Source organism: Pleurodeles waltl, chromosome 6, assembly GCF_031143425.1.
Source record: "Pleurodeles waltl isolate 20211129_DDA chromosome 6, aPleWal1.hap1.20221129, whole genome shotgun sequence".
Taxonomy (NCBI): domain Eukaryota; kingdom Metazoa; phylum Chordata; class Amphibia; order Caudata; family Salamandridae; genus Pleurodeles; species Pleurodeles waltl.
Window position 1 is genome coordinate 236,536,833 of NC_090445.1, and position 72,089 is coordinate 236,608,921.

Consider the following 72,089-nt stretch of genomic DNA (forward strand, 5'->3'; position numbering starts at 1 on the left):
AAACAGACCAGTAGCGTATTTTTCAGCTACTTTGGATCCGGTCGCAGCAGCACTTCCAGGGTGTTTGCGCGCCGTAGCAGCAGTTGGTATCAGCCTCACTCAGAGTGAAGGAATAGTGATGGGCACCCAGTAACAGTCATGGTCCCTCACTCAGTTGAAATACTTTTGACCCGCTCCCGAACGCAACACATGACTGGAGCAAGACTCACAAGGTATGAAACGATTATTCTGGGCTCACCGAATGTGCAGCTGAAAAGGTGCACTACGTTGAATCCAGCAACCTTGCTTCCTGGATAAAATGCTGAAATTGAGAACGCTGAAGACGTCGAGCATGACTGACTTCAGGTGACTGAATTTTGCACAAAACCCCGACCGGACATTAAGGATACTAAGCTTGATGAAAATGACCAAATTCTTTTTGTTGATGGTTCATGTCTAAGAGACGGGATGGGGATTTTGAAAGCAGGATATGCTGTATGTACTGTAACAGGTGTCTTGGAAGCGGGATGGCTTCAAGGAGTCTATTCTGCACAAGTAGCAGAACTTGTAGCCCTTACCAGAGCATGTCAACTGTCTGCATTGATGAAAGTCACCATTTACACTGATAGTCAATACGGGTTTGGGATTGTGCATGACTTTGGACAACTATGGTCATAGAGAGGTTTCCTGACTTCTTCAGGATCCCCAGTGAAGAATGGGGAAAGGATAAGGGAATTGTTACACGCCATTCAAGTGCCAGCTGAAGTTGCAGTGGTAAAGTGCAGTGCTCACACGAAAGGACAGGACTATGTTTCTCTGGGAAATGCATATGCGGATCAAGTCGCAAGATTTTGTGCCTTGAACTGTATATTACTCAGAGATTAATGGAATTCAATAAGTGAGCCAGAACTAGAACCAGCTGAAGTATTTGCCTTGAAGGTCGTAGATACGATAGATGAATTAAAAGCATTGCAGAATAACGTCAGGGAGGATGAAAGAGATTCCTGGATTAAATCACAGTGTATAAAGAGACCAGACGAGTTATGGGTTTCAAATGAGGGAAAATTTGTTTTGCCAAACAGTCTCTTATCACAGCTTGCGCGGTTCTATCATGGGCAAGCTCACCTAGGGAGAGATGCCATGATAAGATTGTTCAAAACTGATTGGTTTAACCCCAGATTTCGTCAAGCTGCAGAAGCAGTTTGCCATCGATGTGTCACTTGCCAGCAGATGAACCCAGGAAAGGGAACAGTTGTGAACGTGAGCCACATTGGTAGGGCAAGCGGGCCTTTTAGTCGTATGCAGATGGACTTCATTGAGATGCCTGTGCATGGAGGTCTAAAGTATGTGTTGGTGATTGTGTGCATTTTTAGTCACTGGATCGAGGCATACCCCACACGTAGAAATGACAGCCTTACAGTTGCAAAGCTATTGTTGAGAGAATTAATACCACGTTTCGGATTCCCGATCTCTTTAGAATCAGATAGGGGAAGTCACTTCAATAACGAGGTGATAAAGTTACTCTGCGAAGCGCTGAACATTGAGCAAAAACTGCATTGTAGCTATCGCCCTGAAGCATCAGGATTGGTGGAGCAGATGAATGGTACACTGAAATCAAGAATGGCGAAAATATGTGCATCGACAAATTTGAAATGGCCTGACGCATTGCCCTTAGTGCTAATGTCAATGAGAAACACCCCTGATAGAAAAACTGGACTGTCTCCGCACGAAATTCTCATGGGCAGGGCTATGAGACTTCCTGCAGTTCCCGCAAACGCGCTTTTGAATATTACAGATGATATGGTGTTAGACTACTGCAAAGGACTGGCTGACGTGGTTCGCTCTTTCTCTCACCAGGTGGAAGCGACCACCTTGCCACCGATTCAAGGTCCAGGACACGCACTGAAAGCAGGTGACTGGGTCGTGGTAAAGAAGCACGTGAGAAAGTCGTGTCTGGAACCCCGTTGGAAAGGCCCTTTCCAAGTGATCCTGACGACAACTACCGCTGTGAAGTGTGCGGGGGTTCCCAACTGGATTCACGCCAGTCACACAAAGAGGGTGTTGTGTCCCACAGATGAGGAAGTTGAAGCGCTGAAACTGCCAGTGCCTGATAAAACAGTGACGAGTGCTGAGACAGAACAAAACCGAACTGAAAGCGGACAGGCAGAAGCAGGAGAGAGAGAGATATTATTGGAGAACGAAGAGTCCGACTCACTTGGGGAAGACCAAGGAGAAAGTTCAGACAGCGACGAAGAAGCTGAAGGTGACAAAGAACCTGAAGCAGCTGAAAGTGATACAGAGCCTGACGAAAGTAACGGTGAAGAAGGGCTCGAAAAAGGTGAAAAGGCGGGAGAGCCTGATCGGAGGAGGGCTTTCCCAGAGGCAGACGATACAGAAAAAGAAAGAGAGAACGTGATCGATTCCCCAGAGGGAGGGGACAAGGCAGAACAGAGCGAAAAGGTTCAAACTTCTACAGAAAAGGTCGCAGGTCCATCGAATGGACACGGTGCAAAGAGGAGACTAAGTATATCACCAGTAAAACAAAGGACTGGAGAAGGTTTGAACGACGGAGAAAGGCCAAAAGTGAAAGAGAAAAGAAAGGAAGTGTCTGTCGTGGTACCAACCTCGAGTGAAGAAAAAGACTTGACAAAAGAGGAAAATACCAGCGAGGCAGAATCGAAAAGAGAAGCAAAATTGAAAAGGAAAAGGATACCGAACAGAAGGTATTCCGGTCCTGAATGGGCATATGCAGTCAATGACGATTGGACTGACGAGTTTGTATCTCTAAGCATCGAGAACGAAGAAGAGGAAGAGATACCAATAGAAAAGAAAAGTTTTATGGACAGTGTTGATTGAAAGGGTGATAAATGATACTGCTTGCTACAATCTAAAGTGAAACAAACAACCAGCTGAGACTTTGCTAAACCGATAAAGACTGAGTTATTGCCGAATTGAGACAAATGCTGCTAACCGATAAGTGACTGGCCTCCTGAAGAAAACTGTGTGAACATTGCGCTCGTTCAGCTTTGTAACTGAATTGCTAAATAGTTTCATTTATAGGTGCTTCTAGCTCTCTGATTCTATACAGATCATGACGCAAAACAATAGAAAGAAATATTGTAAATATGTGTGTATAGGCTTGGTAATTGCATGTGTACTAATAATAATGGCAATTGTGCTTGGAATGCATGGAAAGGGTGAGAATGAGAAAATTGCTGCTTCTACTTTTGCTCCTGTTACTGTCACTGAACTAACCGCATTGAAGAGGCTAGCATTGGATGAGAGACTCTTGCACGATAAGAAAGAGCTTTCGTATAATGTTTTCTATCGCTTGCTAACAGAATATGTTGAGACAATGGATGCGAAAGATTGTTATGTGTGTACACAGATACCGACATCAGTGAAGGAAGGGGTGACATATCACCACATGCCTCTTACATACGGGATTACATGTAGTATAGTAATGTCTAGGTTTTATGGTCAAACTAACATACAGTATTTTTACTCAAATTATGATGTTACCTTTGCTTATGTTCCTATAATAGCGCAGCTAAGCCAGATTGCTAAAGATTGGGATGCTAAGATAATGAGGGAATTTTTCGAGCCAATGCTACCTTTTGAAACGGCTCACGGTCATAGGGAAAATCTTACCTGCTCGCTCTCTGCAGTAGAAATAAGCTTTTTAGATCGTACAGATGATAGAAGGGCACAAATGAAGGCGAAATTAGAAAAGGAGTTACATAAGAGGACTTCAGTAGATAATTATGATTTTGCTGCAATAAAGACACAAGGGAAAATTGCTTTAGATGCTTGGCATGTAGGGAAGTTTTGTATATATCGAGGTGAATCTTATTATGACAACATTTTTGTAGGAGCGAGTGAGTGTAAACACACGTTTATCTTTAAGGCCAAATGGACATTCATGATGGATGGACTTGACCCTGTCATTCCAGGTGTATATTACATTTGTGGGTATAATGCCTATTATCGTCTTCCAAAGGGATGGTGGGGGAGATGTTATTTGGGTATAGTGTTCCCAAAGGTTTATCAACTGGATGACCTATCGATGATTCAAAAGACATCTGGATCCCATCGTATCCAGAAAAGAGAGACCGCAGCTGCTGTGGTAGGAGATATATTTGGAGCCATGATTCCTTCACTGGGAGTTGTGCTGAATTCCATCAAAATAAGAAAGTTGTCTACTATAGTGGATAACATGTTGACAAAGTTTTCAGGTGCTATAATCCTGATAGATGCTGAACTTGCAGCGGAAAGAGCTATGACTCTTCAAAATAGGCTTGCTTTAGACATTCTTTTAGCAAAGGATGGTGGCGTTTGCAAAATGCTTGGTGCACGACACTGTTGTACATATATTCCTGACAATAGTGTGAAAATCAAAACTATGCTTGCTAATCTAACAAAAGAAAGTGCAGATTTGAAGGAACTGAAAGAACCAGGAGTGTGGGAGAAGGTTGGAAAAGGACTTGCTTCCGTGGGACATTGGAGTGGGGGAATTTGGAATGGAATATTGTTAAAAATAATAGAGGGAATTTTAATAGTGATAATTTGTGTATTTGGAATTTGGGGAATAAAAAGGGGAATAATAATGATTATGGAAAGAATTAAAAGAAGAAAGGAGGAGAAAATTATGAAAAGAATGGCAGAAGAATACAAAGCGCAAACTAGGGGAACTAAAAGGAAAAGAGAACTGACAGAATTTTAATGGAATAAAATTTGTGGGCTTAATTTGTGTGATGACCAGTAGTCATCAGAGGAGGGATTGATGAAGCAGAAAATGAAGGTTTTGATTTATTAACGCATAAACGTAGTGTGAAATAATCATGTGTGACTTTAACCGAACTAATAAAGATTGTACGGGGACAAAATGTGCCCTTAGAGTAGTTTGCCAACATTTATAAGCGCGCTTTATATAACGTGGTGTATTAGAATTGCACTAATCTGACATAATCATAAACGTGTGCTACGATTTGCTTGTTTGAAATGCTTTAGCTTAGCATTACTTTAATGGAGGCTTTGGCCTAGTTGCCTGGTCTCACGGTTTAGATGCTCGTATTTTTCCAATGTGCTATTAAACGTGTATTTTTGCTTGAAGCTGTACTTTTCCACTGAGACCGTTCACATGCTTATCTTAAAGTTTCGTGCCAGCCTGGCATATTTTCTCTTTACTCCAAGGTCGATTTGCAGGTGCGGACAATGGAGGCTCTGAAAGTGAACTAATTGGTATACAATGTTGCAACGTGCGTACCCATCTCCAAGGATAATGTATGCTTAAGTTAAAGCTTGAGAACTGTCGTTTTTGATTGGACAATTTGAAGCTAACCTATGAACCCTCCAATGGAAGACCCTACTGGATTCGAACTGTTGTCTATAAAAACCAGGTGCACGAGAAGAAATTAAGCCATTACCAGCTATTGCCCGACATTGCGTCATTTCGTAGCTATTATGGCCACAAGAGGATAGCGATTGGCGGGCTCAGGGCAGGTTGATTGAGGTTGTCTATGGGATGTCTGAGGCCGAGTAGAGATGGCTTGTAACTGATTTATTGCACAGTGGGTCTGGGGAGGCCAGTCTATAGTGACTGTGGGCTAGTAAAGTATCTAAGATTATTGGTTCCCAAAGACTGAGGTCTGGATGAGGGTAGGCTGATTGAGGGCTTCAGAGGGTGGCTGAGGACTAGCATTTGTTTGGCGGAGGTACTGTATAGCTTTGCATCTCAGGGTTCTGGTCTATTTGGGCCAGATGATGGTTAATAAGGACTGGCTGAGGTGATGAGAAGACCAGACAAGCACGAAGTCAAGCAGGAGGCCATCTTAACATCAGGCATTAGGGTCTGGAGGGTGGTAGGCCCCTCCCCTCCACTGTAGGTCCCTATTCTTCTGCCTGGCTTCATACTGCGTGTGATGTTTGCACCCCCACCGCTACCAGTGCTCTCTACACTGTTAGACACACTTTACGTAGCTCCACACAAGTATCCCTTAGCTTCTAAAGAGCTATGCCGGCAATATTCAGCATTCACTGATAAACTATTTAAGAGGTCATGCCCCACCGGGGGCCAGAACAAAACATCTGAAGGCCACTGGTCGAGTAAGATAAGTGTGGTATTGGTTGACAGATTGTGTTGTGATGTATTAGTGCTTAGTGTGCCGGTCAAGGGTCAGAACGTGAGTGTACCAGGTGTGTGTGCAGTGTCCTCCAGTATGGTGTTACTACTTGGGTTGAGCTAGATGTCTCCTATTATTACCACATTGTAAAAGTGCATTTAAGTGATAGAGCTGATTGTCTAGGAACACAATTTCCTAGACCAAGATCCTGGGAAACAGCGATCCCTTTTTTTCCTAGACATGTCGTCTGTGCATTGAATGATTGCAGGGAGAGACCTGACACATTAAAGAAGCCCAAGATTCAGTTGTGCACACGATCTTCTTGCTGCTGTGCTGGCTGCCAATAAAGGATTAATGCATAATGATAGCAGCCGTGCCCTGCCCTAAAACAAGCAACTTTTATATCAAATATATTTTTAAATAAGTAGAAAATACGCCTAAATCTGAGGTGGCTGTGGCTGCCCATTTCATACTTCTAATTGCTTGCTAATTCAGTTTGCTGTCATGATGCACAAAATCAACTTAAAAACGCTATTTCCGTGTAAAGGCGAGAGCAGGCTTGAAGCAAAAATAGCTAACTATTGTGACAAAACTGTATAAATGAATGTAAAAAGAAGGCTGAGAAAGCAAAGAGAGTAGTATAGCTAAAAAAACAGAGAGTTATTTGTAATATTTACACGGAATATCTTTTTAATGGGATTTCACGGTTCACTCCCTAACGTTTTAACCTCAGTGCACCTTCTATGTTTATTGTATTCCTGGTACAATTAGCTTCAATTTTCTGTTTTTCAGGCTTGCTGTTCGCTCTTCTTGTGCTCGTTTGTTTTTTCATGATCATTTTTCATTCCTTGTTGAATGATGGCATTTCTGCGGGCAATCTGCCTCGCTTGTTTACCGCAATGAAAACCTTTCCCTCATGACTCCATTAATTATGGTCTTGCAAATAATGTTCTCGCTTCCCACGCCAGCTGGATGCCGGCAAGGACTTTGAAACATGGGGGTGGGAGACTCAATATTAGGCCGGAAGACCCAAGTGTATGGTTAGGTACATGCAAATCGTTGTATATCTGTTCGTTTTAAAGTTGATTGATCACAGAACAAGTTAAATAAGTTACGGCCACATGTATCAATCTAATGGTTGCAAAAAGTGGTTGCAATTTGCGACCACCCTTTTACAATCACTATTGAATATTGCTAATCGACCTATATCTGAGTCAGTTGCAGTGCAAAATACCTCATTACTATTCATAAGGTAAGTCACAAATTGCAAGTCACACCTATTGGTGGCACATCCTATAGGTTCACCTACACCATAACCCCCACCGTACTCCATCATGAAGGACACCACGTGCACCATCAACTACACCACAATGTACACACACATATTACACTTGAACTCAACATATTCACCTTCCGAATACCACAACACTCTACGTATGTTTTTTTTCTATACATCTCTTACTAGGCCACTAGGATCACCTTTGGCAGATGGTACTGGCAGAAGGTCCTTCTTTCATGCCACCCTGGAGTATGTTGCTTCAATTTTCGCTGCTGTATCCCAGGGCATTTGTGTTTTTAGCAGGATTAACCGCATATAGCAGCACCCCATGTCGCCAGAGTGTATGTTTCATCTTCCCCTTCATTCTCTCAGGTCATTACTTCTAAATTAAACAGTCACCTATATCATGACCAGCATCATATACCCACAGATGTCACTATACCACCACACATACCCTACATCACTGCCTACATACTCCTCCCACACTACCATCTACATCCTGCCTAAGACATTCACTATGCCCTTCACCCTACATGGTCAAATACAACATCACAGAGCACTGATCCCGACCATGTCATAGCACTACAAACCTAGACATCCACCTACAAGCTACATCACCATGTACATCATACCCACCTTCAGCATACCCAAACTTGCACTGACTAATGCTGAAGCAGGTGTCCTAATTAGAAATTATTAATGAGTGTTTATGTATTTTAAATAATTAAATTATATTGAAAAAAATGCACACGTTTGAAAATGTGACCTCAAAGAATGGCCACCAGTGTTCACGAAATGTACTAATTAATGATTAATACTGATGAAATATTGAAAATGTATTAGATTAATGTAGTAATATGTCATCTTTAGGGATAAAAAATATGCTCTAGCTTATTAATTGTAGGCCTTAACTTAGCGAGTGTCTTGGCCTAGTTTTGCCAGGCCTCATGCAAAAGCTGTATTGCTTAGCATTTAATAAAATGCTGATGGAATTAAGTAAACTGTGAAAAGTCCATTGTCTTATTAAACTGCTTAGCCAAAGCTTTCTGTGGGAACCGACGGAAAGGAGATGATGTCCCCAGTAATGTATCGACTTGTGTGTAATGTGTGTGAGATGTACTTTTCCCAGGACGCAAACAATGAAGACACTGACTGGAGATGAAGATGCAACAAATTTGTTACCTGACGAGCCGGATGATGAGGACATCGTAAAGTGGACCAATCAACTTTGTGTGAAGAGTGAAATATTAGAATTCCTAGATTTGGTATAGAAAAATTATTGGATAGTGTATAAACGTACCCTGACCAATGGGGAATTAGTGGATAGTTTAGGTGACTTTGATATAACAACGTGACAGAGGTTAAGGACTTCAGACTTTATTCAGATTTACTGCGATATTGAGAGATGAAGAGACTTTAGAAGAGATTTGTGATTCTGTCATTGGGCTCATTCTTTCTGACTGAGAGCCTTATGCTTTGCTGATAGATTGATGAGCTGAGGACGAAGACTGATTCTGCTTGCTGACCCATACCGTGGATAGGTAGATATGGCAATGTGACAGAATTGAAATTTTCTGTCTTTCCTTTCTAGGTACCAACTGCGCTGTTTTGATAGTTTTCATAGCTAGACATTTTTCAAAATTTGTGTTCTAAATTGTTTTGCGTGAAGCCCAACATTCTGATGCTAATCTGGGTTAGTTGAGGCTATTCATATGACGATGGACGAATTACAGGGACTAATGTTTTGACAAGTTATCTTGCTGAATTCTATGTATCACATATCCTTGTTGCAGCTGACTCTGCTTTTAATTTGCACCGTCGCCTTAGAATGTGTTGTGATTCAAGCTTTGATTAGATTGCGTTTCTTCCGCCTCTTTGGTCAATCAGTATTGTTCTTATATGTGTTTCATTTGGTATTGAAATTAATCTACATGAGTTTAGCATTGTTAATATAAGGGAAATAAACTTACTAAACCTATACTAAAGGTGTGGTTATTCATGGCTGAAAGGTCATGGTGCTGGATATTTACTGACTCTATTGATTATTGATTTTGACTAACAATTATGGATTATTGTGTATTGATTATTGATTATTATTCATATATTGGAGCTATGGCGAGAACATCTTAAACGAGTCAAAAGGTTCATCAACCTATTTGCGTCCCCTTGTAAGTTTACTTATTAAGGTCCGATGCGCTAACAGTTATGGTAGCAGACTGATGGTTTATCTCTTTAAGAGCTTGCCATAAGAGTCCGGTATAGAATGTTAACAGTTGTGGTAAAGAGACTGATGAATAGTCTCTTTAACGAGCTCGCCGTAGACGTTTGATACAGAGTGACAGGTGTTGACAGTCATTGAAAATTCAGTATTTTTGAGATTTGGATTCTGTTTTCAAATGACATTTGTAGAGAAAATGATGTTCCCTTAAGCCCAGAAATGACTTTCCCAGATCCTGGATCCTACTAGTGGTTGTGGGTATGTCCCAGCATTCTAGTGATAGAGTGAGAGAGTTAGGTTGCACTTGCAGAGCTTATGCAAATCGCAGGTGAATTTTGAGGTCTGTGAGAAATTTAGGGAGTTTGCGTACTCCAAATGATGTTTTAGTATGAGTGTGCGTACTCCATAGTGTGGGAGTAGGGAAGTCGTCGAACTTCATATGTGTGTGGCGCTTTGTGCTAAAAAATTGTCCACGTGGTTGTTGATGTACGGATCCTGCGTGGTCTAAGACCACGCAGAAAAAAAGTGTATGAGACACTTGGTTATAAGTTGTAATTTGTCTGGTTTAGTAGGTTGATCAGGTGTGGTCAATAAGTCAGTGTGTGAGTTAAAGTGGGCAAGAGGAAATTTCAACTGAGATGTGATGAGTCTTATGTGCACCAGGACAGGCCCATTGATCAGTTGAGTGTCAAATCTGCGGGTCGAATTTTGCTTGCAAATCTGGGAAACCGAGAAAGAGGAATAGCTGCATGGGCAAAAGGGCCATCAGTGAAAATCCGTAAGGTTTCTGAAGCGATTGTGTTACTTTTCCTATGGTAAACCAGCAGATTTGTTTTTGTTTTTTGTTTTTTGATTAATGCTCACAAATATTTTGCATTAGTTTTGTGTGAATTGGAGTTTTGGAGGACGAGCCGCAAGACTTTGTCAGCCGCAGTACGTGTGAATGTAACATCATTGGAGCTGCGCTGGATTGGTTGGTTGGGAAGACGTGTCGCGCACGGATTGCCAGCCGTCCATGAGAGTCAATTGGTTGAGAATGTGGGTGAAAGGAATCTGGGGAGTAAAAGACATTTCCTGATTTGATTCAAATAAACAAAAGAAGAAAATCGAATTTTGCTTGCAAATCTGGGAAACCGAGAAAGAGGAATAGCTGCATGGGCAAAAGGGCCATCAGTGAAAATACGTAAGGTTTCTGAAGCGATTGTGTTACTTTTCCTATGGTAAACCAGCAGATTTGTTTTTGTTTTTTGTTTTTTGATTAATGCTCACAAATATTTTGCATTAGTTTTGTGTGAATTGGAGTTTTGGAGGACGAGCCGCAAGACTTTGTCAGCCGCAGTACGTGTGAATGTAACGTCATTGGAGCTGCGCTGGATTGGTTGGTTGGGAAGACGTGTCGCGCACGGATTGCCAGCCGTCCATGAGAGTCAATTGGTTGAGAATGTGGGTGAAAGGAATCTGGGGAGTAAAAGACATTTCCTGATTTGATTCAAATAAACAAAAGAAGAAAAGATGAAGTTTTTCAAAGCGTTGAAAAGTGCCCTAAGGGAAGATACGTACATTAGAGCGAGTGTAGGAGAGCCCACCCCGCCGGAGGGTACACCAGCTTACATTGTAATGGAGGAGCGAGGTGTTGCCCCATGTCTTTGGCTAAAGCAATGGTGCAAGTTGACAGAGAAAAATGGGAGTGTAGGGTTCCTGAAAATGGGACATTCAATTTGAGGATATTGGAGCAATTGCTATATGAATCGAAGCCCCTTCCGAGACCAGCACAGTTTGAGGCGTTAGCAGTTTGGGAGCTGGCAGCTAGACAGCAACAGCAAATGAAATTCGAGAAAAGAATAAGAAGGGTAGAAAATACTTTAGCGGAAGCGAGATGGGATTGGGAACAGAAGAAATGGAGATCAGTGACTTTGCAAGATGTTAAGTTGTTTCCAGCGATTACACAGGAGGATGAGATGGAAGGAAAGATAGCGATTAAAATACTAATAGAAGCCCATCTGAGAGTAAGGAAGCAAGAAGGTCTTCCGCAGTGGAGGAGGAATCAGTTGCTGAAGATCTTTTTACACAGATACCGAGAGACCGACCACCACCGTATACGGTGCATGAGAGAAGTCCGAGTACTAGTGTTGATCCAACAGCCCCAGCACATGCAGCGGGGACAGGGGGTCTGGTACAGGTTAGTACCAACCTGACACAGAGTGCGGTGAAAAGTAGTCCTAATGTGTTGACTACTCCTGTAGTTCAGACACAGATGCAGCCGCCACAGATACAGAGAATTTATCCTGATGTGCCTATTCTATAGACAACTTCGAATGTAGTGGTGCCTACGGAGCAGGTGGTTCCGAGTTCAATGTTGGTTCGGATTGAGTCGACTCCGATTTTGTTGCCCCAAGTGCAGCCACAGGTGATGCCGAGATTCACGTCATTGACAGTAACACAGTCAGTCTTGACGCCGGTAAAGAATCAAATTATGGGAGTCATTATCCCGCACAATACAGGTGCCAGAGCAGCCCCAGATGCAATATCGCTGGTGATTACTGTTGGTCCAGCAGCACCATTATTTGCACATAAGAAACCACTTATGAGTGAACAGGGAGCAATGTCTCAGAGTCTAATGAGGAGGGGAACAAGTGAACAAGTTCAGGTAGTCTCATCCGTGGGTCAGACTTTTGATGGATCGATATCTCTGTTAGATCTCAGTCCACTCGTTACACTACCAGATGCTGTAACTGGACCAAATGCAGGTCAGAGCTTGAATGTATTGACACCGCAGATGCCAAGTGCAGTGGTACAGCAGGTGCCACCGGTCCAATCGAGTAACATTTTGTTACAGGGACTGACAGCTCAGCAGTTAACTGAATAGTTAGACAAGCTGAATACCCCACAGAATGCTTCTAAAGGTGAGGAGCAATTAAAGTGTGTCAGATTAAGCATGGAAGCAGGTGAACTAGTTGAGGGAACAATGGAGGTGAATAGATTAGAATCCTACACAGAAGCAGAGTTGAGATACTTGATTTGCTGGCAAGCAATGCTGATTGATGAGGTGTTGCAGCTGTAGTGATGAGATTGAGTTGAAGCAGAAAAAGTTGAAGGAGAAGGCGATGGTGATGCAGATTAAGGCAGCTCAAACAGGAGTGCAAGGGAACTTTGTGAACCAGATTCCGCAGTCGCAGGGAAATGTTATGTTTCAGCCTCAGTTGAGAGGTAGGGGTCGTGGAGGCAATATGAATCATGGTCCAGATTTAAATACTGTAGTGGTTCAGAATGATGTGCAGGGGATGAAGAAGCTATTGCAGTGTCACTTTTGCGGAGCCGGGGTACACTGGAAGCAGGAGTGCCCAATGATGGTGCAGGAGGGTGTTGTTCAGCAAGGTAATTACATCAATACATTTCAGAATGCAAGAGGACCAACATTAAGGGGTCCAAATCCAAATTTTCAGAATAATGTGAATCAAGTGCAGAATTTTCAGCCCATGCAACAGGTGCAAATTCCCGTGCACAAGTGTCAAAGTTGCAGCCAATGCAGCAGCAGGTTCCCTTGGTACCTAGACAGTAAATGCAGATACCTCAAGCCCCGATGGAGCAGCAACAGATGATGCTTTCTCAACAAGTCACAGGTCAGAGACAAGACAGAAGTAGTACCCCAGTGCACCAATTTCCGCTACACAGTGAGAATGAAATAAATGGTGAATGGATGAGTGATAGTTCCGATGAGGAGCCATGTGTTCTTGCGACTTCTTTAGAGGTAGATCAGAGAGGACCTAATGTGAGGGGAAAGGTAATGGGTCACAGAGTCTCATTTCTGGTGGACACGGGAGCTACACACTCTACAATGAGAAATGCAGAGGTTCTGAATTTGCCCCTTTCAGGTCGAACAGTTCAAGTTGTGGGAGTAGGGAATCAGTATTTGACCAACCCGATTACAGATCCAGTGCAAGTTGAGATTGGCAACTTCCAGGGACTGCATAAATTTGTTGTCTGTGATTGAAGTCCAGTATCCCTACTGGGAAGGGACTTGTTGTGTAAGACAAAGTGTTTGATTACTTGCTCAAACGATGGAATTGAGATCCAGACAAATAGTGATGATGAAGAAGACCCTGCCCCAGATATTGAGTTTGAAACTACAAATGAGGAGGACCCATTGATTGAGTTCTTCCCAATGTTCACAGTGAAAGAGCTTCATTCTGATTTGCAGGGAACAGTACAAGAGAACGTGTGGGATTTGACAGGAAAAGAAGTACGGTTGATCAAAGGAGTGGAGCCAATTAAGGTTACTTTGAAGCTGAATAGTGTGTTTCCGCAGCTTCCACAGTACAACATGACACAAGATGTCCTGATGAAAGTGGCCTAGATCATTGCAGATTTTGTGAAGCAGGGAGTGCTAAAAGAGGTATTGAGCAGCCCATGTAACTCACCAATAATGGGTTTGAAGAAGCCCTGTAGGAAGGTTCAAATTGTTCAGGATTTGAGAAAAATAAATGAGATTGTGGTCAAGTGTTGTCCCATAGTGCCCAATCCTGCTGTGATGATGTTCCAGATTCCATGTGATGGAGAGAGGTTTACAATCATTGATTTATCACAGGCATTCTTTTCTGTGCCCTTTCATGAGGGTAGCCAATTTCTCTTTTCTTTCAAATTTTTGGATAAGGCATATTGCTGGTGCAGGCTTCCTCAAGGGTACACAGAATCACCTTCCCTGCTCAATCAGATATTGAAGAAGAATTTGGAGTCATAGAATTGCCTTTTCAATCGACTCTGGTACAGTACATTGATGACTTATTGATTGCATCCAAGACAAGGGACGAGTGTAAGTATGACTTGATTGCCTTGTTGAACTATTTGGGAAAATATGGTCATAAAGTGTTGCCACTGAAATTGCAGTACTGCCCGAAGGTAGTGAAATATTTGGGTCACCAGACTGAGAAAGGGTCGAGGAAAATATCCAGGGAGAGAATTACAATGATACTGTAGATAAGTCCCCCGACTACACAGAGAGATGTCAGGATGTTCCTGAGAACGGTGGGCTATTGTCGCCAATGGATCCCGAATTTTTCAGAAATGTAAAGACCATTGCAGAAGTTGACCCATAAGGATGTTACAAATCCCATTGTGTTAGATCAGAGTGAAATGAGAGCGTTCACTGAGTTGAGAGAGAGTTTGTGCAGAGCTCCAGCGTTTGGCATGACTGACTACACGAAGCCTTTCATATTGTTTTGTCATGAGCTTGATGCATGTTCATTGTCTGTCCTGACTCAGGTCAATGGAGGTGCTCATCGCCCAGTAGTATATTTTTCAGCTATTTTGGACCCAGCTGCAGCAGCCTTACCAGGTTGCTTGTGTGCAGTTGCCGCAGTTGGTCAGAGTCTTTCACAGTGTGAAGGCATGGTGATGGGATATCCCCTGACTGTAATGCTCCCCCCTAGATTGAGATTTTAGTGACAAGGACGAAAAACCCAATAATTGACTGGTGCTAGGTTTACTAGGTATGAGACGAGTATTTTGGGTGCTCCAAGCATGACACTGAAAAGATGTAGAGTGCTGAACCCGACAACTTTACTCCCAAGTGATACTACTGAAATTGAAAAAGAGGAAGATGTTGAACATGATTGTCCTGAAGTAACTGAGTTGTGCACAAAACCGAGACCTGACATTAGAGATACTCGATTGGAAGAAAATGACCAAATTGTTTTTGTTGATGGTTCTTGTCTGAGAGACAACACAGGGACATTGAGAACAGGATATGCTGTATGCACAATTACCGGTACCTTAGAAGCTTTCTGGCTTCAAGGAGTGTATTCTCCTCAGGTAGCGGAAATGGTCACTTTTACTAGGGTGTGCCATGTTTCTGCTCAATTGAGAGTTTCTATCTATACGGATAGTCAATATGGATTCGGAATAGGTCATGATTTTGGTCAAATGTGGTCGCAGAGAGGTTTTCTGACCTCTACTGGATCACCAGTGAGAAATGGTGAGAGAATAAAGGAGTTGTTATATGCAATCCAAATGCCTGAAGAAACTGCTGTGGTGAAATGCAGTGCACATCTAAAGTCTCAGGACTATGTGTCATTGGGGAATGGATACGCGGATCCAGTCGCAAGGTTTTGTGCATTGAACTGTATATCATTCAAAGACAAGTGGGAATTGTTACCTGAAGAAGACACCACATGTACGAGTTATGCATTAAAAGTAATTGACACTTTGGAAGAGTTAAAATCATTACAGAGTAATGTCGACAAGGAGGAGAAACGTTCATGCAGTAAAATAAAATGTGTTCAAAGACAGGATGAATTGTGGGTTTCTGAGGAGGGTCATCTGGTTTTGCCAAACAGCCTGCTGCCTCAAATTGCAAGGTATTATCATGGTCAGGCACACATTGGGAGGGATGCCATGGTACGTCTGTTCAAAATTGACTGGTTCAACCCCAAGTTTAGACAAGCTGCTGAAGTAGTATGCCATCGCTGCATCATTTGTCAGCAATTAAATGTGGAAAAAGGGACAGTGGTTAATTTAAGCCACATTGGAAGAGCAGGAGGTGCATTCAGCAGAATGCAATTGGATTTTATTGAGATGCCTGTGTGTGGAGGTTTGAGATATGTGTTGGTGATCGTTTGCATCTTTACTCATTGAATTGAAGCGTACCCTACACGGAGAAATGATAGCCTCACAGTAGCGAAACTGCTGCTTAGGGAGCTAATACCGCGTTTCGGGTCTCCGATCTCTTTAGAATCAGACAGGGGAAGTCACTTCAATAATGAAGTGATTAAATTACTATGTGCAGCATTGAAAATTGAGCAGAAGTTGCATTGTAGTTACTGCCCTGAAGCATCAGGGCTAGAGAAGCAAATGAATGGTACCTTGGAGTCAAGAAGTGCAAAGATGTGTGCAGCTACGAATCTGAAATGGCCTGATGCGTTGACTTTGGTGTTGATGTCAATGAGAAACACACTTGATAAGAAGACAGGCTTGTTGCCCATGAGATCTTCATCAGAAAAGCAATGAGATTACCAGCAGTGCCAGCCAATGCACCTGTCAACAATACAGATGATATGGTGTTGGCTTACTGCAAGGGTCTGGCTGATGTAGTCCACTCTTTCTCTCAGCAGGCGGAGGCCACCACACTGCCACCAATCCATGACCCAGGGCACAACCTGAGAGACGGAGACTGGATTGTTGTCCAAAAGCATGTGAGAAAGACGTGTTTGGAGCCACGTTGGAAGGGACCGTATCAGGTGGTCCTAACAACTTCAACAGCTGTGAAGTGTGCCTGGATCCCAAACTGGATTTACGCAAGTCACACAAAGAAAGTGGCATGTCCACTGGATCATGAAAAAGCATTGTTGAGAGTGCCAACAACAGTAAGGCAAATCACAGCATCAGAAAAAGAATCAAGAGGAACTGAGACTGAAACTGAGCTTGTTGAGGACGTGTAGGAAGTTGGCTCTGTATATACTATTTTAAAGTAAGAAATAGTGTGCACAGAGTCCAAGGGTTCCCCTTAGAGGTAAGATAGTGGCAAAAGTAGATAATTCTAATGCTCTATTTTTTGGTAGTGTGGTCGAGCAGTAGGCTTATCAGAGGGTAGTGTTAAGCATTTGTAGTACACACATAGGCAATAAATGAGGAACACACACTCAAAGACTTACTCCAGGCCAATAGGTTTTTATATTGAAAAATATATTTTCTTAGTTTATTTTAAGAACCACAGGTTAAAGATTTACTATTAATACTTTAAATGTAAGGTACTTCACTTACATACTTTAGGAACTTTGAATGAACACAATATCATGTACAGTCTTTGTAAAATGGCAATAAGATATTTCAAAAGTGGACACAGTGCAAAAATCAACAGTTCCTGGGGGAGGTAAGTAAAGGTTAGTTTTGAAGGTAAGTAAAACACTTACAAGTCTCAAAGTTGGGTCATATACATCCCACCGTTGGGGGTTCAAGGCAACCCCAAAGTTACCACACCAGCAGCTTAGGGCCGGTCAGGTGCAGAGGTCAAAGAGGTGCCCAAAACACATAGGCTTCTATGGAGAACAGGGGTGCACCGGTTCCAGTCTACCAGCAGGTAAGTACCTGCGTCCTCGGGGGGCAGACCAGGGGGTTTTGTAGGGCACCGGGTGGGACACAAGAAGGCACAGAAAGTACACCCTCAGCAGCACAGGGGCGGCCGGGTGCAGTGTGCAAACAGGCGTTGGGTTTTGTATAGGAAGTAATGGAGGGACCCCGGGGGTCACTTCAACGATGCAGGCAGACACAGGGTGGGCTCCTTGGGGCAGCCACCACCTGGGCTAGGCAGAGGGTCGCCTGGTGGTCGCTCTTGCACTGGAGTTCGGTTCCTTCAGGTCCTGGGGGCTGCGGTGCAGTGTTGGTTCCAGGCGTCGGGTCCCTTGTTACAGGCAGTCGCGGTCAGGGGGAGGCTCTGGATTCTCTCTGCAGGCGTCGTTGTGGAGGCCCAGGGGGGTCGTCTCTGGTTACTCATGGGTTCACACTCGCCGTGGAGTCCTCCCTGAGGTGTTGGTTTTCTGCAGGTCGAGCCGGGGGCATCGGGTGCAGAGTGGGAAGTCTCACGCTTCCAGCGGGAAACGTGAAGTCTTTAAAGTTGCTTCTTTGTTGCAAAGAAGTTGCAGGTTTTTGAACAGGGCCGCTGTTCACTGGAGTTTCTTGGTCCTTGGCTGCAGGGCAGTCCTCTGAGGCTTCAGAGGTCGCTGGTCCCCGTTGGATGCGTCGCTGTTGCAGTTTTCTTCGAAGTTGGGAGACAGGCCGGTAGGGCTGGGGCCAAGGCAGTTGTCATCTCTGTTGTCTCTGCAGGGCTTCAGGTCAGCAGTCCTTCTTCTTGTTAAGGTTGCAGGAATCTAGGGCCATATGTACGAACGCTTTTTCCCATAGACACAGAATGGGTAAAATCCTTTCGTACATCTGGCCCCTAGTTTCCTAGGTTCTGGGGAGCCCCTAAATACTGAATTTAGGGGGGTGTTTAGGCCTGGGAGGGCAGTAGCCAATGGCTACTGTCCTGGAGGGTGGCTACACCCTCTTTGTGCCTCCTCCCTGTGGGCAGGGGGGCACATCCCTAATCCTATTGGGGGAATCCTCCACTCTCAAGATGGAGGATTTCTAAAAGCAGGAGTCACCTCAGCTCAGGACACCTTAGGGGCTGTCCTGACTGGTGGGTGGCTGCTCCTTGTTTTTCTAATTATCTCCTCCAGCCTTGCCGCCAAAAGTGGGGGCAGTGGCCGGAGGGGCGGGCATCTCCACTAGCTGGGATGCCCTGTGGTGCTGTAACAAAAGGGGTGAGCCTTTGAGGCTCACTCCAGGTGTTACAGTTCCTGCAGGGGGAGGTGAGAAGCACCTCCACCCAGTACAGGCTTTGTTCCTGGCCACAGAGTGACAAAGGCACTCTCCCCATGTGGCCAGCAACATGTCTGGTGTGTGGCAGGCTGGAAGAAACTAGTCAGCCTACACTGGAAGTCGGGTTGGTATTCAGGGAGCACCTCTAAGGTATCCTCTGGGTGTGTGTTACAAAAAATGGCACACTGGCATCAGTGTGCATTTATTGTGCTGATAAGTTTGATACCAAACTTCCCAGTTTTCAGTGTGGGAATTATGGAACTGTGGAGTTTGTGTTTGACAAACTCCCAGACCATATACTCTTGTGGCTACCCTGCACTTACAATGTCTAAGGTTTTGCTTAGACAATGTAGGGGTATAGTGCACAACGCCTTAGGGCTGTAAGGCCTGCTAGAGGGGTGACTTACCTATGCCACAGGCAGTGTGAGGTTGGCATGGCACTCAGAGGGGAGTGCCGTGTCAACTTAGTCATTTTCTCCCCACCAGCACACACAAGCTGTGAGGCAGTGTGCATGTTCTGAGTGAGGGGTCTCCAGGGTGGCCTAAGACATGCTGCAGCCCTTAGAGACCTTCCCTGTCATCAGGGCCCTTGGTACCAGTTACAAAGGACTTACGTGAGTGCCAGTGTTGTGCCAATTGTGGAGACAAAGGTACAGTTTAGGGAAAAAAACACTGGTGCTGGGGCCTGGTTAGCAGGGTCCCAGCACACTTTCAAATCCTAACTTAGCATCAGCAAAGGCAAAAAGTCAGGGGGTAACCATGCCAAGGAGGCATCTCCTTACAGGATGGTTCAATTACTCCTGTGAGAGACAAGGGTGAATACCTCCAGGAGAATATCGGAGAACCTATCTCAACTGAAGCAGCAGGAGAGCCTAGTCAGAAGAGGGCTTTCCCAGAAGCAGACGATTCTGAGAGACAAGGAGAGCAATTGCCAGATCGAGAAGGGGAAGGAGTTGAGGTGGATCAAAGTCAAAGTGATCTAACTCCTCCTTAACCAGTTGCAGGTCCATCAAGAGAAAACACCACAGAGAAAGACAAGGGTTTGAGTTCAATCTTGAAGAGAATACTGACAGAAGGTTCACAGAAAGGAGATAAGGGGCCGAAATTGCAAGTGGAGAAAAGGAAAGAGGTGGTTGTTGAACCAACACTAGGCGAAGAAGTAGACACTACGAGGAAAGAGGAACTAAGTGAAGGAGAGCTGAATGGTGAACGAAAGTTGAAGAGAAAGAGAATAGCAAGTCGAAGATATGCAGGTCCTGAATGGGCATATGCAAATACAAACAAATGGCAACAAGAGTTGATAGGGAAGTTCTGAGTCAGTGTGCAGAAAGCTGAAGAACTGAACTGTTGAAATAATCTGAGAAAAATATTTTTGAGAAAAAGACTGATGAATAAAACCGGAAAGGACATTGATAACCTGATTCAACTTTTAAAATCTGATTTTGACAAGCTGCTAACTGATTTTGACAAGGGAGAAGGGTTCCTGGAAGTGAAACTGAACTGCTGAAAGAAGAATCTTCTATTTTTGATTTTTGCTGGAAGTTTTTGTAAGATACTTCTGCTTTCTGGTTCTTTACAGATCATGGCTGATTTAGATAAACAGGTTAGAGATGCTAGGCTCTGTAAATATATGAGCATTGGTTTGGCAATTATGTGTGGGATTTTGTTTATAGTATTGATTGTGGGTATGTCTGTTCTTGATGAGAGAGGAGTCAACCACACTTCTGCTTTTGAGACTACTACACTAACGGTTGTGGAGAAATTTAAATTGAATGAGAAGTATTTGCATGATTATACTAATGCGCAAGGAGATCTTTCTTCAAATGTCTTCTATCGCTTATTGAGTGAGAATGTTGCGACGATGGATGCAAAGGATTGTCTTGTGTGCACGCAGATTCCTTCGTTAGTCAAAGAAGGAGTCAGCTATCATAGCTTGCCACTAACCTATGGGATAAGTTGTAGTCTGCTACTAACAAGGTTCTATAACCAGGAGTATATTCAGTATTTCTATTCTAACCATGATGTTGTGTTTTCGTTTGTTCCTATCATTAGGTTTCTGAGTACAGTAGCTAAGGATAATGACATAGTATTAGTTAGAGGATTCTTTGAACCTACATTGACGTTTGGCATGGCTTATGCGCATAAAAACAACCTAACATGCTTGCTTACACCTTTAGAGAAGAGCTTCTTAGATCATACTGATGATAGGAGAAAGGTCCTAGAAGAGAAATTAGAAAAAGGCTTAGAGAAAGGGACTTACAAGAATGATTATGCTTATACTGCAATTAAAACGCAAGGGAAATTAACTTTAGATGCACTACACGTAGGGAAGCTTTGTATATATAGGCCTAAGTCGCGCACTGACACTTTATTTGGGGGTACGAGTGAATGTAGGCATGTGTTTTTATTTCAGAGTAAATGGAAATTTATGTTGAGAGGGCAGGACCCTGCGATTCCAGGGATTTATTATATTTGTGGACTTAATGCTTATTACCGTCTTTCAAGGAGATGGTATGGGACATCTTATTTGGGGATAGTCTTCCCAAAGATTTACCAGATGGAGGATTTGAAAAAGTTTGCGAAAGTGACTGAATTACATCATAAGAGACAGAGGAGGGAGTCCTCTTCTGCGATAGTGGGAGATATATTTGGTGCGGTGATTCCTTCAGTGGGAGTCATCCTGAATTCAATGAAGATTCGAAAGTTGTCTACCATTGTGGTTAACATGTTGACAAATTTTTCAGGGGACTATACTCCTGATAGATACTGAATTAGCTGTGGATAGAGCTATGACTCTTCAAAATCGTCTTGCTTTAGACATTCTTTTAGCGAAGGATGGCAGAGTCTGTAAAATGATTAACCCTAGGCATTGTTGCCCGTATATTCCTAGCAATAGTATAGAGATAAGAGACTTACTTACGAATCTGACTAATGTAAGTGGTGATTTGAAGGAATTGAAAGAACCAGGTGTTTGAGAAAAGGTTGGTAAGGGGTTTGCTTCAGTGGGAAATTGGCTCAGTAGCATTTGGAATGGGGTACTATTGAAAATAATACAGGAAATACTAATTGCCATGGGTTGTCTATTAGGGATATGGAGATTATGCAAAGTATGTAAAAGGATTACATTGAAAAAGTCTAAGAATAATCAGAAGAGGGAAGAAAAGAAAAGGGAAAGAATGTACTGGGAAAATTCAAGGAGAAGACACAATTTAAAAGGAAGTGCAGATCCACCCAAACCTTCATTACTGTCCATCCTGACCTGAATCAGCCTGGGTTGAATGAAAACACCTCTAGAAAGTTTGTAGCTGCTGGCAGAGAACTCCAGATGGATGGTAAAGCACCTCAAAGAAAGAAGCTGTAGAGCAGCCCATTGAGTTGGGAGGTCAAGAGAGAAAGCAGGATACCTTGGGGGTAAGTAAGAGATATAAGCAGCAATGCAGCACATCCCCAACCGTCAAGGGCTAGTGCATGATTGATGAGTTAATTTCCAATTCCTTGTTGATTCACTTATATGTACTCTCATATATATTATGAGAGAGAAGATCCAGAAAAGTAGGCAGGCAATAATAGGATTCATGTGGGATTGAAATGGACAATCGCTAGAACCAAAAAAGAACAGGAGTTATAGGGAACTCCTGCATCTCCCTGAACTTGGTGATGTACCCCCTTCACTCCTCTGGAAAATAAAAGGCATGAAATCCCAATTTCTATAGCCTAGAAAAGCCTCCCCAGGGATACTCAGACAGAGAGTAAAAAGGTATACACTTGGCGTCATTTCATCAGAATCAACATGGTATTGGAAATTACATTATGCAACTGTTGGCCCTCCGAGATCACAGATATTGAAGTCACATGACCTTTCACCATGGTGACATCACAAGGAATGACATCATGCTGCATTTGAATTTAGAGGACGTGAACATAAATTCATGCAACTGGAGTAAAAGATAAAAAGCAGACACAGTTTACTGAAATTCCTGGAAGTCCCATTTGACACCACTTATCCCTAAACAACACTCCACCAGTTTCCTTGTCTTGGAGTATATGATCTTTGGCAATCAGTTCCTTGCTATTGCTTACTTAGAAAAAGGGAAATTGAGGGTGTGATTGAGGCAGATGTGGCAAAGGGTTGCACTGGTGCCTGTATCCCAGATCCGATTGGCGATAGTGATTTAGTATATTGCCCATCAACTTCAACTTGTAGCTTCATTGGATAGTCCCATATCAGAAAAACCTGATCAATTTCCAATAGAGGGCTGAACAATCCAGTATCCCTTCAGGCTATTGCTACTGGCAGGTCCAAAAACGTTTTGATGCAAGAAACAATGCAACTGTCCGTTGGAATAAAGCAGACTTCGTAGAGAATATCCAATGATATGCCCATGTATTTTTACAGACAGGTATTACACTGTTCCATAGGTTGTGTTTGTTTGGTAGGGTGTGGGCTTTGTAGACTGAACTTTGAGGGATTTGGTTTGGTGTTGTGCACCATAACTGTAGTTGTCCTGTTATTGTGTGCATTGTTTCTGCACCATGTGAGTAGTGGAGAGGAAAGCTCTAATTAAACATAGAGGCTAATATTAAGAATCAGTCCATTTACTGCCAACCACCAGGATGGTGATCGATTCACCAAAATGTTGTAAGCACATACTGTTGTATTCTAGCAATGATGTGATTAGCTTCTGTTTCTAGATCGCGTTTGTTGTTTGTTATGTGGTTTCTTGGGCAACGCTCATAATAGCGCCTGCGTGTGCATGAAAAGGAAGTATCGACGGCAGGAATTAAGAGGAATTCATGGGCACTGCGGATTGGACTATCGCAACGCATTGGATTTGTAGCAGTTTCAATTCTGGTAACGACCATGACTACTTTTATTATTTTAGTTTGTTTTGTGTGAACTGCAACACTGCTCATTTTATGCTGTGTGGGGAATTATTAATTTTGAATGTGAGTTGTTGGGAGTAGTAGTCGTTCTTAAGAGTTAATTGTTGGGAGTAAAACATACACACCATGGATGCATCAATATTAGCCCCACAGAAATGTTTACAAAGTCCTGGTACTCCTGTCATGGCCTGGGAAGATTGGCGGGAGTCCTTTGAGATGTATTTGGAGGCTGTGGGTAGTACAACTCTTGAAGCTTCGAGGAAGCTTGCACTGTTGAAGCATTGTTTGGGAATTGAGGGTAGGAAGGTTTTAAAAACCTTGCCTACAGTTACACGTGGTGGGTGAAACACCCATGAAGGGGATGGGGATGAAGTGTCTCAAGCTGAAGAAGTATCATCTGATGAATATGCAAGTGCTATTAAAGTACTTGAAGATAACTATGGCAAAAAAAATTAGTATTGTGGTGGAGAGACATAGGTTCTTTTCAAGAGTCCAGTTACCGGGGGAGACTGTTGAGCAGTACATATCTGCTTTGAGAACATTAGCTGTTACATGTAAATTCAAGCATCTACATGAAGAAATTGTGCATGATTAATTTATAAATAGGACTAGTAATGTCAAGATTCAAGAAAAATTACTAGACCCTTCATTACAGAAAATGATTAATGTGGCAAGACGTATAGAGAACACGTCAAGGTATGTCAAGGAGCTGAACAATGAGCATTGTCATGAAGGCACTGGCAGTGGGAGGGTAAATGTTGTACACAAAGGACGGAACGATACCACTGAAAGGGACAACGTTGCATTAAAGAGAAGAGTTTGTGCTATAGGTGTGGTAGTACCAAACATATGGCTGATGCAGTGACGTGCTCTGCATCTAAGACGAAATGTTTCAGATGCAAGAAAGTGGGACATTTTTCTCGAATGTGTAAAGCAGAGTATGTGAAAGGAAATTGACATAGAGTGAATATGGTGAATGCATATGATAGCGAAGAGGCGGATGATGAAACTGGGAATGGTGCTATTGAGGTACTGGTAATATCTGATGGTGTGTCTGGTGTTTCCAATGCTGTGGGGGGTGTGAAGGATGGTTACTATCCTCCTAAATGTTTGACAGAGATAAACGGTGTCAAAGTTCTTTTGTGGGCAGATTCATGTTCTCCCTACACAATAGTAGATGAACAGGTGTGGAAGAATTTGGGTGCGTGTGAATTGCTACCTGCTGATGTGGAGCCGGAAGGTTATTGTGGGACAAGGTTGCCCGTGGTGGGTTATTTCAACGGTCAGTTGAAGTATAAAGATAGACTGGCACAAGGTAAGGTGTATGTAGTTGAAAAAGGCAAGGCACTGTTGGGTTGGAAAGAACAAAGAGCGTTGGGCACAATTTTAGATCCTAACCATCCAAACCAGGTGTTAGTGACTGCAGCCCGGGACATTGATGTGTGGCGAGATACATTTTCCAAACTGTTTGCAGAGGAATTAGGATGTTTAAAGAAATTTGAGCATCGCATAATTGTGAAAGCAGGGAGTGTGCCCAAGTCGCATAAGGTAAGAAACGTTCCTTTGGCATTGAGAGGGCAACTTAAGGAGGAATTGGATCAGTTGTGTGCATCCAGTGTAATTGAACCAATAGAATCATCTGATTGGCTTAGTCCCATAGTTTTAGCTCAGAAACCGAATGGGAAAGTGCGCATATGTGTAGATTTGAGAGATCTCAATCAGAGCCTATGGATAGACCGACATCCTTTCCCTCACATTAACATTATGATTTCAAGTGTCAAGAATGCTAAGTATTTTTTTCCCATTGATCTGTCGAGTGCGTATCACCAGATAAAGCTACACCCTGAATCAAGGCACCTCACCTCATTCATAATGCCGGAGGGTGCGTTCCAATTTTTACTTATGCCTTTTGGATTGGCTTCAGCCTCCTTGGTATTTCAGAGTCTTATGAGTAAGCTATTGGAGGTGGGGGAATGTTCTGGTGTATCAGGATGACATTTTGGTATGGGTGGCAGTGAAGAAGATCACAACCGCAGACTGGAGAAGGTGTTGCTTAAATTGCAAGATGCCAGTCTAACAGTGGGAATTGATAAATGTAAGTTTGGAGTTCAACAAGTAGACTATTTAGGAAACAATTTGTCCGCAGATGGGGTGAGGCCCAAGATGAAGCATTTAGATGCGATTGAGTCAGCACCAGCTTCTGTGAATAAGGAACAGTAACGTTCATTTTCGGGGTTAGCAGAATATTACTCCAGGTTTGTGCAAAACTTTGCTGACAAGGTGCATGTGTTGAGGGAGGTAATGAAAAAAGGAATACGATGTGAGTGGTCGCTTAAGTGTCAAGAAGCGTTGGCGAAAATTAAATTGGATATTGTACATGCGGTTGCATTAACACCGTTTGATCCTCAGCATGAGTCAATTGTGATGGTAGACGCTAGTGCCTATGGGCTGGGAGCTATTTTATTGCAGAAGAATAAGCAAGGGTATGAAAGGATTATTGCCTTTGCATCTCGTTCCCTCAAAGGGGCGGAGCCGACTTATTCTGTAATTGAGAGAGATTCGTTAGCGTGTTGGTGGGTTGTGAATCACTTCTAGACTTAGGTGTGGGGGACTACGTTCGAAGTAAGGACAGATCACAGACCATTGATTGATATATTTACAACTAAAGGGGCTGGCAAGGTGACACCTAGAATAGCCAAATTGATATACCATCTACAAGAGTATAATTTTTGCTTGAAATGTTTTCCTGGCAAGAAGAATAGTAGTGCTGATTGTCTATCCAGGTTGCCGCTACAGAGTAGTTGTGATGGCTCTGAGGAGAATGGCAAGGAGTGCTTGAAAGCGAGTGTTGACGATTCTTGTCGGGGTGCGATAACTGGAGAGGAATGGAAACTCGCTATTATGGAAGATGATGCCTTGAAGCGAGTTTCTGCACAATTGTCCAAGTCTGTTGGTTCCATGGGGTGTGAAAAGTTGGAGCGTGGGGACTACAAGGTGGTTTGGTCGGAGTTGTCAGAGTTGGACGGAATCCTGAGAAGACATGGGAGATTGGTAGTTCCCACTGGTTTGCGTAGTAGACTGCTCATGCTATTACATGAAGGCCACGGTGGTATGTCTAGCCTGAAGCGTAGGGCACAAGGAGATTTTTGGTGGCCTGGTATGGATAAGGATGTGGAGAGATTCGTGCGGGTGTGTGTTGCATGCAAGAGTCATAAATCGGAGGAAACAACCATAGCAGCTTCCCAGTTTCCGAAGAAGCCTTGGCATAAATTGGCTATTGATATTTGTGGCCCATTCAGCAGCAAGGGTGTAGAAGGGAAATGGGTCATTGTGCTGGTGGATTATTTTTCTAAATGGCCTGAGGTAGCGTTTGTTAGGGCATTAGGGCTGATTGTGCAATAAGTTTCTTTGAGGAAGTTTTTAGGAGAGAGGGATACCCGGAATGCTTGGTTAGTGACAATGGTCCACAGTTTGTTGCTGATAATTTCTAACAATTTGTAAAGGAAGCTGGAATCAAGCATCATAGGACAGCAGTTTATCATCCCAGAGAAAATGGGTTAGTTGAGATATTTAACCGTGTGTTAAAGGAATGTGTGCAGTTAGCTGAAGGAGATGGTAAGAATGTTTTGGAAGCAGTTAAAGAAACGTTGTGGAATTACCGCAACACACCCCATATGGCTACAGGGGTAACTCCATTTTCCTTGTTGAAGGGAAGAGTAGCTAATACAGTGGTAACACTTGCCTGGATGCACAAAACTATGTTTACTAAGCATGATAAGGATATGCTAGTGAATGGTGTGGTACGTAGGGTGGCTAAGTATCAAGAAAAGTATGTGCAAAAACAGAACAACAAAATTAAGAAAAACAGCCACAAGTTCAAAGTGGGTGACTGGGTAAGGACTGGGTTGGTAGGTGTACGGAAACATAACACCAGTAAATGGTCTGAACCGAAAGAAGTGAGGGAAATGTGGGGCAACTGTGTATGGTTGAGCGATGGAAAGAAATGGAATGCTAGGAAAGTCACATTGTGCAATGAATTGGAACTGAAGATGTGGAGGGATGAAGTCAACAAAGAGAAATCACTCATGGAAACTAAGGTGGTTCGAGGAGGAGATCATGAGGAGACAAAATCATCTTTGGTGTCGTGCCAAGAACGAGAAAAGCGTTCCAAGGCCAGACCAGTTTGGTGGAAGGATTATAACACCAAGATATAATATCTGAAGATGTTGATTTAATTACAGTATTATTAGAAGATTTTAGTAAAGTTAAAAAAAAATTGTGTTTATCTTTGTGAACTGTGTTAAATATTGTTCCCTTGTATTTATGAAGAAGTATTGGGAAACAGCCTGTATGTCATAATGTTCATATGTTGGAAAAGGGAGATGTTGTTGTATCCTAGCAATGATGTGATTAGCTTCTGGAGTTCTAGCTGTGTTCTAGAGAGTAGAGGACCTCGTCTGGGGAGTCAGTTGAGTAGGAGACACAGAGAGGACGTGTACGAGGTTGTTTGCTATATCCTAATAAATTGAACTTCTACATCAGATTGGATCCAGAACTATTCTTAAAACATACGTCATTGTTGTGTGTTGTTGGAAGATTGATGGGAATGTAACTGTGACCTATGAGAAATGTGGTTTGGTGTTGTGTGTGATTGAGAGTTTATGCTTTTATCATATTGCTGCACATGTGTAGCTGCACTTATGCCTCAAGTGAAATGAAGGTAAGGAGGAGGCAGAAGATATGGTTCTGAATGGTGTGAACCTGTGTACTGGGGCATCAATAGCTTCCTTGTGATGATAGATGGTTCTATCTCTTGGTTGCTGCAATCCACAATTACCTATTGGAGAAAACCAGAGTTGCACCACCGTCGTGAATTTCAGATGGTCATTAATTTACCTTTGTTTGCTGGGAGTTCCATCATTTTGCTGCTTGTAAGGAGAAGGATGTTACATTGATGCATGCCTTCTTGAGTAGAGCGTTCTAGTTTGAGAGTACCTTTGCAGCTTTAATGTATCTTGTTCAATCCAGCACACCACAAGGTATTTACAGATATAGCAAGTCACAGCAGATTGATTATAATGCTGATGGCACATCATTTGACTGCAGTGACTGTAGAATGAACATGGATTGGACTGACCAAGAAATTATTATTCTGATGACCAATATATTGATGTGAAGGTAATGCCATCAGATATGGGCTTTGAAATTGCAATCAATTATTCACGAACATAGCACTGCTATATGCTGGACTGATTCATTTGAACAAATTACTTCCGAGTATAAGCTTTGAGGAAAACTCTTGGGCTTATCGTCCTTAGTAAAACATAGTCGGCTGAACATTTCATAATTGAACATGTCTTCATTCAGATTAACCACTAAATAAAAGAGAATTATTCCTCAAGTCCAAAGGGACAGGGTTTTAAACTATACAACAAATACATTCACCTCAGGTTTTTTAGGAAAAAAAAATGATTACGATATCAGAAGGAGTATATTCTTTTCCTTTGATATCATGAACACTGTACATTACTGATAATACTTCTGTTTCCATATTAAACATATTAACAAAATTTATTTTTAAAAACCATACCAAATATTAAAACCAATTATTTTTCATGCTATATCTCATAAATAAATATATTAACAAGTCGTGAAATTTTATTTTAGTGTTTCACGTATCATATACAAATTCTTATAACAATCATTATTTTCACAGGTGTATAAGAACAATAGAAGACTTTCGACGCAACATTTTGGGTGGATTCACTGATCTAGCTCACCTTCATCAGGACATATATTGCATATGTATACAAGAATCCCATATTACTCATTGAGGAATTCTAACAGATCCCGTACAAATACTTTTTATAAGAAACTGAGGGTAACACATTTTTTGTACCATTCAGGATATAACAAGATTGAAGTGAAGCGAAGTGGAGTATTTTTATTGCATAGTGAAGTGAAGTACTTTTATTGCATCGCAAACGTTGATTTTTTTAATAATAGGAATCAGAATAAATACATACAATCAATTCCAAAACAAGCAACTAGTCATGTATTAAATAAAACGACTTAGGTCCCAAAATTATAATCCGGTGATAGGCTAAATCTAAAAATTACATCAATTTGCCAATAAAGCAATGATCAGACAATATTTAATAGCATGATTAAATCTATTTAGGTTGACTTGGACAAATACCTCTTTTACATATTTCTTCCTCATATTTAAAAGGGATGGACATAAACTAATATCAGTGCTTGAACGACTCATCCTGGAATCTAAACAAACTACAGTATTAGGATGTTGAAAACTAAAGACTTTGCGTGACCTCAAACTGTAATATTGAGATATAAAACAGGCAGAACCATAAGATCGTATTTTTGCAAGCAGGCTCCAGCAATGAAATCAAATAATTTTGCATGGGAATACGAAAGGTGTCTAAAGTGTAGGCTGTGTGTTTAAATGTCCAGAGAAGAAGAAGAAGGTCGTTCAACCTACTGTTGTTCCTCATATCTTTATTTGTTCTCTACAGTTTGATCAAGGGATGTTTATCAGGTTATTGAATGATGGCTGATTATTCTCAATGATTATTTTCTCAGCCTTTTCAACACTTGGGGCCTGATTACGAGTCTGGCAGTCCGAAGAGCACCAGACTTACTGTGGATGTCGGATCAACGCGGCCATGGTGGTCCAAGATGGGTGGTCGATGCCACCAAAAGACCGCCATCTCTGCTAGGAGGTCTGATCCTGATGGGATGATGGGGATTGTGATTGTAATCAGCACCGCCATGCTGATTACAACCATGTTCTCCACCAGCCTTTTCATGGTGGTTCAACCACCATGATAAGGCTGGTAGATAACACGTGCTGGGGGCCACAGGGGGGGGCCTGCACTGCCCAAGACATTGTCCTGGAAGTGCAGGGGACCCCTCCCCTAGCACCATCGGAATGTGCACTGTCTGCTGTGCAGACAGTGCGCATTCCAAGGGGGCTAGTGGGGCCCCCTGTGTGATAGCAATGGATCTGGCCTCCATGTGGAGCTGAGTCCAATGCCCCAGCACATTTTCCATTGGGCTGACCAGTGGAAACCTTGGTTTCATAATGAGGCCGGTGGGAAGCTCCACGGCGGTCTCCTCACTGCAGGTCCGACCTGCCAAATTCATAATCAGGCTCTTAGATCCATAAAAGAACCTTTCGATTGAGTCAGTTCTATGAATATCAAAATTTTAATAGAAGTTTCCTTGGCTATGTAGTGTTTCATTCTATTTGTATGTCATCATGTTCCACATGTAGAATGTGATGAGGGGTGAGAAGGAGTCTAGAGCTGGAGGGTGAGGACCATTTTATTTGCTGTGCACTCATGAATGCTGCTGGGGTCTTGCTATAGAAATAAATAATTGAAAACCAGCAATTATGTGGAGCGCCATCACTTCAGAAAGGCCGAAAATAAGTATTGTGGAAAACGTTGTTGTAAATGTTGTAGCTTGCTTGCTGGATGAAGGTTTTCTGTGAGAAGGAAGTGTGGTACAGGAATATTTGGACAGGAATAAAATTGCATCAAAGTGCTCCTGTGCACTGCTTCAATAGAGTTTTGATGAGCATTGTAAAATTGGCAGTTAAAAGTTGGAAGAAATGAAAGTTGGAAGCGAAGAAATTTTATGTTTTGTTGGACACAGTAAAGAAGAACATCAACAAAACTAGATTGCACTATAGAGTACGATAAGAAACATGATGCAAAAGAGGTGAAGTTGTCAGTAGGAGATTAAGTCAAAATCAAAAAGCTCATGAAAAGGGAAAAGGTTGTAGTACATTTTTGGGTCCATACAAGGTATTGAAATTATACAAAAATTCAGCTAAGCTGATGGTAGAATTGGCATTTTAGCAAACTTGCAAAAATCCAAAGGATTCATGGATCTGATGAAGAGTTGGATAAGAAGAAAGGAGGAAGTGTATGCAAATGGTTGATAGATGTAAATGTGGAGGACATAAATGGAAATTAATGTGATGTGTAAAGAGAAAGGGAAGCTTCTTGTGTAGGCTCAGGTGTTGGCGTGAGAACTCTAAAACCACCTATAGAGGACAGGGAGATTAAACCAGTGTGAGCCACTAAGGGTATTCATGTGGTATGTAGCCCTCACAGACAGAAGGACCATGTGGTGGGGTAATGATATAGTCTTTTGTAAATTAAGTGTATTTTTTCATAGTACTAACATTTAAGTTGTTTTTCTTTGTTTTTTTCATCATTGTGTTGTATGTATATCTATTGATGTGTAGATGTTTATTGTATACGTATATATAGCATTATGTTGTTAATTAGGGTAATTATTGGTAGTTTTTTGTTGTTAAGGAGGGAGATATGTTGTGTTGTTTCATTGAACAACAATACTTGTGGAGCACCATCACTTCAGCTGTTGAGCAATCAAAGGCGAAGTTTAAGAGGGCACCTTCCTGAAGTGTACATAAAGAAGGAAGGGCGAACTTGAGACGAAGCTTACTATAGGATGTAGCTGAATGTAAATTAAATAGTGCTCTAATTCCATTCACATATATTTTACTTACATTTTATTTTTTTGTATTTAAGTTAATTTAGGCATATAAAAAGGGTGGGAATAAGTTTGACCTTTGTGATGTTCAATAATTAGTCAATAGCCTGCCCTCCATAGTTAGGACCAAATCTTTTAATCAAGTTCACCACACTGTTCATTTTCCCTCCTCCTTTTGTTTGTGATATAATCAGCCCATGCAAATGTATTGTTCACAGTCAGGCCAAGATAATTGTGACTGCTCACATAATGGATATGGCTCCCGTTGATTTTCCATTTGTTTGTTTTTTGTTACTTTTGGCCTTCCAAATGACATTTTCCAACATTGATCTTCAGGTCGTTGGCCACGTTGTACTCTTGAGGACTTTGGAGTTGAGTTTCCAAGCCCAAAGGACTTAAAGAGAAAATTAAAATATCTTCTGCATATGCTGGATATGAAATTGCCTTCAGTCTGGGTTTGGGGGCAAGGCCCTCAAGGTTGTCAAGATGGAAAGGAAGATCAGATATATAGCCTGAGCAAAGCCAGGTACTAAGATGCAGCCTTGCTTAAGACTGGAAGTACTCAGTCTGGGAGAGAGTATTCTCAGCAAGTTTTACTTGTAGCCACTTATCTTCATGGAATGACACCAAAAATGCAACAAGAAATCTTTGCTACTCTATTTCCCCAGTTTCTTCCAGAATTTGCTGTGATTCATGGTGTCAAATGCTGAAAAGTAGTTGATAAAGCTGACCTGTATTGAAAAATGTTTTCTTATAATTTAATTTACTATTAATTTCAATACAATGATGTTGTAAAGGGTAGAGCAGCCCGCCCTAAAAACGGTTTGCTGAAATGGTAGTAGGTTGGAGTCAGTAGCCCAGTCAATGATGTTATGCTTAAAAAATGAGGGCAAACAACTTCCCTTCAGCATCTAAGAGTGCAAAAAGGCAATAGTGATTAGTGCTGTCACAGGGTTCTTATTTGTACAGAGGATGGATTAATGGACCCTCTCCGGGAAGGTGGAATTTGCCTGATTGAAGAATCGTTGAAAATGAATGAAACAAAAGTTGACTCCAGAGATCAGGATTAAATTTTAAGATGTTAATTGAAATCCTGTTTGGACATGCTGATCTAGAGGATTTAGCTCTTTTGATCATAAGATACATTTTATTCTCCATGATCTTCAAATCCTGGTTTGCAGAAGTTGGAAAAGTAACCTTATAACCATTACTAGACCGTTACAATATGTCCATGTATGCATGTCATTTGTTAAAAAGGTCGGTGAAAGTCAAAGGCAGTCTATGTGGTCTGATGTTATGGCCTACTATGTTTGAGAATGTTTAGTGTCTTTCGCCGTGATAGCTAAAAACAGCTGTGCCCATGATGTTTCTTGATTCCGTTCTGTAATTCTTTTATTTTCATTTTGCACTGCTTTTTCTCCTCCTTGATCAATTTATCACATTTCTTGGAAGGTGTATTTTCCATAAAGGACTCATTTGTTTCTGCTGCAATCTTTTCACTGTTTGCATAGATTTATCTTTTGAATGCCAATGTGGGTCACCTCTGACATGGACATTTGAGAAGATGAAATTGAATATTGAGCTCAAGGCTTGTTCCCAGACCTGACATCAGAATTATCTAATTTGAACCATGAAGTGGCAAATTCTTGACAATTTAAAGAGAAAATGTTTGAATTTAAAGTACTGTCCCACTTTATTGTTTTTTGGTTCATCTGTATGAGGGAACCACCATTGCACCTAATGATCTTTCACCAAAGCTGGTGATTCCCTGTGAGATTAATTATTTGGCAATTGTGATGTCTCTTTCCTTGGAGTAATTTTAAACTCCTTACAAGCAGAAAAATGTGAAAAATGAAGAAGAGAGTACTCAATTATGCTCTTTGAGTTGGATGTAACAAATGTTGGATATGCTGTTGATTGCCTTGCGTTTGTCCATTCAAAGTGTGTTAATCTAGCGCAACAACTAGTTTTTATAGTTGACTGGATGTTGGGTGCCTCTTTTTAGCCCACTTGGGTATTACTGGAGCACCCACATTGAAACATGCATCAGTATGATTGTTAAAAGAAGAGTTTGCCCCAAAAGAAGACAGAGGTTTATCATTAAAATTCCCAGTGATGATAGCAGGATGTAAAAGTAACTTAAACACCTCTACAAGAGTACCCAGTCCTTCTCTCCCCAAGGATCAGTTTTGTCCCTTTGTTCTTGTTTTTGAATCACCTTTGAGAGGTGAGAGGCTACTTTAGACTTGTGTTATCAGTGACATGAACTACAAAAGATGACACTGCTCTCATATTGAGAATTACATCATTAAGGACCATTGGAAATAATTACATTTCGTGGGGGCAAAGCAGACCTCCTAGCTTTTCACAAGTAAACATGTCTAGGTAGTCACAGCCAGCCTATTCATCAGTCAAATAATAGCGATACACCAATTAATGTATGAAAAGATTGCTTTAAGAAGCTAAGCACCCTTTAATCAAGTAAGAATGAAAGGACGGAAATAAAGAAATAAATGAGAGAGAAAGGAGACAAAGAAATACAATGGAAGAGGGAGAAAGAAAAGGAAAGATGAAGAAACAAAGGGGGAGAGGAAAACAATGAGACAACAGGAGAAAAAAGGAGAGGAAGAAATAAATGTAAGGAGGACAAAAAAAAGTAAGAAAGAGAGAAACAGAGAAAGCTAGCCAAAGAGAGAAAAAAAATTGAAAGGACACAAAAAAGAGAACAGAAGTGAGAAAGAAAGAGGGAGGGTCAGGGTGGTATAGACAGGGAGGGAGAGAGACCATGAAAGAGCATGCAAAGAGAACGAAAAATGGAGCGCAAGACAGGTGAAGGCAAATGAAACAGAAACAAAATGGACAGAATAGGAGAACAAGGGTGCACGAGAAGGCAGAATAAAAAGGAATAAATGGAAAACAGGGAAAAAGAAATCAGAAATGGAAGGACAAGGAAAATGAAAGAAGCTAAAAAAGGAAGAATGAAGAAATAAAGGAGAAAAGGAAAAAGAAGCAAAAGAAAGAAACAGGAAGACAGACAGGAGATTAAGAAATAAAAAGTAGAGAAAGATAGGACCGAAATAAAATAATAAAAAGGCAGCTAAGGAAAATGAAAATTAGAGTAATTGGAGCAATGGAAGGAAGGAAAGCAGGGTAAAGGAAATAAGAAAAAAACAATGAAGAGAAAGACAGAAAAGGGCAAGAAAAGAAAGAGAACCAGAAAGAGTGAAAGCAGGTTAAACAGGGGAAAAGAGTCAAGAAAAAGGTAACAAAGAAGCAGATAACAAGTGAAAGGGGAGAAGTAGAGGAGTAGAGAAAGGAAGGAGAAAAGGAAAGAAAAACTGAAGTAAAGAAAGAAATAGAGAAAGAAAGACAAAGGAAAAGAAAGAACATGAGAAAGAAGAGAAGTGAACATAGATGGACAAAGAAGAGAACGTGAAAAGAGGGATAAAGAACAGAAAATGGAGAAAGGAGAGCAAAAGAAAATTGGAGTATCTTATGAAACAGATGGAAGGAAGAACAGAAAAGAAAAAAAAGTAGTTAAAGAAAGTGAAAGTAAAGAAAAAGAAAAAGAAAAAAATCATAAAGGGGAGCTGTACGGTCCTGCTTTTTTAGATTTCCAAGCCACACACAAAGTGGTGTACTGTGTTTTAAAGTGCTTGCCTTAGCTTTTGGACAGCTGCATATTGTCCAACCACCTGGCAGTTATTCACCATGTGTGAGCTACTCATAGGCACTGAGATTAGTGGCATTGAGATTAGTGGCACTGAGATTAGTGGCAGTTTGTGATCGACCTGTTGGAGACCCTGGTCTAGAAGGTACTTCTTGTAAATAGGTTCACTTGTGGGGCAAGGGAGAGCGAAAGGGAAGAGGGAAAAGGGAAGAGCCCGTCATCACTCCCAGATTTCAATTTCTGACATGAGTTGATGTTGCAATGGAGGGCAGAACTCCAAGGGTCAGGTGAATGTAGGTTAATACTTCCATTATCCACAGTGTAGGAGTTCTGCTTTGTAAGTTTTAAGTTTCAGGTGCTTCTTTAGCATCTATCGGTCAATGGCTTGGAGGCAGTAGTTGTAGGAAGCTGCCTCTTTATATAGCACATCAAAAAGAGGTACATTGTGTAGACAAGCAGTTAGCCATATCAAAGGGCAGTGCTAAGCATGGATTGCACACACATAAACAGTAAGTGAGACACACACTCAATAAAGAAATCTAACACCAATTTATAAAAATAATACATACTTTTATATCAATTTTTATTCCAAGATCATCAGAATCGGGTGAGCACTTTTTGAGTTATGAATTTTACCAGTTTTCAAATGTTGACAGTGCAATTTTTGAAGCAGTAATGTTACCATGTAGGGGGGGGATATATACTGCATACTTGTCCAAGGCAGCACCGGCAGGTCTCTTCAGGAGGCATTGGGGCATCCGGGTGCAGAGGTGCTTTTCAGGATTGGGTGCTCTAATGTTACCCTGTGGGAAAAGATACGTGTACTGCCTTTGGACACTTAGCGACGACCTACAGGACTGTTCTTCTGGACTTAAGGGAAGCATGTGGCAAGGTCCAAGGCAGCGCCAACAGGTCACTTCAGGAGCAGTGGGGCATCCGGGTGCAGGTGCTTTTCAGCATCGGATGCCCTAATGCTATCCTAAGGGAAAAGAAACATATACTGGATTCAGGCACTTAGCAACAACCTACAGGACTCTTCTTCTGGAGTTAAGGTAAGTATGGGGCAAGGTCCAAGGCAGCAGCAACATGTCACTTTTGGAGGCACTGGGGTGTCCAGGTGCAGAAGTGCTTTTCAGCATCAGGTGTCCCAATGTTATCCCCTGGGAAAGGAAACATATGCTGAATTCAGGCACTTAGCATCGACCTACAGGACTGTTCTTCTGGAGTTAAGGTAAGTATGGGGCAAGGTCCAAAGCAGCACCAACAGTTCACTTCGGGAAGCACTGAGGCATTCAGATGCAGAGGTGCTTTTCAAACTCAGGTGGCCCTGAAGGAGAACAGAATAGGGCATTTTTTAAGTAATACATTTTTGAAATTATTATAATTTTTTTACATATTTTATTATGATAATTGTATTACTAATCATATACATTATTTTTTATAATTATGTAATAGATAATTGTAAATATGTAGTAGTTAATTTTCATGGTTAATTGGATAGATGGATAATTGATTTTGTTAATTAATTATTTTTAATATTTTTGATCTCATTTAATTACATTATGTTATAGGTTTTTCAATAATAATTATTTCATCATGTTATTATTTTTCAAGGTACTGTGCATTACTATTATCAGTTTCATATGTTTTGGGGGCCATGTGATAAATCTGTTTTTTATTTTTTTATTGATTTAAAATTTAGTATACTTTTAAGTATGATTGTATATGTTAATTTAGTTTTTTAGTGTTTAATTATTTATTTACATTATGTAATGTTAAAATTATCATTTTTGTATGTTTGTGGAAATATATTTTCTGTTTCTTTATTTTATATATATGTATTTTTTTTAATAAACAATCGTGAAACTAATTCTGAACTTTCCAAACTTCAACATTTTCCTTGTTGCTGCAAACACCTGGACTCGAAATGGCACTTTTGACCTCTTCAAAATCCATCACATTCCGTACAGTTGCTTATTTGAGAGTATGAATAGTAAATCTGGCCATTTAAGGTAAAATACTTTCCCTACTGTAGCTTACAATGAGTTGGGAATAGTAAATATGACCCCTCCCAAGTTCAACATTTTCCCTACTGTTGGTCAGGTTGGAGTGGGAGTAGTGAACTCAATGTCTCAAAGACTAATTTATTTTTAAATTGCTTTAACATATATTTTTATTTTAAACGTTAGTTTAATGTAAAATATTTTGTATTATATTTGTTATAGTTAACATATTTTTATTCATTTATTTTCTATGTTATTGTTTTTTATCTTTTATATCTAGCATTTGTAATTTTAATTAATTGTTGTTAGTTTTTTCCTTATTTTTAGTGACTAAATAATCTTTCTGTTTTAAATAATATGTTATTTTTTGCAATTATTTTAAACTATATCTTTTAATTTTATGTTAATAAGTTATATTTATGATATGTTTACATTATAAGTATATCTTAATAATTAAATGTTATTTTTTAATTTAATATATTGTACAATAGTCATAGTTCGATATACTTATCTATTTTATCGTGATCTTCCATATTTTTGTTGCTGATAATTTTGACTTTACATAGAAAATAGTTAAAGTCAATATTTGTGCTCTGTATGTTTATTCAATGGTATTTTTGTTGCCTATTTTTTGCCAGTAATATTTAGTCATACAACTATCCCACTGGCACAGCTTTCAGCTTCTCTTCATCCTCAAACAACTTCAAAAACACCTTTTGTGAAATGATTGTCAACATGGAACAGAAGTCAAACATCATCTAGACCTTATTTTCACCAATAACCACCCATTTAGGATTTCGCCTCATGGTTTGTTTGACCTTAACACAAATATTTCAACACCATTTAACACCATGTCCCTTCATGCCACATTTGTTGCAGGCAGATCTCTGTGTGACACTTACTGTTGGCCATGTGACCTTGTAAACCACACCTGAACAACCGTCACCTGACACTACCATCCTAATCATCGAGTTTCTCAACCCTGAAAGCTGTCTCAGTTTGTATAGCATTGCACACACCACTGTTGTGTCATGCATATAATGTTATGCTGTCATGCACATATTGTCATGTTAGGGTTATAATGAACTGTAGGCAATGTTGTGTATGTTTACATGCTAAGCATTATTTAAATGTATATGTCACTCTTCTAGGCAACCTTCCAGTGTTCCATATCTTGGATTCCATATCTTGGATTCAAGTGATTGAACCTTAGAATCTGTTGCTAGATGGAGGGAAAGAAGCATTCTCTGCCTATCGCTGGTCTTGATACTTGGGGCCTGATACAAGGCTGGCGGTCTGAAGACCGCAGTGGTAGTTAGGACCACTGCTGTTGTGGCGGTCCGACCACCACATTAAAAACCTGGAGGTCAAACCACCAGGGTTCCACCAGCACCACCAGGATCCATGATCCCGACGGCCTGGCGGTGGAGGAGATCGTAATCCGCCAGGGTAGTGCTGCATGCAGCGCTGCTTTGCGGATTACGACCTCATTCTCTGCCAGCCTTTTCATGGTGGTAACACTGCCATGAAAAGGCTGGTGGAGAACAGGTGCAGGCGGCCACAGAAGGGCCTATGCATTTGGCATGAGCAGTGTAGGGCCCCCCGCCCAGCAACGTTGCAATGTTCACAGTCTGCAAGGCAGACAATGAACATTGCGAGGGTGCTAGTGCACCCTGCGGTCTACAGTATTGCTGCCGGCTCGATTACGAGCCGGAGACAATGCTGTAACCTGTTTCCTGCTAGGTTTCTGCCCGCCCACCTAGTGGGAAACTGCTAATAGGACCGGTGATGTGGTCGCAATAAAGGCAGCGGCCACCCTGTCTGGAGCACCAAACCTGAAATGAGGGCCTTAAAAAGTAATGGGAGGGCGCTCACTGAGGTATGGGGTTCCCTAACATTCTGGACAGTCCCACACATAGCCATCTCTAAGATGCTGGTACTTCCACGATTGCTACACTTCTTCTCTGCCATCATTGTTCTGTTGACAGAGAATCTTTGCAAAGCACTGCTCGCTGCAGATCATCTTGATCTGGGGTGAGGGGAAGGCACTAGTAACAACATCTAAATGATATGCTCCACTGACTGAGCGTGGCTTAGGACTACTGAACTATCAGTATTACTATGCAGCAGCCCAGTCGCATAGGCCGATGCACTGGCTGGCCGGACATAACATGTCTGAACTAGAACATTGGTTCAGAGGGACAGCGCCGCCTGTAGTATTGAGGTAGTTGCTACGCTCTGACAAGGTGATCCAGAGGGGAGGGGCAAACATCCCATGCAAGTGGCTAGGGCCTGCAGAAAAACCTAAACAATTAAACACCATACACTTACTCCGGATGAACCAGGCTTGCCCCTATGTTACACACTTCGAATGAGACCCGGTGGACGGAGGTGGGCCTTAATACAGGAGGAAACCTATTCAATGATAAGGTCTTATGCATCTTTGAAAGCCTAGTTGATGTCAATGGAATTCGACCAGGCTCTTTCCTTATTTATGCCACTATCACTTGTCAGAGGATGCTCTACGACCTAGAGATCTCAGTTTTTTCAATCACTGCTCACACATGGCAGAAGGCAACTAGCTGTTACATGCCTGTATAATTAATTGTTCGCAAATAGGAGTACACTGTTCCAATCCTTACAGGCATACTGGAACAGCACACTATCTATAGCGCTGACAGATAGGCAATGGATACAGTGTACGGGTCTGACCAAAACAGTCTCCACCAACCGCAAGGCTTAAATATATTCAGTTTAATTACATCCACCAAACATATTTCACTCCCAAGCAGATAGCACGCATGTACCTGGGTGCTGGAGTTAGCTGCCCTTCTGTTTCCCTGATGAGGCAGACTTCATACATATGGTTTGGACCTGTCCTTTCATCAGCCCTTATAAGGATGAGGTACTCATCTACACATCGGAAGCCGTGGGTTACCCCTGAGAAAAGATGTGCTACATTGCTGCTAGGAATCATCACACGCAAGATGAAACCCCCCTAATAAATTCATTGACCTGGCCCTGATTCTCGCTAAACAAGGGATAGCCATGAGCTGGGAGTCAGCTCTTGCTCTCAGATAGAGCTATAGCTCTCTGACCTATGCTCTGGGATACTGGCCAAGGGTAACGTGCTACGCAGGACCGTCCATGCCCCCAGACTGAGAAAGGTAGTTAACCGCCATGGAGGCTACTCTGATCTTCCGGATCCTGCTCACTTATTGGCTCTTGCTGTGAAAATTGCAATTGCGCCCTCCCCTTTGCTGGACCCCCTTTGTCTTCCCCTCTCCCCCCACTGTTAGTGGGGGATTTTCCCCCCAGTGCTGCAGCCCCAATCCTGCGTGGTGGTGGGGTGCCCCCCTTCCTTATATGTGAGCATGCAACCGTATGCCTTTGTTTGGTTAAAGTTTTTGTTTTGTACTCCATTTGCTGAATACCTGTCTGGATATTGAAAGGCCACAGAAACAACCACAGATCTTTACATATGTTGCAGAAAATGCAGATGTTTAAATTACATCAGTGATATTGTGAGAAAAGTGTTGTCCTTCCATCTTATGATGTATACTCATGCGTGTCCCCTGGTGTCTCTGGCACTGTTGTGATCCATGTATACTATGTCAATGTTATCGATGTAAATAAAGAATTGTGGCCCATATTTATACTTCTTTAGTGCCGCATCTGCGTCATTTTTTGACGCAAAAGCAGTGCAAACTTACAGAATACAATTGTATTTTGTACGTTTGTGCCGCTTTTGCGTACAAAACGGCGCAAATGCAGTGCTAAAAAAGTATAAATATGGGCCTATTTTAAAAAAAAAGATGAGCTCATGCTATTGAAGGCTCTACACAGGTATTCCTTCTTCTTGCTCTTCCTTTGGAAAGCTGTATTGTCTTCAAAATGCTAAGAGGGAGAGCTCCATAGACAATCCATTGTTACGCTGCTCCTCTTTTGGGCGTAACATGATTAAATATGCTTTCCACTTGGCCTGCTGTTCCTCTCTGCCGTTTACTTCTTTCAGAAATGGCCATCCTACCTCCGTTGAAGCAGCCTCTCAGATGCCTCGAAATGTATCCCTTGCAACCTATTTCTTGTGCTGAGGAACCACTCTTGATTCATGCACTCTTTGCCAGTGTGAAATTGAGAAACATTAGCACCTGGAGCCACAGAACACGCAGGTGCAGACGTTGCTTCAAAGGTGAATTTATTTTAAAGATACCTCATCCATAGCAACAACCAACTGACCCTTGGAACTTCCCCCCAAGTTCAAGTCCCATCATTCTAAAAGGAAATCCCAACCATGAAAGTTTCAAGACACCCCGTGGCCACCAAGTCACTACCACCAAATTCAGACCCTTTAATCAATACCTCTAATTAATCAATTGTGGGGTGCCTTCGAGTTTGCTGTTCTCGCCTCCTTTGTCTAACATCACCATCAGGAGCTACATCTGGGTAACGGGGTTGACATATCAAAGATATGCACACACTTTTAGACAACTAGATATGTACAGAATTGAACAGCTGTCAACCTACACCTACCACCTCCAGTCAGCTATGAGTTTTGCAGCACCAAGAGACATTCTAAGAATAGTGCACTATACAAATGCCCTCAATTCATACCAGCTCAATTCTAGTCTTGTTTTAATGAAGCTCCATGGGAATGCACAGAGTACTTCACCTCTTCACATCTGGACATGACGCACAAGTCAACAGCTTCACTGCATCCTGTTCCCCACCCTGAAGATGCTGAGGAAGATCTTCTAATGGCTCCCAGACAACACTAGAAAAAATGTCACTCACACCCTAGTCACCAGTATGTTTACCTACAGGAACACCCTCTACAGCATGATCACTAAGCAGCTCCTTAGAAGACTATAAACCATCCAGAAGTTGTCAGCCAGACTCATCCTCAACCGACCAAACAGGACTCACCTCACACCACACGTCAGGAAGTTCCACTGGCTCCCATTACACAAACATGCTCATTTCAGACTCCTCTCACACACATTCAAGGCACTAGGGGCCACATGTACAAAGCAAAAAATTTGCGAGTCGGAAATAGCGACTCCATGCAAATAGCAATTTCCGACCCGCGAAACAGAATGTAAGAAAAAAGTGCAAATAACTTTTGCGATTCGGTGCCGAGTCGCATTGCAATTTGCAAAATCGCAAATTGCGATTTCCTAAATTGTGAAGGCAGGGTGGACCCGAATCAGAATTTGCGACCCAGACTCGCAAATTGCGACTGAGTCGCAAGTAGCAAACGGGTGCAAAAGAAAAGAGAAATTACACTTCCTGGTGCTTGATGATGGTCTCAGAACCAGGAAGTACCTCCCATGGTAGTGGGAGGGATCTAGCCAGGACAGACAGCAGAGGCACACTCAGCTGAGACGGACAACTGCAGCCATGGCAAGCCAAACTAAGGAGGGAAACACTCCAGGGAGGAAGAGAAAACTGAAATTCTCTGACAAAGTGTTGGAGGTCCTCACTGAGGAGCACTGCCTACACCATGAGGTCCTGTTTGGGAAGGCAGCAATGGGTGTCCCAGACTCACAGAAAAAAAAGATATGGCTGGATATACAAAGCAAGATAAATGGCATTGGAGTCAGTCACCGCTCCATTGAGGAGGTGCGCAAAAGATGCTATGATCTCAGGTCAAGAACCAAGGAAAGGGTTGTAGAGAGGTTGAAGAAGGCGCATGGAACAGGTGGGGGACCATCCACAGTACCACCACCCACAGCAATTGAAAGAATGGTGGAGACCACACTGGAGCCAGAGGCTGTTGTTGGAATTGGGGACCTGGACAATTCAGCACCTGGAACCTCCAGAAGTAAGTAGCCAATCTAACTTAGTTACACTATTCAAGGCACCTTGCACACAACCACAGTTAACAAAAGCATGCATCATCCAAAATGTCCCATGCCGAAATGCCCACCTCAAGTTCAGTGCATTATGGGTAATGTAGTAGAGTAGTACAAATATTGAGGAATATTTATTTTGATAAGCCACACATCTGAGAGGCACTGACAGTGTATCCCCTGTGTCCCACAGGTCTCCCTCAGGTATCCAGTGATGACCCTAGTGTGGAGGGAGATGACGATGCCACCATGACAGCAGTTGAGGCAGTCAGCATTTTGTCAGGGGAGTGCAGCACTGCACCAATTGTTCCCCATGCACATGAGACAACAGAGGAGACAGATGTTGACAATGAGGCAGTAAACCTGACACCCGGGCCACAGATGGGTGGGAGTCACCCACTGAGAACAGCAGGGTCTGGGCATAGAAGGCATCGTCTGACACATATGTAGGTTAGGAGGATGTCAGTACACAACAATTCCTTGGACTGGAGGCATCCGTACTCAGCAGTCACTGCCTGCAAAACAAACAAATGAGGATCATGAACTGGAACCTGCACCGAATGCAACAGACCCTCACACAGGGATTTGCCAATGTTGAATCTCAATTTTCCACCATGAACACCAACATGGTCAACTTCACCACTGCCATCAATGACCTATGTAGGGAAATAGTGGAGGATCGGGCCCATGCAAGGCGCAAAGAGCGCAACACAGCTGCACGTTTGGACCGGCTCAGTCAGTCCATTGGCCACCTAGCCACCACAACTACGTGCCTGTCAAGATGCACTGTCACGCTCCAGGTTGAACTAGATCATTTTGCTGGAGGTGTGGCAAGGGGACTAGGGCGCATTACTGCTGCTGTTGACCAAATTCATACCTCCCAGGCAGCAGGAGGTACTGGTGACAACCCTCAGGACAGTGAGGACATATCAAGTGTAAGCAGCATCTCTGCCTCAGATGCCCACATCCTGCGTAGTAGCAGTGCCCGCCAGACACCTATGAACCAGGCACAGGCAATGGTGGTCGTAGCTGTAGGAGGGTGTGATGTTGTCTCCCTAGGTGTGGCCTAAGGCACATGAGTGGAATGTGTTAGGTTTTGTTACATAAGACTTGTTTACTGCTGGCTATACGCCACCATTTACATTATGCACTCCTGACATTAAAGGATATTTTTGTTTTGCCCAACCTGGCTATGTGTGTCTTACATTTGTGAGTGCTGATACAGTTAGCACTTACCTGCCAAAGTAATGAGTTGCTATGTATTCCCGTCTCTGCCCTCCATTGTGATGCTACCATCCCCAGACTGTCGTTGTGGTGGCTCCTGCTCCTCATCCTCCGAATCTGTGTCATCTAGGGTGAGATGTAGCCCACGTCTGGTTGCTATGTTATGTAGGATGGCACATGTTGCCACAATCTTGCTTGCAGTCTCTGGGGCATACTGGAGTGCACCTCCACTTTTGTGCAGGCATCTAAAATGTGACTTCAACATGTCAAAGGTCCTCTCAATGATGGTTCTGGGGTGCTGATGTCCAATGTTGTAGCGCCTCTCATTCTGATTGGCTGGTGTTAGGTATAGGGTGAGTATCCATGGCCTCAGAGCATATGCCCTGCACCTGTGTAACAAAACAGCAGATACGAGCATGGCTTCACATGGTTATGCAGTGACACATATTAATGCCATTGGTGTGTACTACACAGTACCTAATAAATATCCATCATCAAACTCCCCACGTTATAGGCGTTGGTGTATCCCACTGTGCCTGAATATGTATGCATCATGTGTCCTCCCTGGAAATTGATGACATTATGGGCATCACATACTATCTGGATGTTGAGCGAGTGACTACATTTCCTATTATGGAACACATATTCCAGATTTGCAGGAGGACATATTGGTATATGTGTTTCGTCCACACACCCTATTACATGGGGAAAGTTTGCAATTCTGTAGAAGTCCAATTTGGTGTTGTGCATTTCCTCCGCATTCCTGGGAAGGTAAATGTATCTGGACATGTGTGCGAGTATGGCGTCTAAAGAATCCTGACAGGGCACTTTGGGACACCCCACCAGCAACCGGAATCACCCCCTGGTAGCAACCCGAGGCCAAAAGGTGCAGTGAGCAGAGCACTTGCACATGTGTGGGGATGGAGCAGCTGAGCAGGTTTTGGCTTTCTAGCTGAGGTTTCAGCAGGTCAATGATCTCTAAGATGACTGTGCTGCTCAGTCTGTGTTTATCATATATTTCCTCCTCAGTCTGTTGAAATATGGTCTGCCTGGTTCTGAATATCCTCTCCTGTCTCCGCCTCCTCCTCCTCTGCTGGGCAGCCTGGACTTGCCTCCTCCATGCAATCACACAGAGTGCAGCCATTTTGAAAAACCCAGATGCCTTCTGGGTCTGCTTTTATACTTTGCTTCTGATTACCACCTGTTTGGAATCAGTGCTAATCTGGGTGTGCAAAATGGCCTTTTTGCGGCTAATCGCAATTTAGGACTGCCTTGTACATTCGTTTTGCGACTCGCAAATTGCAATTTCTTATTTGCGAGTTGCAAAATCCAATCGCAAATTTTAGCGATTCGGTAATTGGTCACATGGCTATTTGGGACTCTGAAATGGCATTTGTACATACCATTTTGCATTTTGCATGGTCGCAAATAGCGCTGCGACAGATTTGCAAGTCACAAAACGTATGTACATGTGGCCCTAGATATCTTAGGACTCACCTCCCTGAACGGTCGCATTTCCTTCCACTAACCATCCAGACACCTCTGTTCGTCAGGACTCCTACTCGCACCTATGCCACGCATATACTGAATCAGATCATGAGGACTGGCTTTCTCTTACATCACTCCTCAAGCGTGGAACGGCCTCACACTCTACAATAGCGTTTCCTCTTCTCTTCTTGAATTCCACAACAATTGGAATATCTGACTTTTCAATTAACTAACCTACCATATGCGGTGCTAGGCACACACACCTGCTCAGCACCAGGATCCACTCGCAGGTTTTAGTGCGCTTTACAAATACACATAACAAAATCTTTTGACTAAGCAGGTGATTAACTTTTGACTTCATTGTACTATGCCAGTCCCTGAGTCTGAGCCTAAAATGTGGTGATGTCACATTGTTAAAGAGAGCTTAGCTAAGAGACAGCTCACTATTGATATATATTAGTCTTAGATAATACATCAATGCCACCTCTGAATACTTTTGCATAGCATTTTGGTCTGAAACATGGAAATGCAGCAGTGATGGAGCTGAAGAGTTATGATTCGAGAGAGAAGAGGATGGTTGTTCTGCTGTGGCTAGTCTGTGGCAGCAGCCAGCATTCCAAGTGACCATTGAAGTCCATATAGTGCTTGTTGCTATTGCTCGCTCTAGAGAAAAGCCTTTCTCTTGGATAGTCTTAACATTTCTCCTGTTTTTCAGCATATTATTCCGTCTGAATCTTCACAGATTTTTTCTGTATTCCAATTTGTTCCTTTTGAGTGATGGAAGCTTTAGTCAGTCAGCTTCGTGTTACTCCATTTCCAATATACATCTTGGAATTTGAGGTGGCAGTAGAAAGTGTCAGGCTTTATACTCAAATATGAAAACTACTGCTGTGGCATAAATCTATGATTATAACCAAATATCCTTTTGCAAATTTGGCCAAGTCAATTGGTGAGTCCTGGTGCACCATTTGTAGCTGCGCAATGACCTCCACATGAAGTGCAGAGGCTCAGCACGAAGGGAAGTCCTTATATATTTTGATATTAAATATAATGTTCATGTAGGAAATTGAGTTACTGGTTGAGTGGATGAAATCTTCCTCAAGCAGCAAACACAATTCGTGTCATGGTAAAACACAAGCAAACCCCAAAATAACCTGTGCTCAACCTTCTAGTAGACTGGCACAACACTGTCTGGCCTAACTTAGAGGTAATGCTTAATTTAGAGGTAATGTGCATAGTATTTATGTGGGACTTCAAACAGTAATAAAGTGAAAACACAACACAATTAAATTCCCACATCAAATTACAAATAGAGAGTAAAATTTAATAAATTATTTGAGACCAAAGCAACAACAATCCTATTAGTAGAACTGGAGGTATGTATTTTGAAAGATTTAGGTAACAATAGTGCTTAAGAGTGCTTAAGAGCACAAAGCACCAATTCTGGTAATCTGGTCGCTCCAGGCCAGGACAAAGTCACAAGTTCAGAGTGCTTGTGATGGAGTACTGGCCCGATACAGGGACTAAGTTAGACCCCCTGAATGAAGTCCCTTAATCCTAGTGCACGATCTGCACAATATTGCTGCATGGCGCGAGGCTTTGAATTTTCCAATGGCCATTCCTAGGGGCTGCGGGGCTGAGATGCGAGGTCCTGAACTGGGTTCTCTTGTGCTGTGTTGGTTAAGATGCAGCTGTGTGGCAAAGCTTTAGGAGGCTTAACGTTAAGCCGCACCAGTTGCAATGGAACTGGCAGCTGAGTGGTAAGGCTCTGCGTCACTTGCCGTAGGGCTCCACATCATCCCGTATTGGTTTCGACAAAGCTTGCAGCTATACGGTGATGCTTTGTGAGGCTTTGCTTCTCTTTGCTTCGGATTTGGGAGATGACCGCAGCTAGGCTAGCAAGGTACCTCTATCCCCACTTCCAAGGGCCCAGGACTGGAGGAGCTCCAATTGGGAGGGTTCAGACTCACAGCAGGCAGAGTCCAGGTGCAGGGTTCAAGAGATTTGGAGCCTTTTCTGTTCCTTAGTCTCTGATGAGGAGGCCAGCCTGCTAGCCCTGGGAGTCACACTGGTGGTCCTAGGTTCAAGATGGAGGTCGAGTTTTCTCAGGCTGCAGAGTAGGAGGACAGCAGAGCAGCAGTCCTCACAGCAAAGCAGCACAGCAGTAGTTTTGAGTCTTCCACATGTCCACAGGTGTACTGAAGAGTTAGGTCTGGGGGTCCACTATGAATACCTTGTGCTGACTTTGAAATGAGAGAAATTTCTAGAGTCTTCTCCCGACAGAGATGTCTGGAATTTTCTGCCTCTCTGACCCTGGCTTTAGCATGTCTGGGTACACAAAAGACCAGTGTGAAACCCTTTGAGTGGGCTAAGCCAGAGCCTTTGTGCTCTGCAATTGTGGTAGGTGACAACTCTGCCCCCTATCAAGTCAGAGAAGGTCCATCCTGCCAACATCTATTTCTCCTTTGTGTCAGTATCTGGAAGTAATATACAAAGACCCTTTCTACACGTACCCATGTGACCCGGTATACAAGCTGAAGACACCAAGGGGTTCATTACAAGCTTGGCGGGCGGCTACTGCCGCCCGCCAAGCTGTAACCGCCGTGCGGCCGCCAATGCGGCCGCACTCCCGCGGGCCCCATTACAACATCCCCGCTGGGCCGGCGGGCGCAAACCTAGTTTACACCCGCCGGCCCAGCGGGGATGCGGCCACAACATAGGAGCCAGCGGTGTTGCGGCCGTGCGACGGGTGCAGTAGCATCCGTTGTGTTTTCACTGTCTGCTATGCAGACAGTGAAAAGCTGCACTGGGCCCTGTTAGGGGGCCCCTGCACTGCCCATGCCAGTGGCATGGGCAGTGCAGTGGCCCCCAGGGGCCCCAGAACTCCTCTTACCGCCAGCCTCTTCCTGGCGGTGCAAACCGCCAGAAACAGGCTGGCGGTAGAGGAGTCATAATCCCCAGGGCAGCGCTGCTTGCAGCGCTGCCCTGGCAGATTATCACCGCCGGGCTAAAACGGCGGGAAACCGCCGGCCCCGGCGGTGCGACCGCGGCGCTATCGCCGCGGTCATAATATAGGTCTCCGTACCGCCAGCCTGTTGGCGGTACGGACGCCACTTTAGCCCTTGCGGTCTCTGACCGCCAGGGTCGTAATGACCCCCCAAATGTTTAGGACAAGAGAATGCCAACTTTCTAAAAGTAGCATTTTCAGAATTGTGACTTAAAATCAGACTTTACCATTGAAGAGGGTTTTAAATTAGAATTCCATAGACACCAGACTCACATTCCTACTTGCTCCCAGTTGAAAGTTATCACTTACCCGCCGCCCGCCAAGCGGGAACCGCCAGAATACCGCTGCGCGGTCAAAAGACCGCCGCAGTTATTCTGAGTTTCCCGCTGGGCGGGCGACCGCCAGAAGGCCGCCTGCCCGCCCAGCGGGAAACCCTTTTCCACGAGGATGCCGGCTCCGAATGGAGCCGGCAGAGTGGGAAGGGTGCGACGGGTGCAGTTGCACCCGTCGCGATTTTCAGTGTCTGCTATGCAGACACTGAAAATCTTAGTGGGGCCCTGTTAGGGGGCCCCTGCAGTGCCCATGCCATTGGCATGGGCACTGCAGGGGCCCCCAGGGGCCCCACGACACCCGTTACCGCCATCCTGTTCCTGGCGGTGAAAACAGCCAGGAACAGGATGGCGGTAAGGGGGTCGGAATCCCCATGGCGGCGCTGCTTCCAGCGCCGCTGTGGAGGATTCCCTAGGGCAGCAGGAAACCGGCGGGACACCGCCGGTTTCCCGTTTCTGACCGCGGCGGTCAGAATGCCCATGGGAGCACCGCCAGCCTGTTGGCGGTGCTCCCGTCATTTTAGCCCTGGCGGTCGTCGACCGCCAGGGTTAGAATGACCCCCATAATAAGGTAACCCAATGTTATCCTATGGGAGAGGTAGGCCTTGGAGTAGTGAAAAATTTATTTTAGAGACATGTAAAACGTAAAAGTACATATCTAACTTTTTAATTACAAGCACCCTGCCCTACGGGCCCACCCTAGTAGTGCCATATGTATTAAATAAGAAGGTTTAGAGCTGGCAAAAGGTTTATTTTGCCAGGTCAAAATGGCAGTTTAAACTGCACACACAGGCTGCAATGGCAGGCATGAGGTATATTTAAAGCCTGGTTCGTGGATAGCACAATTAGTAATACAGGCCCAGTAGTAGCATTGAATTGATAGGCCTTGGATACATGCAGTGCCATTTTCCTACGGATTTACAAGTAAATTAATTGTGCCTATTAGGTGTAAACCAATTTTACCATGTTTGTAAGAGAGAGCACAAGCAGGTTATCACTGGTTATCAGTGGTATAGCAAACAAAAACATATTCAGAAAACAGGAGGGTGAAAGCAAAAGGTTTGGGGATGACCCTGCAGAAAGGGCCATGTCCAATATTTTCCAAACACTAACACACAGTTATTGCCATCTTGAACCTTTGCAAACATTAGAGCTGTATGATAATTAAACACTATATAACAACTGGCCCTGGTTTTAAAACTATTTGTGCTTTGCATCTGCTCTGATCATATCCAGTGACCTCACGTGCTATTGTCCTACCTTATAGCAGGATCACTGACTCAGACTACTAGATTATTTTCATTTGGTATTGTGTTTAGTATTGCGTAGTATTGTGCTTTATGTGCTTTTCTTTTGATCTAAAGTGTTGAGACTGTAAATATATATTCCTTATTAGTTATTATGAAAGGGGTTGTATATGCTCAGCCCTTTGCTGGATATCTATATGTGTTGCAGTGTACATGGACTCACCCCACTTAGCCCTTCTTTAGTTAAGCCTTGGTCTGCTCATCCTTGTCTTTTTAGAGAATGAAGGACCCTTAAGTGACCCCCAGTTTCTTTTGCGGACTATATACTCTGAGTGTTCCTTGCAGGGGGCCTGATCTGCCTCACGTTTAGAGAGGCATGTGGCCTCCGTAATTTCTCACTTCATCGGACATAACCAACCTCAGGGAGACCTCACCAATAGGGGCATAGCGGCGCTGCTGGTGCAGTATCACCAGGGGCCAGAGCTCTGGGAAGCTCAACGACACCAGTTTTTTTCAGTTCTGGGAATGCGGACCAACACTCTCATTACCCACGCTTGTGGGAGTCTGACAGACTGACTAGAAGGTAGCATGCATTCTGCACCCCTTTCATCCGCAGAAAGCACCCCAGAAGCAGATCTACGGCTTGACAGTGGCTTTTATTTCACAACCTACATCTATCTAGCATCTTCACTAGTCTGCATCGTTGTGTGTTCTCAAACGCGCTACTAAGCCCCACAGACAGCTGAGAGAAATATTAATGCACCACAGTGCTTAATTTGTGCTTGTTGTTTCCGGTGCGGAGCCCCGGCACTTATTTGTGAGGGTCGGCGCTTATTGTTTTGCCTCAAGCTTTTGTTGCAGGCAAAAGACACATATGGAAAGACCGAGAAAGAGAAAAACGAAAAAGCGTCACAAAGGTAGAAGGCAGAAAGCTGCAAGAGTGAGCTGAAGGGGCAGGGAGTGTCTTTAAATGGATTAAAGAGACCGGAGATGGCTCTAGGATTACGCTGCCTCAGTATTCCGTGTCCCCACATTTAATTGCACCAGCCGTGTGTTTAGGAGGGCTTTGAGCACCGGCACGTTTTTATTTACAAATTAAGAAATGATGCACCACCTGCATAGCTGCTGAGGTTTGTCAGAGGAGGCACGGAAGGAGCTCAGTTTCAGAAGGGGCAGACTCTAGTGAGTGAAACTGAGAAACAATGTGCCACTATGGAAGATGATAACGTCTTACACAATCAGGGCCGGACTGAGGAACCGAAGCAGCAGTCCTGGCAAAAAATGCTCAAACCTCCCCCCCCCCACCACCACCACCTTCCCCCCTCCCCTTTTCCTTGACGTATCTCTATCTTTATTTCTATTATCTCTTTTCCTCTCTCCCTTCTCCCTCTCTGATTACTTTCTCTCTACCAGCGCCCCACTCTCCCTCTTGAAGCCACCATGTATCTGCTGCAGTTCATCTCATGGAGCTTGGGAAAGAGGCAGAGGCGTGAGGAGTGACCCTCAGCATTTAAACTTGGCCTCCAAGGGTCCCAGCCCACCGGGAAAATGCCCAGCGGAATGAAGGCCTGTCCGGCCCTATTTGCCGTGATATGGGGTTTACTAGCTGTTAGTAATAGTTCCTCGATTTCTCAAATTTGACATGATAATTCACAAAAGTATGCCACAAAGAGGTTTTCAAAGGTTTTCTAAAGTTAAATTGTTAATACATTCCTGTTCGCTTCCCCCATGCATGGAAAATTACTCAAATTATGGTGGCATAATTTAAATTTCTCATGGACCTATTTACAATATGAAAATGTTTCTGTGAGGGTTTCGTTAAGTCGTGCTATTTCCATTATGCTTTTTCAGTGGGGCAGGTCAAATGTAATAATGGTATTGGCACCTATTAGTGAGCAGGAAAAGGAGATCCTAGTGCGCCTAATGGCGCTGCAGTCCACGTCTGTGACAAAGTGGATTTGTGCGGATGGGTGAGTAATACACCCTGTGAAATGAGATTTGAAATGAGGCAGGTCTGCAGATGAGTGTGAGTAAAAACCAGAGTGTGTGTGAAGCTTTGAAGAAGGCATTGCACACAACTGAGAAAAGGGAGATAGTACATACAAGAGATACTATGGTCTGCTTGCATGTAAAAGGTGTACTTGTGCTCTTCAGTAGCCTTTTTTAATGCTTTTTTCAAAGCATTAAAAAGCTCTATTTTCTCGTTTGTTGAAATATTCGCTGTGCAGAAGATTTCATGATACTTCTATGTGAGATTTATTGATCTCCCTGTCTCTAAGAAGCAGGCTTGCCAAAATTAAGCGGTACTCACCAGGTTGAGGACTCGAACCATGAGATTCATTTGGATATTAGGCCTCCAAGAGCCTACACCAAGGCAGTGTTCACACCCCCTCATATAACGGTGCTGTGCTGACAAGGAAGGATACAGAAAACAGGGAGACAAAAGATCACCAAACGCATCTGAAACTAAACGGGTTACCTCTACGTGGCGGGAATCCATTTCCAGGTCGTACTATTCAATTCTCTCAAAAGCTGCAGCGCAAAAGACCAGTTTACCAAGCCCTAGATTTAAGAGATTTGAGAGGTCCCAGTACCATCTAATGACGTATTAGCATAATTTTGTACGCTAATGTGGCGTTAGATGACCAAAAATGCTGCTCCACATTTACAAAGTGGCATGCATTGCGCCACTTCGTAACCCCTTGCGCCACATTATGCCTGCACCAGGCATAATGTATGCAAGGGGGCGTTCCCCCATTAAGGGGGCTGAAAAAATGGTGCAAAGAAATGTAAGAGATTTCTTTGCGTCATTTTTCCTTGCATTTTTAACACCTGCTCAGAGCAGGCGCTAAAAGGGGGCAGACCATTGGTTGCTATGGGCTCCTATGTACTGTTCAGGGTTAGTGCCAAAATGTTGGTGCTAACCCAGAACAGTACATCAATAGCGTCAAAAATTCTGATGATATTGCCCCCTACCCTGCGCCATAGTGCGCCGTATTTTAAATACAGTGCACACATGGTGGCGGTACGGGGGCACTAAGGGGTGCAAGGAATGTGGCGCTGCACTGGGTGCACCACCACTTTTCTTAAATCTGCCCCGTGTTTCTTTTCCAGCAACGTGTTTCGCAGATGAACTTGTGTTTCGCTCTTACTATAGTTAACACTTGGCCTCCAACTCCCACACCTTTGTTTTAACTTTCTTTCTCTGTTCCATTGGTTCCCTTCTTCTTTGGTACTTGGTAGTTACCTGTACTGTTGTTTTGAGCCTTGAGTCCTTTTTGCTGCGTATTTTTCCTGCATTTGCTGCGTTCTTCTACAGTCCCACAGACACTGAAAAGACTCCTGGTACTTTTGGCATTCAGCAGCTATTTGCTTGATTCACAGATTGGTAAGCGATATTTCACTCTTTTTTATTAATGTTTTTTCAAAACTCTGGTACTATATTAACTTATTGTACCTTATTTAGTGAGAAGACGTGCATTCCACTGAAGTGAAGTACTGCACCACGTGAGAGAGATGCCTGAGACCCCACAATTACTAGGCAATCCTGTTTTTCTGTCTCTCTTCCCTAACCCCCATTTTCCTTGGTTTGCGGCTTCTGGTCGCAGTTCAGTCCGCTGCCGGATTAGGGATTCGGGGAGGGCGGTGATACTTGTCAGGTCCATTGCTTGCCTTCTCGAAACCTGCGTATTTTTCTTGAATGTGCGAATCACTGCATTTCCTGTTCCCACTAAAGGGACTTCTTCCCCCACTGTGGGAAGGATTCCATAGAAGCCTCAACGAGCCATGAGACATATTGGATTTTAAACATAAAGCACCTACATGTTTTCAGCCCAATTTGAGAAGAATGCGGGGGATCCTTCCATATTCCAGTCTTTCCTCACTCAGTGCCATTTACAAAGTATATCCTGCCCCCAAAGGTTTCCTGATAATGCTGTTAAAGATGCTTTTTTGTCATATTTAACAAAGAATGCCATGATGTGGACTTTGCCAAAATATCAAAAATCACTGCTATCAAATTTTGAGCCATTTTTAGTTCAATTCAAAGCCATCTTTGGAAAACAACAGACCACAAAAGCTGCACATTTAGATCGGCTTATGTTGAAACAAAGAACTAGTGATGTATGTCAGTCAATTCCAACATATTTTTGCTGAAGAGGCCTGAACAGATGAGGCAGCTGTTGCAGCTTTTTATCAAGGCCTTGGAGAAGATCTTTAGGATTCATTAGCAATGGTAGTGAATTTCCCTGCGACCACTACAGAATTAATTGACCTAAATTGATAACCAGAAGGAAGCAGGAGAGGCGGAGACAATCTTGTTGCATTTGGCCACATGTTCAGGGTGAATCTCCTGACTCTGATCTCCATTCAGGAAGGAAACATATGGGAATCACTTACATTAACACAAAAGGCTCTGGGGGGCAAACGGAAATCTGTCTGTACTGTGGAAAAGCCGGCCATTTTGTTAAAAGGTGCCCACAGTTCGGGAAAAACAGGCAGGCTCGACCATAGCTGACAGACCTCCGGCAAGTTTGCTCACAGCTGAACAGTCTGTCCCCAACACAAGGCTAATTACCATAAAAGCATCCTTCTTTCATTAACTCAAGGAAATCTTTTAGTATTTGCCCTAATTGACTTAGAGGCATCTCGGTTTTTCAGGACCAAGCTTTTCAGAAAAAAAAACAAGATATTCCTTTAAAGTAAAAGAAAATCCCCAAAGTCATCAAAGGGACCAATAACATCAGGAGATATAGCTCATGACACTTTACCTCTCATAATTTTCACACATATGGGCCATCTCAAAATGATCAGATTTAATGTAATCAATGCTGCTGCTTTCCCACTCTATTCGCTACCAATTGGCTTAGACTCCATAATTCTACAATTGATTGAAAAGATTTGAAGATCACCTTCTACTCTGACTATTGTACAAGCCTTTATTACCTGTGGCCCAGTTTTTTACAAAACACTGAGTTTAACTTATTTTTTTATGCAAATCGTGGAACCAAGGAACAGTAATTATGGAATGTAAGGAACAAAGCCAAGGAGAGCAGCCAGCATATCAAGAATTTGCAGATGACTTTACTTAAAAGTGAGGCGACACCTATCACCCCATCGAGGATATGATTGTGAACAGGCTTAAGGCCCGATTACGAGGCTGGTGGCCTCAAGACTGCCAGCTTCGCAGTGGTGGTCGGACTGCCGTGGCTGTGGCAGTCCGACTGCCACATTACAAGGCTGAGGGGCAGAACCGCCAACCTACAGCCATCCCCGCCAGTATCAGTGATCCCAATGGGCTGACAGCGGTACTAGTTGTAATCAGCCAGGGTGGCGCTGAACTCAACGCCGCTTTGCAGATTACAACCTTGTTCTCAGCCAGCCTTTTCATGGCGGTCTGACAGCATTGAAAAGGCTTGCGGAGAACAAGTGCAGGTGGCCACAGGGGGGCCCCTGCACTGCCTATGCCTATGGCACGGCATGGGCAGTGAAGGGAACCCCTTGTCTAGCACCCTTGAAATGTACATTTCAAGGGTGCTGGTGCACCCTGCGTGCGGCAGCATTGCCGCTGGCTAAGTGGTGAGCAGGGAACAATACTGGCACACCTTTCCCATTGGGCTGACGGGCGGGAACCTTGGAATGCGCACTGTCTGCATAATAGAGAGCACGCATTTTGTAGGTGCTGGCAGGTGGGCCCCTGCACTGCCCACGACATGGTTGTGGGCAGTTTTGGGCCTCCCGTAGCCCCCAGCACTGGCTTTACAGTTGAAGTCATGATCAGCACGGCGGTGCCGCCATGGGCAATGCTGGGGATGACCATGACTTGGACCACCGCCAACCCATTGGGATCCATGATCCAGGCGGCGACGTCAGTCTCCTGGTGGTCCATCCGCTAGGATCATAATCTGGAGGTCAGATCACAAGGAGTGCAGTGGTTCGATTGGCACCATGAGTTTTGCGGTCCGTGGATCGCCAAACTCGTAATTAGGCCTTTAACTGCTGGAGCACAAACTTCTCATGCTCAGATATTACCCCCTTACTTACAAGAAGATGAAGTACTGAAACAAAAAAACATGGAGAACAGTTTTAGTAGTAACTCCACCTTTCCAGTGGAAGCACTTATCTTTTTCTTATTAAATGCTACATGGGATGTTCTGTCCCTGTATCTTCTACAGCGAACTGAACACAATTACCATTAATAACAAATGCCTTCACTCCCTATCAATATTTTTGGATCAGACAAAGACCGCCACCATTTTTCCCAAAATGGATTTAAGAGGGGCATACAACCTGGTGAATATCCAAGACGGAGATTAGTGGAAGATGGAATTCAACACAAAATACAGACATCTTGAGTATTTGGTAATACTGTTTGGGCTGTGTGATGACCTGTGGCATTTCAACACTTCGTCACTGTAACTGTCCATGTCTTTCTGGATACATTATTGCACCTGGACAACATTCTAGTGTATTGCAAAGATCTAACACAACACCAACAACATGTATGGGAAGTATAATTGCATCTGCAGCAGCATGCATTATATGCAAAAGCTGAAATTTGTCCTTGTGGTACCTCACATACTCTTCTTGCTCTTTCCAGGAACAGCACAATGTATTAGCATGGGATATGTTCAAGGTGCAGGCAGTTCAATAATGGCACTGTCCATCTTCTATGATAGTGATCCAATGTTTGTAGGATTATCCATTTCATCCAGAATTATTCCAACGTCACCAGGTTTCTTAATGAGTTAACATAAAGGATGAACTTTTTTTATTGGGAGAGGAACAAGAAGAAGCATTTGAAATCCTAAATAAAGTGGTCAACATAGTGGCACTACTCCAACATCCAGACAGTAATATTGCTTTGCTGTGTGTGCTATACTGTTCAAATAGATCCAGACATTGGGGTTAGCATTCTGTAGCATATTCTTTAAGAATTGCTTCACTAACTGAACATAACTATTCAATATATGACTCTAAGTTGCTTTCTATCAAAGAAGCCCTAATACATAGAGATAGTACCTCAAAGGTGCAATGCATACACTGACTGCATGAACAGATCACAAAAACCTTCTAGATTTAATGTCAATGAAATGTGCTAATGCTCATCATGCTCGGTGGACCCTCTACTTTTCTTCCTTCCAATATGAATTTATCTATTGCCTAGGACATCGTTATGGCAAGGCCGCTGCCTTACCCCACTTGTCAGAAGAATTAACTCTGTATTCTCCTCTTAACATCATGTCCTCAATTACTAGCAGTTTAACGTCATCATTGACTTTTACGACCCAGGTTCAACAAGCACAACAATAAACAGATCTTGATCAGTGGATGAATGAAGAAACAATAGAAAGTTACCAAGATGGATATATTATTCTGAAAAGAGGAACTATAATTTTCATCAACAGAGCTACAAATACAAGATCTGCGTTAGTGCCATGAATCACCAGTAGCAGTACATCCTGGAAACAGAAATATGTTGGAGTTAGTTCAGAAACATTGCTGGTGGCCACACATCTCAGAGACAATGAAATATATACAACGATGTTCAGCCTACACCCGCGCCAAGGTAGGACATGCAAGAATTACAAGAGTGCTTTAGCTATTGCCCGCCCCTACTACTCTAGGGACATTGATCTCCATGGGTATTGTTGTTGAACTGCCAAGAGCACTTTTGTAACTACTATATTTGTAGTGATTGATTAGTTCACAAAGTTAGGCCATTTTAATCCATTGCAAAGATCTTCTACAGCAGCGGAACTAGCATTTATAGATCACCTCTTCAAATGACATAACCTGTCAGGCTCGATAGTCACAGATAGTGGGGCCTAATCTACAGCACACTTCTGGAAGGAATGAACAAAAATAGTAGGGGTCAACTATTAGTTCTCTACAAGCTGCTACTCACGAACTGATGGGCAGACGGAGAGACAAAATCAGACACTTGAACAGTACCGGACGTACTTCTTCATTAATAAAAAAGAAGGTTGTAGTTCATGTCTGGCATAGACAGTGTTCTCCTAGAATGAATCTGTTTAGTTCACTTGGGGTCTCATAATTAATTTGCTCATATGGCATTCATCCCCACGTTTCCCTCTTAGGTATCCCTGTCATTTCTACGATTTGTTACAGATTTCTCACAATGCATTCAAACAGCACAACAAGCGTTATAAAAGTCTCAACTAGCATATAGGAGATTTGCCAATACACATAGAAGAGCCCACTAGTACAAACAGGCAGAACAGTATTAATTGTCCACGAAACATTTGTTTGTGCACAGCTCACACTTGAAATTTGCAGCTAGATTTGTGGGTGCTTTTAAGGTATCAGAGTGTGTAGGTAGATCAGCTCTACACCTATTCTTACCTAAACATTGGCACTTCTGCCCAGTTATTTATATTTCCAGAGTTAGATTAGCACAACCGCCTACTGTGATTGATTGTTCCCCCGAGTTTCAGTAATACGAGATTCTTGATTCCAGAATCCATGAGGAACACATTCAGGGGGTTATTCTAACTTTGGAGGAGTGTTGATCTGTCCCAAAAGTGACGGTAAAGTGACGGATATACCACCAGCCGTATTACGAGTGCCATAGGATATAATGGACTCGTAATACGGCTGGTGGTAAATCCGTCACTTTTCCGTCACTTTTGGGACGGATTAACACCTCCTCCAAAGTTAGAATAACCCCCTCAGTATTTAACAGCCTAGTAGGGGTACTATGAACCAGAGTCGCCATGGGTACTAGCATCTTTTGTCTGCTAACCTCTACATGGTGAGAATCCACTACTAGGTTGAGCAACACACTTTTAGGGTTCTATAGGCAGCTGCAGCACAAAAAGCCACCCAATCGTGTGTTAATTGCCTGGAAAAATGTTGGCTAGTTGCATTGGTGTTCCATTCTTGCTACATTTCACATCTGGCCTCAACCTCCCTAACATTTGTTTTGTTTCTCCCTGACAGCTCCCTCCGTACCCTAGTTCCTTGGTACTTGCCTTTTGTACCAGTATTGGTGTTTGGAGCTTTGGTCCCTTTTGCTGTATATTTCCTCCTTCAGTTGCTGCTGTTCCACCACAGTACTCTGTACGCTGGAAAGGCTCCTGGTATTTTTAGCGTTCGTCAGTTGCCTGCTTCTTTCAGAGAGTGGTAAGCGGTGTTTCATTTCCCTTCTTAGTGTTTCTTCCAACCTCTCATACCATAATAATCTTTTGTACCTTACCTAATCAGAAGCCCTGCCTTGCACATGTTTGAAGTACTGCAATGCATGAGAGACGGCTGAGACATTACAATTATCAGATAATCCACTTCTTATCTCTCTAACCTCCTTCTCCCTGTAGCAGTTCAGCCTCTCCCTAGGTTAGTGACTCGGAGGGTGAGGATACTCATCAGAGTTGTGCTTGGCTTCTCGAAACCTGTTGATGGAAATATGTACACCTGAATTTGTTTAATCTAATTTGAAGACATATTATATATAATAAAAAGAGGGATAGAACACACAAATGAAATAAGTATTTTGTAACACCCCTTGAAATGTGGTTCACAGAAAGGTAAGGAGGCTAAAGCAGATGATCAAAGTAGGTGCCCAACGTGTGGGAACTTACAAGTTCTAGCAATGGACTAGAACTAAAAGAATACTCCAAAATTAACAATTTGTTATAACTCAGTTCACTTTACCCATGATTTCACTGATTATTATGTACTAGTTCTGAGTCATTCGAATAGCCTTGCCCCAGCCATCATACTACAGAGGTTCTCGTCCCAGTTAAGTTGTAAAAGTCCACACTCAGGACATCACAACATTAACCCTGTCTCTGCAAGACCTTTTCCTCCTGTGCAGAGCCTTTTTTTGGCTCTTTGGGGTGGTTCGGACTTAAGCCCTCATAACCTTTTGTTGACACAAGCTACTCATGGCAAATTTGCATCCTCTTTTTCCAACATCCTAGGAATTCTAAAGGTATCCAGAGTCTGTGGGTTCCCCTGAAGGAGACCAAGAAATTAGCCAGAATACAGCTAAAAATGTGGTGTTTTGGGAAAAAAGGCTGCAGAAGAAAGCATACCTTTTTCCCCTGCAAATGGCATCAACAAAGGGTTTGAGGTGCTAAAATCACCATCTTCCCAGCTTTCAGGAACAGACAGACATGAATCAGAAAACCACATTTTTCCACACAATTTTGGCATTTTACTGGCACATACCCCATTTGTACTATTTTTTGTGCTTTCAGCCTCCTTCCAGTTAGTGACATAAATGGGTGTGAAACTAATGGTGGATCCGGACAGCTAAACATTTCAGAAAAGTAGACAAAATTCTGAATTCAGTAAGGGGTGATTTAGGTAGATCCTGCAAGGTTTTCCTACAGAAAATAAGAGCTGGAAAAATAAAATTGAAATTGAGCTGAAAAAACATTCAATTCTGTCCACGTCTTCTTCTGTAACTTTTTCCTGCTATGGCGATTTTTTAAAGCAATATACCATTATGTCTGTTGGACTCTTCTGGTTAGGGGGATGTTAGAAATGGGGTTTCTGGCTGGCTAGGGTATGCACCTCAGCCAGGCAGAACCTACCCACTCTAGTCAGGGCAGGGGAGTTACACGTCCAAGATAACCCCTGCTCACCCCCTTGGTAGCTTGGCACGAGCAGTCAGGCTTAACCCGGACGCAATGTGTAAAGCGTTTGCACAACACACACACACATGTGACGCAATATCCCCACCACAAAGGAAACACAACACCAGATTATATGAAAATATACTGTATTGTACACAACGCATTAACCGACCAAACATCACATATCAGTACTATCCTTCTACCTTAGCAGTTGTCAGAACGTTACACATTAGTTACTCTGCAAACTAGCAGTAGTCACACATAACACACAGGTTACTTAGTATTCTGCAACATAAGCAGTAGTCAGGAAACACGTTATCACATTAGAACACTTGTCATAAGAATATCATAAAACGCCCATAGTAGGAACATTAGAAAACATATGGCAAGTTAGGGAAACATATTAGCAAGTCATACCCATAAAAGGAACATTTGCCCATATATGTAAAAACATCATCACACATCAAAAACAGGTAGGCAATATATCAATCCACTAAAGTCTGTAGGAAGAACTTCTGAGATCTATTGTCCCTGCAAACAGTACCTGAGTTGATGAAGGCACCTCCAGTGCCTAAAAGACGAACAATAGGGCCCCCGGCGCTCCTCTGCGCAAAACGGGGGCCTCTGGCATCCCTTGAGGAGAGGAGGGCGGCTCGCACCTCCCCTGTATAATTGACGGACCCCTCCAGGGACCGTGATAACTGGGGGACCCCCTAGGCCTCCACCGGCCCTCACGAGGGGGGCCCAGGCCAGGGAAATCCTTAAGGGAGGAGCGTTTTTAATAAGTTAAAGGTGTAGCGCTTTCTCCAAAGCGCTAATTTTGGCAGTGTTGAAGCACTCCTCCGTGCTTCACAAGGCGACAGGGGTCAGGGGCCACAGCACCCTGCTCCTGGGGGACAAAGTCCATAGAAAAGGGCCACAGATGGAGGGCCCATCAACAGGCCAGCACAAAGGGGGTGCAGCGTGTGGCAAGTCCTTCTCAGTGACCAAGCAGGTCACAGGTCAGCACAGCAGCAGCAGTCCATGGCGGTTCCTGGTGAGTCCTTCCAGTAGTCTGTGTCCAGTTCCAGGTAAGTTCAAAACGTCTCCAAATTGTGGGGAAAATTCCCCTGTACTTATAGTCAGTTCTTACAGTGTTTTACCATGGTAGGGAGAGGAGGGTCCAGCCAGTTACAACTGGTTCTGGGAGTGCCCCCTCTCTCCTTTCAGCACAGGCTCCAAAAATCAGTGGGGGGTTAACGACCCTACTGTGTGAGGCCAGGGCACAGCCTTTACAAATGTAGGTGTGCCCCGCCTCTCCCTTCTCTCAGCCCAGGAAGACTATTCTGTATGCAGATGCACCTCTGTGACACCTCCACCCTCCCTGTGTACAGGCTGTCTGAAAAGAATGCACAAAGCCCCAACTGTCACTCTGCCCAGACGTGGATTGGAGTCAAGCTGCAAAACACCAGAGTCATAAGCACAGATAAATGCGCACTTTCTAGAAGTGGCATTTCTGTGATAGTAATAAAAAATACACCCACACCAGTAAGCAGCATTTATTATCACCATCACAATCATACCAAACATGCCTACGCTACCCCTCATAAATCAGACAATACCCCTTACACATAAGGCAGGGCATTTCTAATGCAATCCTATGAGAAGGCAGCACTCACAGCAGTGAGACACCAAGTTAGGCTGTTTGTCACTACTAGGACATGTCCTGCCTTTCTACATACATGGCACCCTGCCCATAGGGCTAGCTAGGGCGTACCTTAGGGGTGACTTACATGTAGTGAAAGGGGAGTTCTGGGCCTGGCAAGTAAGTTTAGATGCCAGGTCCCTGTGGCAGAAAACTGAGCACACAGGCCCTGTGCTAGCAGGCCTGAGACAGGTTTTGAAAGTCTACTTCAGTGGGTGGCGCAAGCAGCGCTGCAGGCCTACTAGTAGTATTTAATTTACAGGCCCTGGGTATGGAGATACCACTGTACAAGGGACTTATAGGTAAATTAAATATGCCAATTAGGTATAAGCCAATCATACCAACTTTAAATGGGAGAGCACCTGCACTTTAGCACTGATCAGCAGTGATAAAGTGCTCAGAGTCCTAGAGCCAACAGCGAGAGGTCAGAAAAACCAGGAGGAAGGAGGCAAAAAGACTGGGGATGACCCTGCGTAAGGCAAAAAGTCCAACAGGGGATATATAAGAATTGTAGATTCATCAAGAACCCTAGGTATCCAGAGCCAATAAATGAGCTGCACCTTGCAATGGGTTTTCATTGTATACCGGGTATACAGCAATTCAATTGGTAAAATATAAAGAGTGAAAAATATGTGTCAAGGAACCCTTTGTATTTCCAAAATGGCCACAAGATAGGATGTTGAGAAGTAGTGGTTAAGGGACCCCTTACTAGCATGTGAATAACGGGGAATTTCTTAATTACACTTCTTTCTTACACACTGCCTTACATTTGGAAGGAAAAAATGTAGGGAAAGACAAGGGGCAATAGCATGTGTTCTTCCACTCTGTGTTTCCCCAAGTCTCCCAATAAAAATGGTACCTCACTTGTGTGGGTGGGCCTAGTGCCCGCGACAGGAAACGCCCCAAAAAAACCATGCACACATCACATTTTTACATTGAAATCAGACGTGTTTTTTGGAAAGTGCCTAGCTGTGGATTTTGGCCTCTAGCTTACCCGGCACCTAGGGAAACCTAGCAAACCTGGGCATTTCTGAAAACTAGACACCAAGGGGAACCCAGCATGGGGTAACTTGTGGTGCTCTCACCGGATTATGTTACCCAGAATCTGTAGCAAACCTCAAAATTTGGCAAGATACACTTTTTCTTCATATTTCAGTGCTGCAAAGTTCTGGAATCTGAGGGGAGCCACAAACTTCCTTCTACCCAGTATTCCCCCAAGACTCCCGATAAAAATGGTACCTCACTTGTGTGGGTAGGTCTACTGCCCTTGACAGGAAACGCCACAAAACACAACGTGGACACATCACATTTTGCCAAAGAAAACGGATCTGTTTTGTGCAAAGTGCCTAGCTGTAGATTTTGGCCTCTAGCACAGCCTGCACCTAGGGAAATCTAACAAACCTATACATTTTTTAAAACTAGGCACCTAGGGAAATTCAGAATGGGGTGACTTGTAGGGCTCTCACCAGGTTCTGGCACCCAGAATCTTTTGCAAACCTCGACATTTGTCTAAAAAAACACTTTACCCTCCTATTTTGGTGCTGCAAAGTTCTGGAATCTGAGAGAAGCCACAAGCCTCCTTCCACCCAGCATTCCCCCAAGTCTCCTGATAAAATTGGTACCTCACTTGCAAAGGTAGGCCTGGTGCTTGGGACAGGAAACGCCCCAAAACGCAACAGAGACACATCAAAATTATCAATTACAAAACTATCTGTTTTTGGTCCTAGGCTCAGCAGCCATCTAGGGAAACCTACCAAACACAGACATTTCTGAAAACTAGACACCCGAGGGAGTCCCGGGAGGTGTGACTTGCGTGGATCCCCCAGTGCTTTCTTACCTAGAATCCTCAGTAAACCTCAAATTTAGCTAAAAAAATCAAATGTTCCCCACATTTCTGTGCGGGATCACTCCACCAGCACAAATTTCCTTCCACCCAACTTTCCCCTCAGTCGCCGGATAAAAATGATACCTCACTTGTGTAGGTGGGCCAAGTGCCTGTGACAGGGAAGAGCCAAAAACATGTCAAAATTGAGGGGGAACCAAAGAGGGTCCAAAAGGGTAGTTAGAAAAAACATGTTTTTAGGTTGACAAGTGGGGAAGAATCGGTATAGATGCAACAATGTTGGGTGGTAGGAATTTTGTGGATTCCTGCAGATTCCGGAAGGTTCCATCACAAAAATCTGAGGAAAATGTGTGATTTCAAGCAAAGTTGGAGGTTTGCAAGGCATTGTGGGTGAGAAAATGGTGCATGTGAAGCACATCCCCCTGAACTCACCCAGATGTTTAGTTTTCAGATGTGTCTAGGTCTTGTAGATTTTTCTAGATGGCAGTGTCCCAAAGTCTAAAAAGTGCAGCCCTCATCATTCCAAGTGGGACGATTTGGAGAGTTACCAAGCTCTCCTGGCCCAAATGTAAAATCAAAACCCCAAATAATCAAATGTCCTCTTGTTTGAAATAGGGATAAGATCTTTTAGTGTGCAGGGGGGAGAGCTGAAAGACTGTTACCCCCCTCAGTTGGGGTGGGGCATAACTATGCCCATACTGGTTGGTAGCCACCACCCCACTATTTTTTATTTTTTTTTATTCCCTGGCATCTAATAAGCTTTCTGCTCTCTGGGAGTGGATTGGGGGCAATTGTCCCACCGGTGGGCAGAACTACTTTGTTCCCATTTATTTGGGGTGGGGTAGATCCATACCCACACCCTCTTTTTTTAAAACATAAAATCTTCCCTGTTGTCCAGTGGGCTCTCTGCCCCCCTTGGGGGCAGATGGGCCTTACAAAAATAGGCCGATCTGCCCCCAACGGGGAAGAAATGGCCAACAGCAATGTTCCCCGTGGGGAGCGACCCTTGCCCAAGGGGCTGCCACCCCAAAAAAAAAAAAAACACACACACCACTCCCCGGTGCCTAAGTGGTGTCTGCCCCCCTTGGGGGCAGATGGGCCTAATAGAAATAGGCTGATATGCCCCCATGGGAGGCACAAATGGCCTAAAATAATCTGCCCCATCGGGAATGGCCGTTGGCCAAGGGGCCCCTCCCTTTGAATAATTTAGTCAAGAAAACAAATCCCTGGTGTTTAGTGGTTTCTGACCCCATTGGGGGCAGATCGGCCTAATAAAAGTAGACTGATCGGCCCCCAAGGGGGGCAGAAATGGCCTACAATAAAATTGCCCCCCCAGGGGAGCGACCCTTGCCTAAGGGGGGCTCTCCCCTTGTGTGAAATTGGCACAAAAAGAAGCCCTGGTGTCTAGTGGTTTCTGCCCCCCTTGGGGGCAGATTGGCCTAATAAAAGTAGGCCGAACTGCCCTGATGGTGGGCAGGAATGGCCTAAAACAAAATTGCCCCCAGTGCAGCGACCCTTGCCTAAGGGGTCGCTCCCCATCTGTAAAAAATAAAGAAAGATCCCTGGTGCCTAGAGGTTTCGGCCTAATTAAAATAGGCGGATCTGCCCCCAAGGGGAGCAGAAAAGGCTTTAAAAAATGCCACCTCAGGGGAGCGACCATTGCCTAAGGGGTCGCTCCCTTTGCATGAAATTGACATAAAAAAAACTGGTGTCTAGTGGTTTCTGCCCCCAAGCCTCATAAAAATAGGCCGATCTGCCCCCAAGGGGGGCAGAAATGGCCTAAAATAAATTTGCCCCTAGGGGTGTGACCCTTGCCTAAGGGGTCGCTCCCCGCCTATAAAAAATAAAAAATAAATTATCCCTGGTGCCAAGTGGCTTCTGCCCCCCTTGTGACAAATCGGCCTAACTAAAACAGGCCGATCTGCCCCCATGAGGGGCAGAAAAGGCCATAAAAAGAATGCCCCCCAGGGGAACGACCCTTGCCCAAGGGATTGCTCCCCTTCATAGTTTAAATTTTTTTTAAATCAAACACCACTGCCCACTGACAAAGAATACTTTCTTTTTATGTTATCCACCTAAGGAAATTAGGGGGAAAGTCCTGAACTGGTTTCTATATTTCCTCTCTTGTGGTTATTACTTTTGCACTGTTACGTCTTTGTGCTGCATTATAGCATTATGTTATCGCTGTGTTATAACATGTTATAGTGTTTGTTTTGTTGTTTTCTCTTACGACTATTTTGTTGTGTTGTGCCTTTGATTTGTTGTGTTGTTGTTCAGCTTTGTGCTGTGTTACTGTGTAGTGCTGTGGAATGACCACATGCCATCAAACACTGGGGCATTTCTAAAAAAAAGCAACATTTCTTTAAAGTTTGGGTGGCAAACAACCATTTATTGTTGCCTAACATAATTCGACTTTTGTGTTAATTGCAATGTCACATTCATATAGCACTTCATACCCTGCTGTGCTGCACCGGAGCACATTTTCAGATAGGTATCACACCACACAGTGGAAGAGTGTGTGGTCAGAAGAGTGTACTATTTGTTGTTACTCTTAGGCCTGGGTGGAGTTTGCAGAGTTCTGCTATGTTGAACGCTGTGAAGTGCTGAAAAAACACTGCCGTGCTACGCTAAGTTCCGCGAGCATGGGAGTTGGGGTAAATAGTCCTGTTCGCATTGATTTTCAGTACCAGGAGTTTCTCCTGCCCTATAAAATGAGTGTGAACGGCATAACAAGGAGCACTAGAGGGCGGTAACTTCTTTCTGCCTCTCGAGTAGATTTCCTACTTGAGCTGCAACTTTCTCAATGCGAGCAGCAGCTTTCTCAATGCGGGTGGGCACAACGTCCCGTGACCGCCCGCGTTCAGAAATCTTGCTCGCTCTCGCCAACATAGCGATTTCTCTCATTCGTTCGTTGGCAAGCAGTGTGAGAGAAAAAACTCCTCTCTGCATCACTTTGCAGAGTTTTTCATGACTCCGTGCTCAAGTGGGCAAATCTCTGCGAACTTCGCCCGTGGAGTGGGATTCTCCACCCACCCCTAGTGATTGTGAGTGTAGAGTGCTTTGATGTTGTGCATGAGTGACAAGGTACTTTTTTCTTGTCTTGGGGTTTAGTGCCAAGTAGTGTGATGGAAGAGGAGGCATGTTGAACTATGGAAGCCACAAGAGTCATTAACCATCCCAAAACTGTGGCATCCTTAAATTAGCGCTTTGAGTGCTCACTTGACATGGCCTACAAATTTCAGGGTGGTGGACGAAACAGACAGGAGGTGGAGAAAAAAGGCATGAGATACAACCAGGATGAGGCATCCTTAATATTAAGCAACCCTGGCATTCAGTAGCTCCAAAGAAAGACTTTGAAACCCACTTATGTTTTTTTATTATTAACCACTAGCTGCCTCCAAAGGTAGCAAAGAATGTGGTATAATGTCACCCTAATGGCAAATTGTGCCGATACGAATATCAATGACCTAACACTATAGAGGATTCCAGACACAATCCAGGTTTTAGACAGAGCAACAAAGAAAACATGAAGCATCGATGCTCTGCATGTATTCTGAAACATGCTAAATTAGGTTTGGTTAATGTTAGCCTTTTCGGCTTTATTGCCTCGCATGCAAGTACAAAAAAAGTGATGTAACAAATCAGCACAGGAATCGTGGCCAAGCCAGGTGGCTGGATAGACGTGTCTCCCTGGTGCTCTTGGCATCGAGGCAAAAAATCCTGAATAATCCTGAGCCGTCTTACCTGATACGGACCCTGCAGCAAAGCTGTAGTTGGCCTGGAAAGACAGCTGCCATAAAAGACATTTTTATAGCGCCCCTAGTCGGGCGCTGCTGCTCGGTGGCCTCGGGAGGAGCTTGTGTAGAGACAAATCCAGTGGGCTGCGCCAAGCACTTGCCAGGCCAAGCGGCACTGGAGGTAGGTGCGGGGCCTATGGTCTCCCTGAGGAGCCTGGTTCTGATGTGCTAGGGGCCACCCTGGACTAGCAGATGGTGTCGGGGCTTGGGGAGGGAGGCCGGTGAGGCCCGATGATTATGAGGCCTGGCACCTTCAATTAAAATGGCAACCAGGAAGCACGTCCCGCGGGCCTCCAATGAGACCGGATGCCTGTGGGCATGCTGACAGTGAACTATTGGTCTGCACCGGGGGGCACAGTCGGAGGGGCGGTTGGGCCCTGCTGGATTGGCTGGCCGAGGACTGGAGAATGCTACTGCCCACTGCAGATGATGCCCAGCCCATGTGACAGCATGGAGTGCTGCCCAGGAGAGGACGAGGGCCCGGGAGGTGGCAGACCTCCCCCACTAATATCAGCCCCTGAGGGGCAGCACTGGGAGTGACCGTGGTTCTACGAGGGTGAAAGGCGTGGATTGGAATGGACACAGGCATGGACTAATCATCAGAAGTAACAACCTGGTGCTGTGAAGTGCTGGGTGGCAGACACTGGGTAAAAATCGTCAGCAGAGACAAAGTCACTTATGCCACCCACTCCCATTGGAGGACTTGGACTGGAGGGCTCTGCTGGTATGTTGGAGACACTCATTGTGGCCCTCATGGCCAGAGGGCTCTTCTGAAGACTTGCCAGAGACCTCCGCTGGATGTGGGGGCTGCGTTGGAGCACATGTAGTGCTGCGGGTGCCGTCCTGGAAAGTGGGGTCACCTGGGGAGAGGTGTGCCCTTGGACAGATGATGATGGCTAGCGGGAGTGCTGGAGCCCCCTGAATGGCCCCTGAAACCAACTGTGGCATCAAATGGTCCCCCCTGGCATCTCAGATATTATAAGCATTGTCTACAATAGAATGGGGGGGGTGGGGCCCACACTTGTGGTCTGGTGTGTTTGGGGGCCCTACGTGCGCTTGTCATCGCTGGGCATCAATGGACAAGGAAAAAAGAGCAAAAGCAGCACAGTCCAACAAAATTGCTCAGTATACAGTCACTCATCCTGGGACCCCACTGCAGGCATCAGACCAGGGAAACAGGACTGGGGTGGAGGAACAAAACTACTCCATTGGCCGAGATCTTGGCACCATACCAGGGTCCCAGATAGCACTAGAGACCAAGAAGGACATGAAGGCCATTGAAATGAATAATCTTGGCATGGACCTACAAAAAGGTGACAGGGTCATGGCTCAGGAAGATGATGTGAACAAACTGAAAAAAGAGATCAAAACCCTTAGAGCCATTTTGGTTGGTCTTAAATATAGCATGATGTATATAGAAGCACATTTCAAAGGCACTGAGGACCACTGCAGGCAGAATAATACACAGCTTGTGGGCTTTCCAGAGTATGAGGAGGGGCCCGCAGAAGAATTTTTCCTGGAAGATCGGATTGTTAACATGCTGAAGAACGGACAGCTTTCCAGGCTTTTTGCACTATTGAATGGGCGCATAGGGTGCTTATGACAACAGAAGTTATCCTAGCTGGAGATCTTAATTGTGTGGTAGATGGAGATGTAGATGTGCTTCTAAGTTTGGCACTAAGCCAATAATGAAAGACACACTTAAACAGATGATGATAGGCATGGGGCTGGTGGGCATATAGTGGCTCCAACATCCACAAGCGCATGCACATTCCTGAAATACTCCTGCGGGAGGCACTTATACTATGCTGGATTACTTTCTAATACAGACAGGTCCTGCCCAGCTGGGGACCGACTCGGCGTATTTCGCCAGGTATCTGTCAGATAACTCAGCACTACTCCTCATGTACTCCTTGGATAGGCAGGTGCCTCGGGTACCGATATGGAAAATGGGAGTGGAGGCCCTAATGGACCTGGTGTTCTTTGGGATATTGGTGAAGGCCCTGAATGAATACTTTGAGACTAACTAGGATGGCAAACTGAGCAGGGCAAATGAGTGGGACTCAATGAAAGTGGTGTTGAGAGGAGTGTGTATGGCAGCTTCTGCAGGCATGCGCCAGACTCTGGAGACGCACTTGGCACTCTATGAGGAGAAATTGGCCACAATGTAGGCTGCCCTATTGACTAGCCCGGGGCTCCTGCAGGACTAGAGTAGAGCTAGGCAGAATCTTTATACTGTGTGGGGACAGCTGAAGAAACATATCTGACTCTCCTATAGGTTTAGATTACACATGGAGGGTGATAGAGCAGGGCGACTATTGGGTTAAAAATTAAAAAGGAGACCTACACACAGCCAATTCTGTCCATTAGGAATAGATTGGGTTGGGCCATTTATATGCAGCAAGCTATAAGAGAAGTGTTTGCAGAGCACCTGCAAGGGGTTTACACTACTTCACCGCATTTTAATGAATCCTCGATAGGCACCTATATTGAAGTGCTGCTGCTCACAAGGCGTAATGAAACGGAATGCATCGGGGTCTACTCCCAGCTGAGTTATATAGAGCCTTCCGTGGGTCCCTGGCGGGCAAATTGTTGACTATCTATGCAGAGTTGTATGAGAGGGGAGTGCTCCCAGACTCCATGAGGGAGGCCCTTGTGTCTTCGTGACAAAACCAGGGAAAGATCCCATGGAGGCCACCTCTTACCGACTGTTCTTTGGTAAATGTACATTGAAAAGTACTTAGTCATGTCCTGGCTGCGTGTCTACTGATGTAACTCCCGAAAGCTTCATACCACACAGAAACATACTTTCTAATCTGCGTTGCTTGGCCCGTGTAATGCATGTCCCCTGTATAGCGAATTACTAACATTCATTGGCCTTTCTTGATATAGAACAGGTCTTCAACTCGGTTAGTTTGGAATTAATCTGGATACTTTTAGAAAAAATGGGGCTAGGTTCCAGATACA